The sequence below is a fragment of the Chiloscyllium punctatum genome, chromosome 4, assembly GCF_047496795.1.
Source record: "Chiloscyllium punctatum isolate Juve2018m chromosome 4, sChiPun1.3, whole genome shotgun sequence".
Taxonomy (NCBI): domain Eukaryota; kingdom Metazoa; phylum Chordata; class Chondrichthyes; order Orectolobiformes; family Hemiscylliidae; genus Chiloscyllium; species Chiloscyllium punctatum.
This window is the reverse complement of record NC_092742.1, coordinates 33424740-33496453: the sequence shown is the minus strand read 5'-3', so window position 1 is coordinate 33496453 and position 71714 is coordinate 33424740. Positions and strand designations below refer to the sequence as shown.

The following is a 71714-nucleotide window of genomic DNA, read 5'->3' as shown; positions in this document are numbered from 1 at the left end:
GATCAGTTACCAATTACGTGGGAGTACCTCATGGCCTGACTTATTCTCCAATCTGCTATGTCATTCATCCAGGTGTAGCCCTGATTTAACGGTGAGTGCAGGAGGGCATGCCAGGAGCAGCACCAGACATACCTGAGAATGAGGTGTCAGCTTGGTGAAGCTGCCAAACAGTACTGCTTGTATATCAAACAACATAAGCAGCAAATGATCAAGTGGATGATTCATCTCTGTGTTTTCCAGTGGTCCCCAGCATTACAGCTATCAGTCTTCAGCTAATTTGATTTACTCCACGTGATATCAAGAAGCAGCTGGACACAAATCAGATACTGAAAGGCTATGGGTCCTGATATCATTTCATCAATAGTATTGAAGAAATATGCTCTAGTATTTGCCTTATCTCTAGCCAAGCTATTCTGGTACATCAATGACACCAGTATCTCCCTCACAGGAAAATTACCCAGGTATTTCCTGTACATAAAGCAGCATAGATCCAACCTGGCCAATTATCAGTCCACTCTTGCACATCAATAAAGTGATAGAAAATGTGATCAACAGTGCTACCAAGCAGCATTTGCTCAGGTATAATTGTTCAGTGACACAAAGCTTGTGTTCCACTAGACCCACTCAACTCCGGATCTCACTTCAGCCTTGATGCAAACATGAACAAAAGAGTTGAGTTCCGGAGCTGAGAGTGACAACCCTTGACATCAACTTGACCAGGTGGCACATGGAGGAGACCAAGTGAAATGAAAAGTCAATGGAAATCTGGGAGGGGGAATGCACTCATTGCAGGTTGAGGATCATATCTGGCACAAAGGAAGATCGTTATGGTTGGTGGTCAGTCATCTCAGCTCGATAACATCAGTCCTGGAGTTCCTCAGGATAGTGTCCTAAGCCGAAGCATCTTTAGCTTTCTCATCAATGACTTTCCTTTCATTATAATATCAGACGTGGATATTCACTGCACAATATTCATCACCATTTGAGACTCCTCAGAAACTGAAGAAGTCCATGGGTCTGAACAATGTCCAGGTTTGGGCTTACATTCACACCACAGTGACAGGCAATTGTTTCAAACAAGAGGGAAGCTGATCATTGCCTCTTGACATTCAGTGGTATTACTATCACTGAAACCTCCATTATCATTATCCTGCGGGTTACCATTGATCAGAAAAATTGATCTGGACCAACTGTAATTCTGACCTTCTGTCTCTCAAAAGCTTGTCCAAGGTATTATATGTCAGGAGTGAGATGGAATGCACTTGCTTGGATGAATGCAGCTCCAACAATACTTCCTTGACAAGAAATTTGCCATCATCCAGGACAAAGAAGCCTGACGTGATGTAATTGGGTGGTTTGCTAGGTCACTTCTTAAGGCAGTCAGAGGTCAACCATAATGTTGAATATCTGGAGGTACATGTAGGCCTAGGGCAAGTTAAAAATGGAAGTTTCCTTCCCTAAAGGAGTTAGCGAACCAGATGAGATTTTCCCCAATGATTTCATGCTCATCATTCGACTTTTAATTCTGGATTTTGTTTTTCATTGAATTTGAGTATTACCATCAGTTGTGGTAGTCAGGTGTTGTCCAGATTAGGTAGCGAAGCTATGTATTCAGATTTTTTTTAACAATTCTACAGCTTTCATGTTTCTTACTGGAACAAGCACACAATTTCTAAGTAAGTTTCAAAACTTGACATAATTTGATTTGACTTGTTCACTCTAGGCTTTCTATCCCAGGCATATAATACAATTAATTACATATGAATTCTTTGCTCTCATATGCTTTCTTTCTCTGGTCTGAATGTCTATTTTAAACATTAGGAAAACTGAACGCACCAAAGTTGGTTAAGCAATTTTTAATGGTAAGACTATAGAATTGATTATCTTGCAAACCCATTGTCCATAATTTTTATTATTTCCTTTCTTTTGATTTTTAGTTTTTGTTCTTTCCCAGGTGTAATCTCCTCAGTTATTTTCTGAGATGAGGAGTGGAATGTGAAGGGTAGGTTTTTGGGGGAGTGGTATTCTTTAGACTTGGTTGGAGATAGAATGTCTTGCCTTCCCTGGCTCCACATCTCTTTCAATGGTGACTATGTTTTGAGCACTTCCAAGACTTGAAAATAAGGCCCAGAAAATCTTGCTCTAGTTACAGCATCATAATTTTTCTAAGTGATTCTAAGACCAAAGGTTCCCCCTGCCACCATTTGCATTTATAGAGTCATCGAGATGTACAGCATGGAAACAGACCCTTCGGTCCAACCCGTCCATGCCGACCAGATATCTCAACCCAATCTAGTCCCACCTGCCAGCACCTGGCCCATATCCCTCCAAACCCTTCCTATTCATATACCCATCTAAATGCCTCTTAAATGTTGCAATTGTACCAGCCTCCGCCACTTCCTCTGGCAGCTCATTCCATACACATACCACCCTCTGTGTGAAAAAGTTGCCCCTTAGGTCTCTTTTATATCTTTCCCCTCTCACCCTAAACCTATGCTCTCTAGTTCTGGCCAGATGTGTAACTGACTGATAATTCACTCTTAACCCACTTTTGCTGCATCCCAAAGATTCCTAATACTCTGAATTGTTTAACTTTAGTGTTATTTTCATGGTCCTATATTATGGACTATTGCTCAATATTATCCATAATAGCTTCAAATTGTGCCAATCTTATTTCGATATGAAGTAGAGTAGTCATCAAAAAAAACCTATTGAATCTGTTGATATGTTAGAAGACGCATTTATACTGACCTCTTTGTCTTTAATTAATCTCCAAGAATTTGCTTAGTGAGTTCAAAATATAATAGACAATTAATTGCACAAAAGAGTGTCAATCACCCCTACAGATTGCAATGCTGTAAGGAACTTAGATTAATTTATGTAATTACCCTCAGCTCGATTTTGCCAGAGAAGCCACCAACTTAAGTTATTTAAATATCCTCCACTCGTTATATTTTCAGGTGACGTCGCTTGGTTTTTTTTTTGGAGATGTTCTTGTATTTCCAGCCATGTGTGCTATTTATTGACAGTCAAGCCCTGCTCTATCTTGAAGTCGCTAACCAAATTCTCTGCATATTTGCAATAGCCTTGGCCTCTGGGTGAGACCCATTCTGCATCGAAAGATAATTCCAAAGTCCAACTGCCCCTTGCAAAAGTAAAATGCTCAGGTTGCTGGAGTTAACTGAAATTAAAAAACAAAAGTTCAAGAAATACTCAGTCTTTCCATCTCCAACTCTGACTTATTCTACACGGATCCCAACTGAAATTCTATCCTTCATGTTTATAATACATTATTACAGATATTTTCAAACTATTCAAGACTCCTTATACTGGTGTTATCACTGCAATTTCATGTACAGTCACATGCATGGTGTTCATCTGTCTCCAGAGACACCAACATATATGGTACTTCAAAAAAAAGTATGTTCTTTCTGTTAGGTATCAAGTATCACAAGCTTCAATAACTCATGTCTACCAAAAGTCTTCTGAATCCTTCTATCCTTTCACTTGCTGCCAACCCCATCCATTTGTCCAATCTCGCCTCTGCTCACAAACACCAAGTGACCTTTCCTTTCATGATTTTCTTGAGATAAAGAGTCTGCTTTGACTCTTCACCTCTCCGCCTGAATGAATTTCAAACTCAACAAGATGTCCAGACCTCCCTCCAGGTCACCTCTGCACTGTACTCATCTGCTCTGGGCCTACCTCATCACCCAGCAATGGGCCATTTTAGTATTAAATTCTTCCTCGTTAGTTGATCAACTGTATTGTTGAAATAAAGCCATTAGAATATGCAAAGTCAATGGATAGAATTATCATTTTGCAGCAATGTATATTAGATTAGTACAAATCTGTATTCTGTATAAAAGGATAAACTTAGAATTACAAAGCATTAAATATAAAATGTTTATTGAAATCCCAATGCGATTTATTTGTGATTAGCTAAAATCAAATTACTAACCAAAAGAATAACAAGTTTGTGATTTAATAAGGTGTAACAAATGTTTTAGCACCTCCCACACGATTAAAATAGTCACATAATTATAATAATTATTGCTCACAACTTGTGAGGAGGATTACTTTCTTATTGCAACAGCTAGCAATTAAGAACAAGTACTAATTAAATGTAGCAATATAATAAAACATTACAATTATACAAATCCAATTGCAAAGCAAATCATTTCAAACAAGAATAACAGATCTGTCAGTAATTGTGGTTTGTATTAAGGATTGCTCTGTTTTTAGGAGCTATATTTACATTGTTGCCTATTCAGCATGGCATATCCATGAATAATTGGTATTATTTTGTCAACTTTATGTATCAAATAGGAAATTAAATTGTGGGAAGATGAAATACTTTGGGTTAGTTCGCCAAAGTATTGCTTCACACAGTAAAGGTTAGAATCAAACAGTAATAGATGAGTTAGTCATAGTTGAAAAATAAATATGTTGATTTAAAAATTTCACTCAGTCTTGGCTTAGAAGTCATAGTTTCACCTATTAGATAGAAAGCTGTGACTTTAAAATCCACTCCAGGGATTAATTCACATAATCTAGACTCTCACTTCACCTCAATTTTAATGCATGGTATTCTGTGGGTGCTGTTCTTTTTAACTCCGATGTTAAACTGAGGCTGTAACTACTTGATCAGTGATACAAAAGATCCTCTATCAATCTTCTGGCAATTTTTAATGCCTCAACCTATTGTCACCAAAGTGTGTTAATTGATAATTTTCTCATTGTTGTATGAGTGAGCCACTTTTCTGTTTCCACATTGACTGCAACATTTGATTATATTAGAATAGCAGTTATACTGGAAAATCTGTGTTGGCACAACAAAGCACATTTGGATTTCTGGTACAAATGCAGCTTCTTTATTTTGTAGAGAAGGTGAGGCTGAGACAACCTGATTGATATCAATCTTTGGACCAAATTCAGTTTTTAAAAATATCTTCTGGTCATTAATCGAATGCTGTTTGTGGGACCTTGCTGTATAATTCAGCTCCTGCATTGCAACAGCGATTGCACTTGAAAAGTGGTTAACTGGTTATAAAGAAGGGTGAGACCTCTTGAGATTATGAAAGCCACTAGACAGATGCACTCTTTCTCCTTTTCTATACTTTGCTACTGACATGTTAGTGGTGATTGACAGGGGTCTCTGTGGAAACCAGACTCAAAAGACAAAAAGACATTGTAGCATAAGATAGGAGATTAAAAAGTTATATTAGATGAGGTTACTGAGGGACTTAAAGAAAAGTGCTCGGAATTTAAATTTGGCTTTTTGGGAAGGCAAATCAGGGTAGGACTTGTACACTTAATGGTAAGGTCCTGGGAAGTGTTGCTGAACAAAGAAACTTTGGAGTGCAAGTTCATAGTTCCTTGAAAGTAGAGTCACAGGTAGATAGGATAGTGAAGAAGGCGTTTGGTATGCTTTCCTTTATTGGTCAGAGCATTGGGTATGAGATAAAAGCAAACTACTGCGGATGCTGGAATCTGAAACCAAAAGAGAAAATGCTGAAAAATCTCAGGTCTGGCAGCATCTGTAAGGAGAGAAAAGAGCTGATGTTTCAAGTCTAACTGACTCTTTGTCAAAGCTGGGAGTTGGGAGGTCATGTTGCAGCTGTACAGGACATTAGTTAGGCCACTTTTGGAATATTATGTAGAAATCTGGTCTCCCACCTATCGGAAGGATGTTGCGAAACTTGAAAGGGTTCAGAAAAGATTTATAAGGATGTTGCCATGGTTGGAAGGTTTGAGCTATAGGGAGCAGCAGAATAGGCTGAGGCTGTTTTTCCCTGGAGTGTCGAAGGCTGAGGGGTGACCTTGTAGAGGTTTATAAAATCATGAGGGACATGGATAGGGTAAATAAACGAGGCCTTTTCCCTGGTGTGAGGGAGTCTGCAACTAGAGGACAGTTGTTTAGGGTGAGAAGGGAAAGATTTAAAAAGGACCCAAGGGGTAAAGTTTTCATGCAAAGGGTGGTACATGTATGGAATGAGCTGCCAGGGGAAATGATGGAGGCTGGTTCCCATCCAGATGCCTTTCAAATGCTGTATTTGTATATGAATAGAAAGAGTTTAGAGGGATATGGGCCAAGTGCTGGCAATTAGGACTAGATTAGGTTGGGATATCTGGTTGGCATGGATGAGTTGGACCGAACGGTCTATTTCCATGCTGTACATCTCTGTGACTCTCTGACCTTTTGGTGCAGTATGGGGAGGCAGGATGCCAGTGGAGGTTGATAGAGATAAGACCACAGTGATTTGATTTAGATTTGAGAATTAATATCACATGCACCTAGGTACAGTAAAATTTTGTTTCGCATGCCGTACAAGCAGATCATAACATACAAAGACTATCGGGTGATAGAATAGGGTGAGGAATACACAGTTATGCCTGCAAAGAAGGTGCACAAAAAAGCAGGATCAATATTAGATTTGATTTTTGAGGGGTCCATTCAGAAGTCTAATAACAGCGGGGAAGAAGCTGTTCTTGAACCTGTTGGTGAGTGTGTTTAAGCTTTTATATCATCTGCCTGATGGAAGAGGTTGGAAGAGATTATAACTGAGGTGGGCGGGGCCTATAAATATTGGTTGCCTTTCTGCAGATGGAATCAATGGTTGGGAGGTTGGTTTGCGGTGACGGTCTGAGCTGCGTTCACAACTTTCTGTAGTTTCTTATGATCCTAGGCAGAGCAGTTGCTGTACTAAGCTGTAATATATTCAGATAGAATGCTTTCTACCGTGCATTTGTGAAAGTTGTTGAGGGTTCTTATGGATGTGCAATGGGTCAGAGGTATTTAGTACAGGGTTAGATAAATATGATAGAAATTTGCATACAATGATGTTCTACAATTTGGTGACAACATTAATGGAGAAGTTTTGAGTTCAAGAAAGAATGGATAAGGATCTCAGCAACAGTAGTAGTGCCAGGAAGCTTTAAAACAAGCAATGTTGCAACAGCAAGTTTATTTATGTATCTCACTTTTATTAACTTAAATTTTTATGACAGAAAATTGAATTTCTAATGATACTGCTCCTGGAACATATCTTGTTTTACAGAAAATATTGAAATTTTGTTCTTCCACATAGACACAGGGAAATGGATTATCATCATTAGTATGTAAATCAGGCACGTTCCCACTGAATGCTAAACAAAATCACTGTTTATTGTACAGAGGTTTAATGAATGGAAGGGGTATCATTACCAGGAGCTGAGAATAGGCACTGCTCTTTATTGCTAATGATTATAATCATGTATCTCTTCGACATCTGTGTTCTGATTGTAAAAAGAGTTCTTTATAACACTCATGAGGAATAGACTAGTGTTAACTAGAACGGCTCTTTTCCTGTTTACCCAAACTTTTATTAAGAAAAGATTTAAATAGTGTTTCAGCCATGAATATGAAAATGCAAGTAAATATTCTGAAATCCCAGCTGATTATATTTGATGATTCTGGTAAATTTAATGAATAAGTTGTGTAGGTGGAGTCTAGTCTATGTTGATGTAGAATGAACAAGTGCTGTGGAAAGAGTGCTTTGGTGGTTTGGAATAGTCTTCTCCGATTCCATGTTTTCTTAGATTTCTAATATGGAAATAAATTTTGTGTACATCAGATTAATATTAAATATATCAAACCTCCAATTGTTTCACAAGGGCATTAGCCTTAATTAACAATGATATCAATCGTGCTTGATGATTTTATTATAACGTTAGTCAGACAGCAATATTTTGTGGCTGCACATGTGCAGTTAAACACGGAATTCAGGGAATTGTCCTAGTTGTTGTGGTCTTTCAGAAACATCAAGATAATGGAATCTTAGTGAGAGACTCTGCATCGAAACACATGAAAAGCCATGAAATTGCAAAACTTAAATAATAGTTACCCAGTAAATGCGCCTGAAAATTTTAAGGCTTGTCACATCTGGTCTAAGTAAATGTTTAGCACCATGATAAATCTTGATTATCACTAACCAATTTCTTGAACACTGAAAATTAAATTTACAAATGTGAAGTCTCATTCCTTAAGGCTTTACTTGTTATTCTATGTAATTATTGTAATATAATTAGCACCTCTTAAAAATTACATGTATAATTATTTTAATTTTGTTTCTTTTCTCACTTTCCAAACTATTTTCCTTTATTTTACTCTGTGTATAATTTGTCATCGAAATTAATGTTCGACTTTACAGTTCCTGGTGACACATTTTTCAGGTCTCAGGAAAGATTCTTCAGTCTGGTTGGTCAAAGAGCATACATAATTTCTTACCCTGCTCACACTGGGCAGCTCCCAGCTCCCCTGCAAATTTCACTACATTGGTGTAATTAACAGTCAAAATCAATGTATAGTACAGCATACAAAAGTGCATTTAAGTCTGTGGCTAAGTGCAGTGAATATCTGGCACTCTTTACTTGTTGTTGATCTCAAAGTCATGGTCAGTATCTTTCAGTGCAGATGACTGCTACCTAAAAATTAAATGCTGCATTTCCATTAAACACTGCTTCAGAAATGGTTTATGATCAGATTTCCTACAGTGTGGAAACAGGCCCTTCAGCCCAATTAGTCTACACCAACTCTCTGTGGAGTAACCCACCCAGACCCATTCCCCATATTTACCCCTGACTAATGCACCTATGGGCAACTTTTAGCATGACCAATTTACCTAACCCCCACATCTTTGGGTGGAAACTAGAGCACCCAGAGGAACCCCGTTCAGACACAGGGAGAATGTGCAAACTCCACACAGGCAGTCGCCCGAGGCTGGAACCAAATCCAGGTCCCTAGCCTTGAGAGGCAACAGTGCTAACCACTGAGCCACCGTGCCATTTGGAGGTGCTATTATTGGACTGGGGTGTACAAAATTAAGAATCTCACAACACCAGGTTATAGTCCAACAGGGTTATCCAAAAGCTAGTGCTTCCAAATAAACCTGTTGGACTATATCCTGGTGTTGTGTGATTTTTAACTTCCTTCAGAAATGGCTGTGAAAAGCTACAGCAAGACATAGGTAAGCTAGTGCAATGGATAAGTAGTGTATGTATTATAAAATGTGAAATATTAATGTTTATAAGATTGTGAAAAGAACATCCAAGCTAATTAGTAAGATTGTAGATGGTGTAAAGAGGAAAGGGATCTTGATGTGAATCAGCTTGCAGCTGGAGAATTGTGGGCAGTTTGAATGTCAACATGGGAAGGGTATACATAGATTCATAGAAACCCTACAGAGAGAGGCCATTTGACCCATCAAGTCTGCACCAACCCTCTGAAAGACGTCCCACCCAATCCCTTTAATCCCAGGTTTACCATGGCTAATCCACCCAGCCTGCATATGGACTCTAACGGGCAATTTATCAAGGCCAACCCACCTTATCTGAATATCTTTGGACTGTGGGAGGAAACCAGAGCACCCAGCAGAAACCCAAGCAGATCTGGGGAGAACATGCAAACTCCATACTGATACCTGGGTCCCTGGTGCTGTGAAGCAGGAGTACTAACCACTGTGCCACCGTACTGCCTGGGGATGCAATCGAGGAGGTTCAGTTGACCATTATTGGGGATAACTGTTTATAGATGTGGAATGTTAAGGGAGTGGGAGGAGAAGGTGGAGAGAGTGGAGTGGAGATAGGGGAAAAAAAAATTATGTAAAGCTGAAGAAACCAAATAGATGATTGAAAAACATTAAAGGCTACGTAATGTACAAAGTGGAAAGTAGTTGGTTGGCAAGGTGGTATGTATGGCATCCGTCTATTATACATTAAGCATGGAAAGCAGCCATAATTGCTCATGCAAAACTAACAGGTACACACTGTTGTGATAGAATGTAAAAGCTTCAAATGGGTCATTACCACAAGAAACAGATATTACAACTGAGACTGTTATCTTAAATTGGTGCAATTGCACACCCTGACCAGGGGGTGGCAATGCTACATACACTGCTGCATATATCTGTACAGTGTACATACAGTATACTGCAAGCAGAATGTGTCTCAGTATGACCCCTTTTAGAAAGGTACTTCTCCTTTCACCATAGATTTTCCTTTCCAATATAATGTTACTAATCATCAATGAAAAACACGTTACTATGCTAAAGCAAGGTGTGTTTCCATCCTCTCACCAGACCTGGCAGTAGTGAAACTTTCTTTACTTTCCAAAATGAAAAATGGTCTTTGACAGAATTTGACATCCTTAGCCTTTTTCTCTATGCCTTTTCTCTCCTAGTCATACCTTGCACCCCTGCTTCTTGTTTTCTCCAGACCTCCCATTTCCCCATTCATGTTCAATTAGCCATCTCCTTCTTCCTCCTGTACCTCTCTTTGCTCTCCCTTGCCTCTTACTTCCTTTGTCTCTATTGTCCCTCCTTTCCTCTTCACACATCCCTTCCATACTTGACCTCAATATTGCAATTGGTCTTCATGTACTAATTGATCATTAAAAGAAAAAATAATGGAAAGGTTGGAGAACATTTACCTATGGAGTGAAGAGTTTGAATGCTAAATTTTGAAACCATTATTGAAACAGATGCCACATGGATGGAGCACAATTTTAACTGATTATGAGGATGGGTTTTGAAAGAGTTAAAATCTTATCTTTTTTTAAAAATGTGGAATTATTTAGTTGACTTAAAAAGGAGATTATGGTATGGTGTGGTGAATGCACTGTACAGTGAGATTAAACTAGGTGTCAAACCTACAGGTAGTTCTGATAAACTCTTTCGCACTATTGACTTCCTGAGTATTTCCAGTATTTTTGATTTTTATACAAGTGTAGACTTGATAGGTAACTGACCTGTTTCTGTGTGTAATTATCTGTTTCTACTATGTTTAGTATAGTTTAGGAAGAATGCTTTTAAAAATTGATACTTTTCTAAACAGATCTTTGTAAATTATTAAATGAATGTCCAAATCATTTTCAATGTTTTCTTTTTAATTGCTGCAAAATAACCTCAGGAAAGAATTGTCACCAGGTGAGGCTTTTCTGGAGAGATAAATTTTAATTTCAGTTTCAACCAACAAATCAAAATTCTCCAAAAAATAAAAAACTTTAATGTGATGTTTGTTTTGCAGCTTCAAGTAAAACTCGAGATTTTACAGAGTCTCGCACTCAGTAGTGGCAGTTGAACAGACACCGCAGTCACATCGTATTGCTACAGGATACGTGTAGTATGGATCTATCCCAGCCCGACAATTGGGTAGTTTCACTGTGATGAACCTGGTTTCGTTATAGGTACAGACCCGATGGTGTGCTTCAATGTATGGCGGATCAAGGACTGGTTTCTATGAGCAAAAGCAGTGAACAATATTTAGAAAATAATTTTGGGAACAACAAGTAGAACCATTTGCTGCCTGCATGCATATATTCAAAACAAAGTGAAACAAACAGTAATACTATAATTGTAACCCTAACACTGTTCAACCTACTTTTATTTTTGCTGGATTCAACTTCGTCACCATAAGGTGTTAAACGTTTTACTGATACACTAGAAGGACATTTTCCTATGTTAGTTAACACCAGATGAGTTGCGCTATTAACAGGTAACATCAATATGACCTATAATGTGGTAGAAACTATTAGGCACACACTAGCCTCAGATCGTTCTTCCACAAACTCCTTTTCTCTGTGACAAAGTCCTTGTGACATCAACACAATGGCTGGTGCTTACTATCAAAAGCTCAATCATAATGGGCTGAAGTTCCCACACATCCTTTTTACAGCCCCTTCAGGATGAATGATGTATGATCTCTATGGCCTCACAGCTCCAAGAATGATTCTACCTGTTCTGTTTAAATCCCTGATTCTTGCCCATTGCCCCACTTGTAGTTCTGGTATGTTACTTATTTGATAGCATTTATTGCAATGTTTGTCACCAGCTGTGTTTAATAGAATTACTCTTTATAATGTACTACTTAGTAATCAGGAAGGCGTAAATGTGGAGCCAGTTTTTGTGGGTACTGTGGTTAACTTATGACATGCACAATTTCAGAACTGGCTGAAAAGTTGCTGAAGCATTGATTCATGAATTGTGGCCGTATTTCCTCTGTCACCACATAAGGGAGGCTGTGTGTTGGAGAAGTCGCAAGTCTGTTGTCTGCTTCTGTTGTCCTCCTATTCAATGTCTTAACCTCATTCCATCAAGAGGAATAATTCATGATGATGAGGTAAACCTTTCAGCTGAAAACACACCAAGCCATCCCTACATATTCCCAAGGTCTGGAGAATTTGGTATGTAATCAAAGTTCCATTTGTCTAGCTCATACCTAATAATTGGCAATGAGTTCGTCAACGAGCCTGCAGATTCCTGGCCTCCACACTGACATCTTAGCTCTTGTGCAGTATTTGACGATCCCCAAATAATTAAGATGTCCTCTTGACGTAAAGTTGGGTTTGACCCATCATTCCTCATACATTTAAATATCATCAATAATGATGTTATCAATTCCTGTGTTCAGAATGCACTTTCATAGTCATACCATTGGGTCTTTGATGTGGGCCAATTGTTGGTGCAATATGGCATTCCTCAGCCCTCATTTGTTCTTGTCAGATTTGGCTGGATTATTTGTGACCTGCTGGCCATTGTGCTGCTTAGACCAGGTTGACTTCTTAGATGAAGTCTGCATCACAATTAGTAAGGCTGTCATACCATTATTCTGGACAGTTCATCTACCAATGTCTGCATCTAGACTGTTTCATAGGCAAATCTCATGAGGCAAAGTCAAAATCTTTGTACTCTTGGAGACATTCTTGTAAATTCCATCTTGTCCAGTAGATAATCCAAATTTTGTGATCCATTTCAATGACCACCTTACGACCAACAATGTGGTGAACAGAAATGGATGGATTCCTTGGAGAATTTGTACATATTATTAAATATGAGACTTTCAGCTGATGAACATTTTCAGACTTCACACATTCTCTGATCATACTCTTCAACTGTTTCCCATTGATCAACATAACATCCATGCAGCATATGAATCCCCAACAATCTCATGATGTCTGATATTGCTCAATGGAAAATCTCTGGTGCAGATGCAATACCAAAATGGTAATTAACTGAAACAATATCTTCCAAAAGGTATTATAAACGTGATAAGTATTCCTGATTGCTCATCTACTAGTGCTCACAAAATCAGCTATATGCTTTGCATTTTCTGAAAACTCAGCTCTTAGAGATTTTGGCTAGACTGTTATAACCGTGGACATAGGGTGAATTTCTATTGCTACTAATGTGTTGAGTTGAATACAAACATAAACAGTATCACTAGGTTTAGGTATGATAAACCTGTCTCAGTACCACTTTGTTAGTTCTGCGCCCAGGAAAATGATTCCAATTTGTGACACCTCAATAAGTTGGTTCTCAACTGGTTTCATGAAGCAATGTAATACATTCCAGGGTTTATAAAGGATTTAGCATCTTCACTTAGTGTAACATTGCATTAGGTTTTAAATCAGTCAAACCTTCAATTCATATTCAAAGCAACTTTTTTTAGATTCTGTTTGCTTAACCTTTTGAATGAAATTGACTTTGATCTGTAACCTTCCACTCAGGAGAGAGAATTCTTGGTTGTGAGGTACATGCAGGTTTTCGACTACCTTGACACAGGCGAGTTCCTTACAGCCTATCTTTAAAATTAGGTTCAATGCCCCTTCAGCATAAAGTTGAGTTTCTATTGGCTATAAGCCTTGCGTATCAATCAAGGGTCACTAACCAATAAAATTGCTTTGTGTCCAAATTGAAATTCGTATGATGCATAAGTATTTGATTATCAAAATCAAAAGATTCTCCCCCAGGAAAATATTGCTTTAATATTCTACTGACGGCTGTTTTGCTTCATTTCTCTCTTTGTGTGGGAAATTCTCTGGTATTTTACTTTTCTGTGGCCGTCTCCTGCTTCAGCACATTATTGATTCACTTTAAAAACAGCGTTCGGTATTTTAGGAAGGGCACCCTTTGCGTTTGTGAGCTTTCTTTGCTCCACAGTGTTGGCACAGTTCTTTAATGTCTGGTGTCTGTCCTAACTGCTTCATTGGCTGATCGGGTGTGCCTTTTTGTGGCTTTGTACTTTAAGAAATGAATAGATTCCATAGTTCTCCTGTGCCTTGGTTTTATCTTATTTTCTTAGGATTGAACAGCTTTAGTTCCACATGTCGGCTTCATTCACCAACCGAATGGTTTTCCCTGGAGCTGGATCTTCTTTTGACTTTAATAAATCTGAAAAGCTCATCTGTAATGCCAAACAACGATCCAGTCTTTTATTACTTTAATAGCATGAGAGACAAGATTATCATTGGCATTACTGCATCTGTCCATTATCCTGTCGATATTTGATAAAATCATCCATGGATTTTGCACAGTTTTACTTTAATCTTGCCCTTGCAAGAATTTTATTGATTCTGAGGTTGAAATAATTGTCAGAGGATTTAGGGTCTCTTGAAATTTATCTGGTATTTAATTTACCACTTGGCAAGCAATAACAGTGTTTGCTGTACACCCAGTTGCATACAAAAGTATATGTACTTGTTCAGCTTCTGTCTTAAAGTCATGTTTTGAAGCTGTTCCATACAACAAGAATTGTTTTCTCTGAGATCTTCAATTTTACGTTCCATTTGGCCTATTTCTGAAATAGAGTAAACCTTAGCAGGACTTATACTCTTAATGGTAAGGGCCGAGGGAGTGTTACTGGACAAAGAGACCATGGAGTGCAGGTTCATAGCTCCCTGAAAGTAGAGTTGCAGGTAGATAGGATAGTGAAGAAGATGTTTGATATGCTTTCCTTTATTGGTCAGAGTATTAAGTACAGGAGTTGGGAGGTCATGTTGCAGCTATACAGGACATTGGTTAGGCCACTGTTGGAATATTGCATGCAATACTGGTCTCCATCCTATCGGAAAGATGTTGTGAAACTTGAAAGGGTTCAGAAAAGATTTACAAGGATTTTGCCAGGTTTGGAGGATTTGAGCTGTAAGGAGAGGTGGAACAGGCTGGAGCTGTTTTCCCTGGAGCGTCGGAGGCTGAGGGGTGACCTTATAGAGGTTTACAAAATTATGAGGGGCATGGATAGGGTAAATAGACAAAGTCTTTTCCCTAGAGTGGGGGGTCCAGAAGTAGAGGGCATAGGTTTAGGGTGAGAGGGTAAAGAGACCTAAGGGGCAACATTTTTACAGAGGATGGTACGTGTATGGAATGAGCTGCCAGAAGAAGTGGTGGAGGCTGGTACAATTGCAACATTTAAAAGACATCTGAACTGCTATATGAATAGGAAGGATTTAGAGGGTTATGGGCCAGGTGCTGGCATGTGCGACTAGATTTGGTTTGGGATATCTGGTTGTTGGACCAAGGAGTCTGTTTCTATGCCACACATCTCTATGACTCTGACTCTAAGTCTTTCTAACAGTATTGTTTCTGATGTTATAGCTTCCTAATGTGAATAAGTAATTTATCTACTTTATGGTTGTAGTAATGCTGTTCCTTCTCTGGTTTTCTGTTGTACTGAGATGTTTTCCTAGTCTTTGTGGCCACGATGAAGGTTTTTCTGCCCTTTGCAGACGTCTTGGAAGTTTCCCCATGCTTTGATGCATCACTATGACTCACACTTTATTCTCCTTGTTTCCTGAAAAAAATTCTGTATTAGTCCAGAAAGGTTACTCCTTTTAAATAAATCAATATTTAGCCTGCTTTAAGCGGCCTGAATAGAGATTCCCCCAGTAGCTTTCTCTCATGGTGTCTCCTCGTATTTTTTGTACCCAGCCCTACTTCAATTATTTAATTTAATTTAAGTTTAATGACTGACCTTTTAGCCTGAACCTTTATACGATTTGTTCTTTTTCTACCCCTTTGTAAGATACCTTCCTTTAGTAGTGGAACCAAAAATATGGTTTTCCCTTCCCCAGAGGTGGTGAGAAAGTGAAATAAATAGGCAAGTTAGCACTAGCTTGATACTCACCCCCTTTCTTGTCATCTCACTAAGTTCTGGGCAAGTGTGTCCACTGGGACTTGCTATTTTTCCCTTCTCCCCCCCACACACAGCAATAGCGCTTATAATTCCAGCACCCGTCTTGTGTATGAGTAGTTGCAAGACGCAGTGAAAACACCAAGTATAAATAACTTTATTACTGCTGCACCACCAGGAAAATCACCCATGTGGACAAGCAAAGCACAGAATGAGCAATGCTTATGTGAAATCTAAGGTGATGGGGAGGGCAGGGACTAAATCAAAATAGAATTGGAGGAGGAAATAAAACACTCCACCTGCTGTAGTGTCCAGCTCTCCCTAAGGAGGTTGAGAGTATCGGTGGGCACTGCGTGCTCCTTTTCCAGGGGCACCCCGGTCTGAACATCCTCATGGAAGAGGGGCAGTCATAACGACCCCCTACCCGCCCCGCTGCCTGGACTTGGTAATGGCCAGGCCCAGGAGCAGATCCACAAGGAGGTCAAACACTGAAACTTTCTCAATCCACCTCCAATTAAGGCCATCAAGTAGTCAATCAGTGGCCTCTTAAGGGTTTCAGTTCACCACCTCCCAATTCCCTGCCTTCCCAGTGGGTGATAAAGTAGCTATCTTTCTGCTGAGAAGCCAGGGCGACCAGCGACTGAAGAATAAGCCTTCCCCAGATTATGGGGTGATGGTTCAGTCTATAACAAACACACATTTTAGTTTGTTAATTCTAATCATAGGGGGAAAAAAATCAATAAAACATGGTATAATACAGCATACCCATGCACATCAAATGATTGTTTATGACCAAGAAGGATATCAATCTCACCTTGCATGTGGTTCTTTCACGTGCCTGCCTGGATGGGGGAGGAATATTTTCAATTCACTCAAACTGAGCAATTGGAGGCATCAGTGCAGGCAAGGGAGTGGACTAGAAGCCATCCCTTACGCTCCCATTGAAGCCCTCTCGCCCCACTCCATGTATTAGTCATCACCGAACATAGCCACCCAACATTTTATTTAAAAAATATCAAATCTTCATGCCCCAAAACTGTACACTATACACAGGCAAGGTCTCACGTAAATCCTATACAACCACAGGCCTTCCTTGCTCTTGTCTTCCAATACCCCATAATTTGCCTTCCCAATTGCTAGATGCACTTGCCTGTTAACTTTCTGTGTAAGCCCAGCCAATTTTCCCTGCATACTGATATTCACTAGTCTCTCTAAATTAGAAGTGTATTTTTTTTAGTAGGGAATGATCTTTTAGGAGATTATTTTTGGTGATTCTGATTAGGAAAGTAACAGTGCTGCTTAGTTGAACTAAGTGGGTTTTAATTAATCATTGGTGAGCTGGGAAGTGTTAAACTATGCTGCAAACAATGATAATAATTGTGACACATTAGAGAACAGGTGTTGACAGCTGTAATAATATTACCAGTGGTCAATTGCTGAAAGACTCATTTTAAATGTCATTGCAACATTTATGAAAAATGCCTCACATCTTTTCTCATAGGATTTCAATGACTTCTGACACCATTGATGTAGATTTAAATGTTAAATATTCAGTTGATATTATTTCAATATTTTAAAAAGCTACCTATCTCTAGATTTTAGACATTGTGATTTCACATCAAAGACAGTACAGAAAGTTTTACTTTGCTTTGTTCTCCAGCAGAGTACAGCAAATAGAATTCAGGAGGAAAATGATACAATCAGGATTCCTGGCTCACCTCCCAGGTTTCACATCGTCCCCAGCAAGCATCCGTGTTGATTCGCAATCCTTTACATCCTGGTTTCTTAGCCAGGAATGTGAACTCTCTTACAGCACAGCCAATGAATGTCCGCAAGCTCATATTGGAGGCTGGAAGCACATTGACATAGACAACCAGCAACTGCAGAATAAGACTCCCCCAGATTACGTGGTGATGATTCAGTCTGAAACAAACACATATTTTAATTTGTTAATTCTAATAATAGACTAAAATAAGTAAACTATAGTATCATGCAATACTCTCGTGTATAGCCAATGATCCTTTATGATCAAAAAGGTCAATGACTCTATGACATCAATCGTGTCTTTCTGGAGGTTCTCAGTTCAAGGTAATATTGCCTCACTTGTAATCCAGAACCCAAGCTAATGTTCAAGGCATGTGTTTGAATCTTGCCATGGTAAATGCTTATATTCTGAATTCAATAAATATCTGGAATGAAAACTTGTCTAATGACAACCGTGTATCCCTATCATCATAAAAAGACCATCTGGTTCACTAATGTCTTTTCGGGAAGAAAATCTGGCATCTTTTCCTTGGCCTGACCTATATGTGACTTCAGCCCCACATAAATGTGGCAGATTCTGGGCAATATCCACAACTCGCAATTGAATTAAAAATGCCACATTAATATTAGTAGTTTATTGTGAATTATGTGATTTACACTAAAAAATTGCACCTAAGAAAAATAACTATAGCACAACTATATTTAATTTGCACAGTTTTGTATTCCTGAATTGAAAAGTAACACAAAGGCCTAGAAACAATCAACTGTCACACCAAATCCAATGCACAAGGTGATTGGTAGTACAGAACCTTGAAAGAAGAAGCATTTCATCTTGCAGTCTTTCCTCACATAGCAGAACAAATTGCTTCCTTTGAAATTTTGTTTGGTTAAAATAGATCTGAGAAAACCGTTTACAAATTGCATAGTTCAGATTGTGATCACTCAGGCTCCAAACCTGGAGAGGGCTGTGAATAAACATTACTTCTATAATTTGCATACACATTGAACTTCATGCTGGTTTGCAGCAAGTTTCCTGGGCAAATACAGTGGACCCCAACTGATACGTTTTGTGGTGCAGTCCTAGCTTGGAATGATTGCCTTATGCTGTACTCTATACATTTTTCTTCCTCACCACTTTTCAGTAAACTGAGCACAAAATGTATGCTGGCACTTCAACACAGTAATCAGAGGTGCTGGAATAAAAATACATTAGCCCTGGTTTCGGGTGGGGGTGGGAAAGCCACACTTTGCAGTGTGCTTGTACCCTTTCACACACCTACACTCCTCATCTGCATGATTTCAATACTGTTTGCCTTGCTGCTAGTGCCGATGAGCTCTTCCCCACGCTGCCAGTCAGCTCTACACACAGTATGTGGCATCAATAGTGTTGCTTGCTGAGGGCAACTTCCGCATTTTGAAAGGCAAACTATCTTAAGGGAAAAATGGAGGTAATTAAAACACTGAAATCCAGACAGAAATGACAGTGGATGATTTAGTCGTTTCAGTGGACAGCAAGAAAAAGCATGGACCCACTGTGTGCCATGAGACCCTCGAGGATTACCCTTAGAAGGGAGTAGGAACGAGTGGTGAGGAAGGTTAACGCCAGAATCTGGATGTTAGGGCCCAGCAGCTATGTTGCAGTGTCAGTGTCAGTGGTCAGTGTCACTGAATGTATCTTCATCTGATAGCTCTTACCCACTGGACAACAAAGTCTTGCACTGCTCAGTACACCACATCCCCAATGCTAACCTCTCTGCAGTACCTAACACACTTCCACATCCATCAAAGTTTCACCTGTACATCCACCATTGTCGTTTAGTGTATCTGTTACTCCCGATGCAGTCTCCTCTACATCGGGGAGACTGGATGCCTTTTCGCAGAGCGCTTTAGGGAACATCTCTGGGAGACCCGTACCAATCAACTCCACCACCCCATGGCCCAACATTTCGACTCCCCCTCCCACTCTGCTGAGGACATGCAGGTCCTGGGCCTCCTCCACTGCCACTCCCTTACTACCCGACGCCTGGAGGAAGAACGCCTCATCTTCCACCTCGGAACACTTCAACCCCAGGGCATCAATGTGGACTTCACCAGTTTCCTCATTTCCCCTCTCCCCACCTTATCCCAGTTCCAAACTTCCAGCTCAGCACCATCCTCATGACCTGTCCTACCTGCCAATCTTCCTTCCCACCTATCCGCTCCACCCTCCTCTCTGACCTATCACTTTCATCCCCACCCTCCTCTATGACCTATCACCTTCATCCCCAACCCCATCCAACTATTGTACCCTTTGCCACCTTCTCCCAAGTTCCCTCCCCCCTCATTTATCTCTCCACCCTGAAGGCTCCCTGCCTTCATTCCTGATGAAGGGTTTTTGCCCGAAATGTCAATTTTCCTGCTCCTCAGATGCTGCCTGACCTGCTGTGCTTTTCCAGCACCACTCTAATCTAGACTCTGATTTCCAGCATCTGCAGTCCTCGCTTTTGCCTATTCAGACACATGTCTAATATCCAAATACCACACTTTAATTACCCCACACCAACCACTTCTCCCTTCTTCTATACATCAGCTATTTCAGCAATGTCACACATCATTCAAGCACAGTGCAACACAATTACTAATATTTTGCTGTCTCTCTTTTGAGAAATAGAGATGTACAGCAGAAAGGAGCAGACCCAGCTAGGGGCAAGGACATCTTTATCTCCTGAGCCACAGTGGATGAGCTGGTTCTCTCTATTGTGGGACCTGTGGAATCTGACATTGTTGGGAAGATTGAAGATGATGGCATCTTCCTGCCTTATGCCCATCCTCAATACTCATTCTCTCCCTCACCTTGATTGATGAACAAGCTGCTGTTTGTGTCATAATGGACTTCTTGGTTTCCAGCCCTATCTATTTCCCCTACTCCAAACTTCTTCCTCTTGATAAAAGTAAATGCTATGGATGCTGGAACACTCCAAAATGAAAGCAGGATGTGCTGGAGAAATTCTGCAGATGTGGCAGAACCTGTGGAGAGTGAAACACAGTGAACATTTCAAGTCAGAACTGACGAAGAGTCATGGTGAGCTCAAAACACAAACTCTGTTTCTCCACAGCTTCAGCCAGCAGTCTGCTTTTATTGCCGTCTTGATTTTTGCTATGACATGTTGAAGAACGTTCAGCTACTCAGCCACAGGATCCCGAGAGAGCTACATTAGAGCAGTTTTGAAGAGGCACTATCATTAAATCTGGCACTCAGCCTCTAATTCACACACTGGGAACTGCAAATATCTAAGTGAGGACTATAGAGGTGGGGATTAGTAATGCAGTACCTGGTCTAATGCTCTGTGGATACGGGTTCAAGTCCCGTCATGGCTGGTGGTGGAAATTGAGTTCAATTAATAAAATTTGGAAGATAAGCTAACCTCAGTAATGGTGATCATTGATCATGAAAATCTATCAAGGTTACTAATGCCTTTTAGGGAAGGAACTCTGCCATTCTGACCTACATGTGACCAACACCAATTTGAGTGATTCTTTCCTTTCATAGAATCAGACAGCATGGAAACAGACCCTTCAATCCAACGTGTCCATGCTGAATGAGTTTCCCAAACTAGACTAGTTCTACTTGCCTGTGCTTGGCCCATATTCCTCTAAACCTTTCTTATTCCTGTATTTTAAATGATGAAACTGTATCTGCATCTCCCACTTCCTCTGGCAGTTCATTCCACATACGAACTACCCTCTGTGTGACAAAGCTGCCCTTCAGGTCCCTTTTAAATCTTTCTCATCTCACCTTAAAAATGTACCCCCTAGTTTTGAACTCCCTCACCCTAGGGAAAAGACCTTTATTATTTACTTATCTATGTCCCTCACGATTTCATAAACATCTATAAGGTTACCCTTCAACTTACTATGCTCCAGTGAAAAAAGCCCCAGCCTATCCAGGCTCTCCTTACTACCTGCCATCAGTGCATTAGAAAGATTTTCAAGTTGATACTCCATGTGTTTGGCTTTATTATGAACCATCCTTCTTGATCCTCAAATCCTGAAGTGGAACTGAAATGGCTGAACAAACCACTCAGTTCTAGGCCAATGAAGAATATGTAACAAATGCTGACCTTGGGAGTGATGCCCACACCCCATGAAAGAATTTTTCAAACTGTGCATGAGGTGAGTCACTGGACGCAAGTGAGTTACAAGCAAGCGAGAATGAAGCAATGGCTAATTTGCCAATTCAGTGGAGGGCGAGGTTAGTATGTAGTTGTAACAAATGATTAGGAAGGCAAATTGAATGTTGTTATTTATTGCAAGGGGAATGGAATATAAAAGTAACAAAGATTGACTGCAGCTTTGTAGGGTTTTGGTGAGACCACATCTGGAAAACTGTCGACAGTTTTGTTCTTCTTACTCGGGGTGGGGAGATATCATTGCTTTAGATGCAGTTCAGAGAAAGCTCACTCGACTCATTCTTGAGATGAAAGGCTTGCCTAATAAAGAAAGGACAGATTGGAGTTTAGAAGAATGAGAGGCAATCATATTGAAACATAAGGTCTTGCATGGACTGGATGGGTTGAATATCTTGAGTATATTTCCTTATGTGATATAAACTAAAACTAGGGAATATAGTTTAAAAATGAGTTTAAGACGAAGATGGAGAGTTTTTGTTTTGTCTCTGAGGGCTGTTTGTAGGTTTTTCCCAGAAGCTAATGGGGTGGGCTTTAAGTGTAATGAGGGCTGACAGATTGTTGATTGACAAGGGATTTGACTTACAGGATGAAGATAGAAAAGTCAAGCTGAGACTACAACCAGGTCAGCCATGATTTTATTAAATGGTCCAGCAGTATCAAAGGGCCAAATGGCTGAATTTTGCTTTTGAATCCTATGTTCCTAAGTTAATACAGAGGACTCAGGTGAAGATCTCAAAGGGTGATGGAAGGCACTGATTGGGCTTTCACATTGGCTAGCTCGATGGCCTCCTGTTAGTATCAAAAACAATGGAGAAGTCTGGCACTGATTGTAACAGACAGTGAACAGACTTTATCCTGCCAGCAGTCTCTGCTCCATTTGCCATGTTGCAGAGCCAGATGCATGACTACTGGCTCCCCATAGCTGTAGCAGTCCTTAAGTGTACAGGCCACCTACTTCACTGCAAACTTGTAAAGATATGGCAACAATCTCTCTGGTGAATTCATCAAAACACCCCCAAAAACATTCCCAGAGAACTATCAGCCACATTCCAATTAAGAAAGTTCCATAAAGTTTACTTACCTGCAAGAGTGCCTGGCTCTTTAAGAAATCCTTCTGTAATCTTTTCTACCTTATTGCTTCAAACTTTTTTTTTCTGCATTTCTAGTCAATTTAGGCATTGCCAAAACTGGAGATGCCCAATTTTGCATCAGCCAGTTGAGCTGTGTGCCATCAAATATAGCATTACATCAGTATGTCAGACACATGCAAGAGATCCATCTGCCTCTAGACCTACCAATGGTAGAGAAAAGATGGATGTTGTCAATGATGTTTCCTGCTGGAGCAGAGCTACATGAATTTAATAGCTCCTCTCAGATTGACGTAACAGATCCCAAAGCAATTTCGAAGAAGAAAAGGCAAAGTCTCCCCATTGTTTTGGCCAGTACTTAACCTTTATCAATGGTATCGCTTAAGGGTACTTGGTCAGTATTACATTAATAAGACTTTGCTATGCACAGCGTGTTATCATGTTTCTTACAGTGACCACAGTTCCAAAACACAGCAGGTGAAACATCATCCGAGGATCTGATCAGGATTTCCTGATGAAGGGCTTTTGCCTGAAACATCGATTTCCCTGCTCCTTGGATGCTGCCTGACTTGCTGTGCTTTTCCAGCACTACCTTAATCTTGACTCTAATCTCCAGCATCTGCAGTACCCACTTCCGCATGGTTCCAAAATACTCTATAGTCACTATGAGATGGCCTGAGCTTATGTACTGGGCTATAAAAATGCAGACATTCCTTTAGTGCCTGTTTGATTGTGGTGAGCCCCACAAATAAGGCAATTTTGTTTTGCTCATTCTTATCCATACACTTGCACACTTCATTATCGAGTCTCTTGACCATTACCTGGATTGGAACTTCAGACTGATTGGATATTCCTTTTCCCTGAGGATGCTCAGCCGTGGCCTAACAGCCTAACTGAACAGCAGACACAAAAAAGCAGACATACTGGTCTGTACTGGTTAGTTTTACACTAGCTAGTGAATCTGACAACAAGTCTCATTCCTGATGAAGGGCTCATGCCCGAAATATCTATTCTCCTGCTCCTCGGATGCTGCCTGACCCGCTGTGCTTTTCCAACACCACACTCAGGACTTACACATTCAATGGTAGACCCTGGGGAGTGTTGTCAAACAGAGAGACCTAGGGGTTCAGGTACATATTCCTTGAAAATGGCATCACAGGGTGGTGAAGAAGGCATTTGGCACGCTTGCCTTCATTGGTCAGAGAATTGCGTATTGAATTGGGAAGTCAAGTTGCTGAGGCCACCTTTGGAGTATTGCATATAGTTCTAGTTGCCCTGCCATAGGAAGGGCTTCAGACAAGATTTACAAGAATGTTACCAGGACTAGAGATTTTAAATTCTAAGGAGACGCTGAATAGGCTGGGACATTTTACCCTGCAGTGTAGGAGACTGAAGGATGACCTTATAGAGGTTTATAAAATCATGAGGAGCAAAGATAAGGTGAATAGCGCAGGACCTTTCCCTAAGATAGGAGAGTTCACAACTAGAGGACATAATTTTAAGGGGAAAGGGGAAAGATTTAAAAGGGATCTGAGGGGTGACTTATTCACACAGAAGGTGGTTTATATATGGAATGAACTGACAGAGGAAGTGATAGTTGCAGATACAGTTACAACATTTAAAAGATCTTTGAACAGGTACATGAATAGGAAAGGCATATGGGCCAAATGCAGGCAAGTGGGACTAGTTTAGTTTGAGAAACTTAGTCAGCATGAATGAGTTGGACCAAAGGTTCTGTTTCCATGCTGTATGACTCTATGACACAGACCACAGGGCACGTGAAAGTATTATTTTACAAACAAAAGTGGGTGAAATGCGACTATGCACAAACGATGTGTAATTATTTGTTTTAAGTTTACAGCCTTCAAGAAATCTTCCTTGTATTCAATTTAAAAGTCTTAAGTAATTTAGGACATTTTGCATTAAAATAAATGTTGGTTAAAAGTATCATTTTTTGACTTTGAAAGATTAACTTCAAAAATAATAGGTAACTGCATTTTTCTAAGGCATTTTAGCAAAGGTTATAATGCACTCAAAATGAACATTGTAATTGTGTTGAATACACATTAATTTGACATGTTTCCTAAAGGAAGTAGCCTTGCACAGCTTTGGTTTCACACCAGCTAACACCATAACTATAGTTAGGGGCCTTTGAAGCTTAAATCTTAAAAGCAAATCAGTGGGCCCAATGAATCCTCTTTAAACTTTAAGCTTACAATCAGAGAGAAAAGTAGGTCTTCCATAGCATTAAAATTTGCGATAGTGCAGTAGAGTTCTGCACACTATCTTCCCTTCAAATGTAATACAATCAGTTAGTATAAGTACCACTGCTAAACGTAAACTGTGCTATTAGGCATCACTTGGCCACTGTAAAAGTTAAAAAAACATAAGATGTCAAAGGGTTAAGTCATGTTGATTTTACTTTGCAAAGTCAAAATATTCCAAACCAGGGTATCACTCACCTGTGACTCCACATCTTTTGATCTATATCTGCTTTTCCTTGTCTTTGAAGAGTTGAGACTCTTCAAATTATTTTTCAATGTTCGAGATATACAGAAGCTTCACCTTTAATATTCACTCAAACAAACACTGACAACAGAAGGACCTTTAATCTACGTATTAATGAACGTTATCAGCGCTCTGATACGATGTCGCTAGCTGCTGGTTTCTAAGCTCTCACCGTTTTGAAATATATGGAGAAAGCAAGTGTCAATCAGCATTGGCGTCCAACAGTTCCTCCCTCTCGCCTGTCACAGACATCAAACTGCTCATATCAACGGATACCTGACCTACGATGTTACAGCAAAAGACAAAATCAAGAAGGCAATGCCTCAGCAAATACAAGGGGCATTTAACTCTTTCTTACTTGTGGTGCACAGTATTTTTGAAATACTGTTTTAGAGCAAGCAAAGCAAGTATCAAGTAGGTTATTAAAATGTTGAACACAACTCAAAAATTGTGTTTGTCTAATGCGAGGCTTGTAATCCATAATAGTAGCCCTGAGCTAATAAATGTTTTGTCAGGGTGCTACATTTTAAACAACTGAGTTCCTGCAACTTACCCATTTTTACCAAACTAAGATCAAATAACTGTAAATGTTTAGCTTCATCTCTATAGCAAGTAAAAATGATGCAATCAGTAACTGTCTTTGTCATGACACCATTATTAATACTTTGAAATATAGTCAGGTCAAATGAAAAGATTGAATGGACTTATGAAAGAAAGACTACTGCCATTTTAGTAGGATTCATATTTTGTGTTGGTTTCTTTGCTAGTGTGACAACAAAATTGAATAATTTTTTTTTAAAAATGCTTTTTAAATGCTGTCAATATTTATTTTCATTGGTAATAAGAAATTGCGCTAGCAAGGGAACATGAAGCAAGTTTTTAAAGTGATGAGGGGCATTGAGAGGCTAGAAGAAGCAAATATTGTAATGCAGGGTAATCGTAGAACTTCGGGAACTGGTGGCAAGTGCACAGAATGTACTCTGGATGGGAGAATTCAATGCCCATCAATAGCACTAAAGGATATAGCTGTCAGGCTGGGCCTACGAAGGTAGTGAGGGAACTAACAAGAGGGAAAACATATCCTTATATGAAACTGATTAATTGTAAAGATTAAGGAAAATGTGGAGGCGATGGCCTGATGGTATTATTGCTGGACTGTTAATCCAGAGACCAGGTCATGTTCTGGGGACCTCAATTCAAAGCCCACCATGGCAGATGGTGGAAATTCAATTCAACAAAAAAAATCTGAAATTAAGAGTCTCATGGCGACCATTGTTGATTGTTGGAAAAGCCGCTCACCTGGTTCACTAATATCCTTCAGACAAGGAAGCTGCCATCCATGTCTGGTCTACATGTGACTCCAGATCCACAGCAATGTGTTTGACTCTTAACTGCCCTCTGGACAATAAATGTTGACCGGACCAGAGATGTCCTCATCCTGTGAATGAATAAAAAAAACTATGAAGAATGTACGGAAAAGCAAAATAAGTGAATCCCTCAGAAGGTGCTATTGATAAACAGTTTTAACAGCCATTTATAAATAAGATTTTGACTTGCCTCCAGTTCCGCTGTTTACATGACCCCAATGGCAACTCCATGAGCACTGGATAAAAATAAATGTCTTTGTCTAAACTCACAATTCTTATAGCAAATAGTAGGGCAACCCTTTACTTTACCATTACTTCTGGAATGGCATTCTCTGAATGACATTGCATGTTATATCAGGTTGGAAAAGAACTGTATGTACACCTATACCAGATGGACAAGTGAGCTTCAAGAAGTCAGTTCACCATCATCTTCTCAAATCCACAATGGACAGCAAATACTGATCTCGCTAACAACATTCACATCCCGAGAAAGAACAAATAAATAAATAATCATGAAACAAACAATGAATTGTTGTGGTCAAGTACATGCATCCTATGGAGAACAATCAATTCACATTCACCAATGGCAATTTGCAAGCGGGCTATTTATAGAGGACATATATTTAATCTTCCATACTAGATGTGCAAATAAGTGAGCTGCAGAAATGCTAGGTGGATTAGTATAAATACTATAGGATTGTGTAGCTATCATACTGGATCATAAGTCCAGTAATAGTCATTTAAATGATTCACTAATGTCCTTCAGGGAAGTAAATCTGCTGTCCTTACTTGGCCTGCCAGAACCTTGGTTTTCCAGAGGAAGGAGTTGACCTTGAATGAGTGTTGCAGACTGGCACATTCCAAAATCTAGGACTCAGTACTGAGGGATGCGCTGAAGCTTGGGGCAGCTGCCACTAAGGCACAGTGGGGAAAGACCATCATGTAAGGTCTTTATGTTGAAGTTAAATGGATCGAGTTAAACTCCAATGTTTGTTTCTTCATATGTCTCTGTACACAACCGAATTGCGATGGTGAATATGTATGCATATAGAGATACTTTTTTATGAATAAAACATATTTTTGAAACTAACCAAAAGCAACTGGGTCCACAGCAATATGGTTGACTCTCACCAGTTCTCTGCAAAAGCCTCGGAAACCATTTATTTGTATCAGCCATTTAATAAGTCTGAAAAAAAGAATTAAACTGGGCAGACTGCTAGCATGCTACTCCAGTGAGGCATGACAAATGTCATTCTTCAGCCAATTTGAATCACTCCACATGATATCAAGAAAAATGGATGGAGCCATTAGATAGGGCAAAGGCTACAAACCCTGAAAATATTCCAGCAATATTATTGAAGGCTGTGTGTTCAAGTACTTGTTGTGCCCTTAGTCAAGTTCTTCCAGTACACCTACTACACTGGCATATAACCAACAGAGTGAAAAATTGCCCAGGTATGTCCTGTACACAAAATGCAGGACCAATCTACCCTATTGGTCTACTCTTCATCATCAGTAAAGTGAAGGAAGGTGTCATCAACAGTGTTACCAAGCAGCACCTGCTCAGCAATAACCTGCTCTGTGATCCTCAGTTTAGGCTCCCCCAGGGACACTCAGCTCATGATCTCATTACAGCCTTGGACAAAAGAGCTGAATTCCAGAGGTGAGGTGAGAGTGACAGCCCTTGACATCAAAGCTGCATTTGATGTCAATGGGAATCAGGAAGAAAACTGTCCTCTGATTGGAGTCTATCCTGGAACATAGGAAAGTGGTTGTTGGAGGTCATCTCTGCAGGAGTTCCTCAGGATGGTGTCCTAGACCTTCCAAGGAAGGGCCACTCAACCTGAAACATTAAGTCTGATTCTCTCCACAGATGCTGCCAGACCTGCTAAGCATTTCCAGTAATTTCTGTTTTTACAGTATTTACAGCATCTGCAGTTCTTTTGGCTTTTATTTTGTATTAAACATCTGTTATATTCTTCAATTCCTCAATCTCCCCACCAGGTTTTGTGTGTTGCAGGATATAGCATAAGCTTTGCATCAGCAGATGAGAACACACTGAAAGAGACAGAATCATCTTATGGTTAGCATCAGTGGTCATATATAAAGAAAACTCTAATTTTTGTTGGTGGATGTTTGGAAAATTAATTGAAGACTAACTGACAACAGTTTTGAACATCAGAGAACTTAGACAATTTGCAGCATCATTTTTGTGATTCCAGACAGCCAACACAGATTTGTAGATAGGGCAGTGACCATCAAGAAGGCAAAGTTGATTTACTTTTTAATAGAATGTGTGTACTTTGAAGATACAAGAATTTCTGAGATTGCCTGATTTTTTAAAAAGGCTGAAGTTACAAATGCAATTAAAACTAAAGATTACAGACCTGTACAAATTACTTTCTCTCTATTTTAAAAAAAGAGGAACACTGATCTACTTTTTTTAAAAAGGCTATTTTGCAACCAATCACTTAACTATGTATTGGACAGAAATCAGTGATTTCCTTAATTTAAAAAAAAAGCATGCAGTTCTATTTTACAGATTTAACAGAGAAACACAGCGGCCGTGTTCAAATGTAGAGCAGATTTGATGTGCCAAACAGCCTAATTCTGCTCATACATCTATGGTCTTACCAAAGGATAGATTATTCTGAGAAAATAACTCAACATTGGTAAATGGGCAACCACAGGCTTAGCACATCCAACTCTTTTATGGACAATTAAAAAGACTCAGAAAAAAATGGTGAAAGTTCTCAAAGACCAGGTTGAAGTAAAAGTTAATTTCAGGATTAACAGTCTCCAATTTATGTCATGAGACAAAAAAAAACAACAGTTGTTGACAAGTTTGTCAGAAAATGCCACATCAAATGGTACAATTGTGATGTTCCTGAAGATGGTCTCAGAGCAAAGCTCATCGAGTGAGTCATTGCATCTACACCTATTAAAGTGTTCAAGAATGATCTTTGGGTAAGGAGAGGGCAATACCATTGACAAATTGCTTGACGATAGACAGAAATACAAGGGAAAAATGGCTGGCCAACAATAATTGCATACTTTTAATGTAACCAAGGCTAATGCTGCAGTCAGCAAGGTGCACCAAACCAACAAGATCTGTAATAAGTGCAGTTTTTTGCACTTACCCCAAAGCTGTCCATATTATCTGTAAAGTATGTTGCACCAAGGGGTGTTCAGCATGCATGTACATGAAATCTGGCTCCAAATACTAAGCCAGATGCCAGAACAAATCAAGGTAACCAATAAGATGACACAACACCACAACATTTACACAGTTAGAGAAAAGATATAAAATCCCAAACACATCAATGAAGCTCAGAGTCAACCAAGTGAAAGGCAAGTTTCGAAGAGACCAGCCTTTTGATATCTTATTTAAAAATATTAATTCACAGGATGTGTGCATCACCTGGCCAGCATTCATTACCGTCGCAGACGGCAATTAACAGTCAAATACATTGCTGTGCATCTGGAGTCACATGTAGGCCGGACCAGGTAAGGCTGGCAGATCCCCTTCCCTAAAGGACATTAGTGAATCAAACAGGTCTTTTCTGACGATTGGCAGGGATTTCATCATCATTTTGAATTCAAATTCCATCATCTGCTATGGTAGGATTCAAACTCAAGACCCGAGAGTATTACCTGGATCTCTGGATTAATAGTCCATTGATGACGCCAGTAACATTATATTTCCTGAAAAAAAACATACACAAAAAGCTAAAATTGACACAGGAGCTATTACCACAACATACCCTAAATGACATATACCTCAGCAAGTGGCATTCTATTATTCTGCACATGAGAGACCAACTCCCAATGTGTTGGCAGAATCACACTGCAGCACCAATACACAAGCCCATCGCGGCTCCCTGAAATCTCCCACTTGGTAGTAGTAGGTCCAGCAGAATGTACAGATCTCATTATTGTCACAGTTCATGAAATTTAATTGGCACTGACTGTTGACAGATCATGCATGACTTAAAGGACTCAGGTAACATTCTCCAAGGATAGGACTTTGAAGAAAGATTAAACCAGGTATAAGCATGTTAACACTGAGAAAGGTTGGCCTACCACGAAAAGACCAAAATACCCCTCTTGCTTTATACATTCACGCTGTAGACTATGAAGTTGTGTCATTCTTAACGTTGATCTGTCACAATTTGGAGAGAGCCAGTGTGAAGAGTTGCAACCAGCAACTGCCAAAGATGGCAACAAGAATTGTTGTAAACGATCATCATTGAGAGTTGACAATATTAAAGAAGTAAAAGATTTGTTCATTCTTCCCTTACAGAGAAGAACTTGCAATAACACAACACTTTCAATGGTAAAGAAATCCTAATTCTAAAACCTATATGCCAAAATGTCATGACCATATTACAGCAGGGACAGATGGGTATAGAATACATGAGACATAAAGCACAGGTGACCTTGTACTGGCCAGGGATGAATCAGGATATTCCATGAATCATGCATATAAACGAGGCATGCTAAACATATCAGCCCAGCAGCAAAGGGATCCTTCAGATTCACATAATGTCCCATCAACTCCCTGGAAAGATGTAGTAACAGATCTGTTCAAGATGCATGAGTGCAATTACATTTGTGTGATGGATTATTTCTCTAAATTTTCCATTGTACAACAATTTAGCAAGACACATTTTCAGTTTATATCCAGGGATGGATAGTATCTGATAATAAACCACAGTACACAAGAAAATTATTTAGTGATGTTTAGGGACCTATATCACATCATTACATTGCCATTGACACTCAAATAGTCTAGCGGAGCATACAGTATGCACTATAATGTCAATGATCTTTAAGTGTCGAGCAATAAAACAAGATTTTCTCATTGTGTTGTTTCATTTTAGCAACACCAATGGAGAAATGATTACCATCCCCTGCATAAATTATGGTCAGAAGGCAAGTGCAAATAACCTTGTCCAGGAATCTACTGTCTAACCATTCTGAACGTTCTTTTCAAAGAGAGAAGAAAATGAAAGAGATCCACAACAAATGAGTAGCTAGAGCATTACCAGAACAGCATACTAAAAAGATAGTTTGAGTTGGAAATACAAAAACTTGGATACCAGCAAAGGTTTCTAAAGTATATAACCAACACAGATCTTACAAAGTCATTGCTGATCATAGTGCTACATTGTGAAGGAACAGAAGTATGTTCAGATCCACGTACAGCAGACCAATCACATACGAGAAGAGAGAAGAAGAACACTTCAGTGTTAATTGTGTGATGGTGTTGAGTGACAGCCACCAGCAACAATACAACCAAGTTGCAACTGAGAACAATGTGTATAAGATGTCTATATGATATGGGCACCTTGTCAAATTTCCAAAGTGTTACACTTAACTTTGAAAAGTTAACCTTGTAAACTCTGTTTTACTTGTTCACACAATTACTGAACAAGTGCCTATGTGCAACCTTGTACATCTGCTTGGGAGAAACTTTCATCTTTGGATATGAAAGGGGATATTGTATTCTGACTCATGACCAGTCTATTTTTAAAAGATATGCTCATGATGTGATCACTATGTACAACCTGAGACCTGAGGATCTGATACACCATCCTATCCAGGATCACTTGAAGCAAGACAAGATATTGAAAGCATGTTGCTCTGGTGTAACCAATTAACATAATATCAGCTCACATGCTTGGGTCTCTAAGAAATACAATCCTTGTATGTAATAAATATCAGTTGGATTCTTCAATTCTACAATATCTATTGCCATATTTTTAAGTTATAGGAGCAATACCCTGCTGGTGACAAACCCACAGCAGGTAATTTAATCACCCCCAAATCCAGTGCTATTAATTATTTGGAGTAGGATACCCATTGGAACAAGCTTACCAGCCGCCTCCTCTTCACCATGGACATGCAGTCCCTTTACAGATCCATCCCCCATCAGAATGGGCTCATCAGTGCTCTCCACTTCTCCACGGAAAAAGGGCCTGAACCGTCCCCATCCATACTAACCTCCTCCACCTCACTGAGCTCGTCCTCACTTTGAATAACTTATCTTTTAATTCCTCTCACTTTCTTCAGGTCAAAGGAGTGGCCATCGGTACCCTCATGGACACCAGTCATGCCTGTCTCTTCATGGAATAGCCCTTGTTCCAGTCCTACTCTGCACCCCCCCACCCGCAACTCTTTCTCCAGTAAATCAATGACATCGTCAGTGCTGCTTCTCTCTCTCTCATTTGGAATGTAAAAAATGTATCAATTTTGCTTCCGATTTCCACTCTCTTCTCACTATCACTTGGTCCATCTCCTACCTTCCCTTCCTCAACATCTCTGTATCCGTTTCCGGTGATAGGCTGGCTACCAATATCCATTACAAACCCACCGACTCGCACAGTTACTGGACTATACATCCTCATACCCTGCTTCCTGTAAAGACTCCATTCCATTCTTCTAATTTCTCTGTCTCTGCCTCTATCTCTGATTATGCCAGCTTCTACGCAGGAGCCTCCAAAATGTCCACCTTCTTCCTTGACAAAGGATTCCTCACCATCATGATTTACAGAACCCTCAGCTGTGTCCAACCCCCATCTTCCACACTTCAGCCTTCACCCCTTCTCTTCCTCCCACAACAGCAATGGGGAACCCCCCCCCCCACCCCCAGTCATCACTTATCACCCCACCAGCATCTGCAACAGGGACCAGCAGCCACCATTTCTGCCACTTGGAGGAGATTGCTATCAGCAGATGCATTTCCCCTCCCCTCCCTTACCAGCCTTCTGCAGGAACCTTTCTCTCCAAGCCCCCTGGTTCACTCCTCCTTCGTTCCCAACAACCCCCCACATTCCCACAGTACCTCCCCCTGCAATCGCAGGAGGTGTAGCATCTGCCCGTTTCCTTCTTCACTCCTCACCAATCCAAGGCCCCAAACACACCAAACAAAAATAGAAGTTGCTGGAAAAGCTCAGCAGGTCTGGCAGCATCTGTGGAGAGAACTTCGAGTTTAACACTTCAGGTTCAGTCACCCTTCTTCAGAACTCAGAATATCCCCAAACATACGTTCCAGGTGAAACAATACTTTGCATTTTCCGCTTGGCGACATTACAACCTTCAGGACTCAGCATTGAGTTCAATAATTTTAGGGTTGGAAAACCTTCTCTGAGGTCCTTACCCTAATCCCCACATACCAGGCCTTGTCATCACATGGGCCACTACCACATAAATCCATTGTCAGCTACTAATGTTTCCTATTAGCAAATACTCAGTTTGACAGTCATGGCTTTTACCTTTACCCATTCATTTATTTGCCTAACTGTGTTTCTCTCTCTCTGGATTCCATCTCCACCTATCATTCACTCCTCCCTGCTTTCCCCACCCCATCTTTAGCACATATACCAATATTTTCCTTGTTACATTCAGTTTAGAGGAAAGGTCACTCGAACCCGAAATGTTAACTCTGCAGTCTCTCCACAGATGCTGCCACACTTGCTGAGTTTTTCCAGCAATTTCTGTTTTTGTCTCTGACTTCCAGCATCTGCAGTTCTTTGGTTTTAGATAATTTACTAGTTTATTGGTATACATCGGTCAGTTTTGTTGCAAAATAAAAATTATAGGTTCTAAAATGTGTCTGTTCATATCCTTGCGATCAAAAGAACCACCTTAATGTTCAAAACTCCTTGAAGGCCTACAAATAAAACACACAAACAACAGAAACCTCCCAATGACGATTGATCTTTCCTGGGGGAAGTGACCAGATTTGTGGACAATTTGCCCCAAAGATAATCTGTGTGTATATTCTGTGATCTTTTTCAATTTCAAGCAAACTACACCCACCATGGGAAACTGAGCCAGCCAAATAAAAACTTCATCCCAGAATATTTCTTGAATCAAAAAGCAGAAAATTTCCGCTGTTCACATGGAGGTAAATTAAGGCCTGACAGCAGTGTTCCTGATATTGCAAATGCACTTGTATTGCAAATGAAAACCATTGTGTTTGCAAATTATGCATTTTTAAACAGATCCATCTGAATTTAACATTTATAGCTATCATTAATTATTTCCCTTGATTTCCCTGTAAATTGATATATTCTCATTTTCATTTTTGCACCATTTACGATGCCTGGATAACTGCTTGTCCAACATCTTATTAACGATCCAACAGCTTTCTATTTTGCCAAATATTTCAAATAAGCTCAATATCAACATGGAAAATTGAGCATGTACCTGATGAATTCAACTTGCCACTTGCTATAAAGGACTTCCATGTTGTGTGTGACTGGACAGCATCTCAAGGCATGATCCAAGGGCACCAGCTGCATGAACCCCTCATCTACGGACACAGCATCAGGCATTTGCCAATCTCTCACGATCATCCTGGCTCCTCTCCTATAGACCAGCAGGCCTCTCATGAACATAGACATGCATGACAGGGCCACACCAATTACTGGCATTGCAACAAACACAGAGAATGCTGGAGAAGCTCAACAGGAATGGAAGCATCCATGGAGAGATTTTGAGTCTGGTTCCATTTTTCTTCAGAAATGTATGTTCTTCCTTACTCCTCTAGGGCTCATTCACTTAGCACCTGCCTGCATGCTCACAGCATCCCTGTTTTGCCTTGCCCTGCCAGTTAACACAGTCACTGCCAGCAGGAAGCTTGGCTTGCTAGTCAGCAGGCCTCAGTCATAGATCATAGAGATGGACAGCACACAAACAGACCCTTTGGTCCAACTCACCCGTGCCGACCAGATATCCTAACCTAATCCAGTCCCATTTACCAGCTCTTGGCCCATATCCCTCTAAACCTTTCCTATTCATATACCCACCCAGATGCCTTTTAAATGTCACTGTACCAGCCTCCACAACTTCCTCTGGCAGCTCATTCCATACACACAACACCCTCTGCGTGAAAAACTCTCTTTTAAATCTCTCCCCCCTCACCCTAAACCTATGGCCTCTAGTTCTGGACTCCCTTACCCCAGGGACAAGATTTTGTATATTTAGCTTATCCATGCCCCCTTATGATTTTATAAACCTCTATAAGGTCACCCCTCAGCCTCCAAAGCTCCAGGAAAACAGCCCCAGCCTATTCAACCTTTCCCTATAGCTCAAGGACGTCCCAGTCAAAAAGGTGTACATCTTGCTGTGTGGCAGTGTGCTGCGCCAGTCTCACACCTACTCCATATGTCAGCAGATTATGCAGTAGGAACACTGTGTCTGCAGCAAGAAAGCAGCAACATTCTAGGAGACTAATTCCCGCCTCAGGCGACTGACTGTGTGGAGTTTGCACGTTCTCCCCGTGTCTGCGTGGGTTTCCTCCGGGTGCTCCGGTTTCCTCCCACAGTCCAAAGATGTGCAGGTCAGGTGAATTGGCCATGCTAAATTGCCCGTAGTGTTAGGTAAGGGGTAGATGTAGATGTAGATGTAGATGTAGATGTAGGGGTATGGGTGGGTTATGCTTCGGCGGGGCGGTCTGGACTTGTTGGGCCGAAGGGCCTGTTTCCACACTGTAAGTAATCTAATCTAATCTAATCTAATCTAGTCATCATCAAAGACTATGGAGGCACCCATCAATGGGTTGTCTGGCACAGTATTTCAAGAGAAGCCTCAGATAACAGTCCAGAGCATTGTCCATGGTCATAAATCTGATTGGGATGTTCTTGACTGTGCCTTTGCTGTTCAAGAGATGGGTCATGGTCAATCCTGTAGCTCCATAGTGGTCAGTCAGGGGTGGATAGAGAGGGATGATGGAGAGGAGGTAAACAGGCATCAGTCAAGGGTTTGGGTACTTCCTGTCCAGGGCTGTCTGCTTTGATCATCAGCCCCTGACAGTGTCCATCCACAAATGCCAAAGGGAAAGGATGTTGGTGCGAGGTAAGGGCGGGTGTTGGTGGGAAGTACACTCATAAAGTTATTCTCCTGGACTGGCTGTTGGAGGCGGGGGGATGGGGGAGATGACAATTGTAAATGATGGACAGCAGTATATATGAAGGGACAATACAGTAAAACATGCATGAAAGGGGGTCATGGGAGACACGGTTCATCCACATTCAGGAGCATCCTGGCCTCAAGGCTGTTTAAGTGCATGTCTGGTCTCCCCCTGTTGCCATGCCTTATGAATCTTGCTACCTTTCTCTCGTGATCTAAATTCTTCCCATTGAATAATATTTTACTCATTCTTTGTTGGTTTTTAAATTCAGTCCAAACTTCTGGTCTAACACTAAACTTCACAGAATCGTGTAATTTATCTTTCAATTTAGCATTCCCTGAAGCATCCTACATTCATCTCCCGTAGGCTTTCGTTCTCACTGGAATGTATCTTTGCTGAATATTCTGCAATATCTCCCTAAATGTCTGCTTAGGCACCCTTTAACCAGTTTACCCAGTTCACCTCAGTCAGTTCTATCTCCATATCTGTGTATTGACCTTAATTTAGGTTTAGGTTTAAAACATAACTCTTCTCTTCCCCAACAGCATGTGAGTGTTATGTAGAAGTTGTTTTACTATAAGGTATTTTACTATAATTCATTCCTGCCACATTGCACACTCCCAGATGTAAAAAAAGCCTGTTCTCTGGTTGGCTCTAGAATATGCTGCTTGCCATGATAATATTGGTCATCCACCCCAGGGGCTTGGACATGGCATGGGGAGTATTATGGATGATTGATGGAGACACAGAGGGTCTCTTATATACAGTGGATGTGTGATGGAGGAACGTCGGAATAGGTGGTTCAGGGGAGATGAAGACACACAGGGGAGGGCAATTTGACAGGGACCATGGAAGGGAGAGGAAAAAAAGGGACAGGTCATGCCTCACAAATCTTATTGAGTTCTTTGAGGAGGTGACAAGATAGGTCAACGAAGGTCGAGCAGTGGATGTGGTGTATATGGACTTCAGCAAGGCATTTCATAAGGTTCCCCATGATAGGCTCATTCATGAAGTCAGGAAGTATGGGATACAGGGAGATTTGGCTATTTGGCTGACAGAAATAGTGGTTATAGAGAGTGGTTATAGATGGAAAGTATTCTGCCTGGAGGTTAGTGTTGAGTGGGCTCTGTTTTTGGGCCTCTGCTCTTTGTAGTTTTTATAAATGATTTGAATGAGGAGATTGAGGGGTGGGTTAGTAAATTCGCAGATGACACAAAAGTTGGAGATGCCGTTGATAGTATAGAGGGCTACTGCAGGCTGCAGTGTGACATAGACATGTTGGAGAGCTGGGCTGAGAAATGGCAGATGGAGTTCAACCTGGATAAATGCGAAGTGATGCATTTTGGAAGGTCGAACTCGAATGCAGAATATAGAATTAAAGACAGAATTCTTGGCAGTGTGGAGGAACAGAAGGATCTTGGTGTTCAAGTATATAGATCCCTCAAAGTTGCCACCTAAGTGGATAGGGTTGTTAAGAAAGCATATGGCGTTTTGGCGTTCATTAACAGAGGGATCGAGTTTAAGAGCCGCGACGTTTTGCTGTAGCTCCGCAAGTCCCTGGTGAGACCTCACTTGGAATATTGTGTCCAGTTCTGGTCACCCTACTATAGGAAAGATACAGAGGCTTTGGAGAGGGTGCAAAGAAGGTTTACCAGGATGTTGCCTGGACTGGAGGACTTGCCTTGTGAAGAAAGGTTGACTAAGCTCTGACTTTTCTCTCGAGAGAAAGAGAGAAGGAGGAAGAGAGGTGACCTGATCGAGGTATACAAGATAATGAGAGGAATAGATAGAGTCAATAGCTAGAGACTTTTGCCCAGGGCAGGATTGACTGGTACAAGCAGTCATAGTTTTAAGATATTAGGAGAAAGGTATAGAGGGGACGTCAGAAAGGTTCTTTACACAGAGAGTTGTGAATGCACGGAATGCGTTGCCAGCAGTGTTGGTGGAAGCAGAGTCATTGGGAACATTTAAGTGACTGCTGGACATGCACATGGATAGCAGTGAATTGAGGAGTGCGTAGGTTAAGTTATTTTATTTTACATTAGGATTAATTGGCACAACATCGTGGGCCAAAGGGCCTGTTCTGTGCTGTATTTTTCTATGTTCTATGTTCAATTCTATGAATTTATTTTTCAAGCAATTTTTACCAACTTGATTTATCCAATCTATAAGGAGATTAAAATCTCCATGATAACAGTAATGACTTTCCTAGAAGTCCCCATTAGTTCTTCCTGTGTGCCTTGTTCTACAAGATTGTTACAGTTAGAAGACCTATAAACTATTCCTGCAGTTGACTTCTTCCTTTTGCTATTTCCTCCCTCACACAAACTGATACTATGGGGTGAACTTTGGGAGAAATTTGCTAAATATTAATTTTGCTGAGTTTAATCAAGAGCTTTTCTCCATTATGCATGAGGTTTTTCACATGACACTTATTACCCATGTAACACACCTCTATGTCATCCCATTCGAACTATCATCCCACTGACTTGGATCTCCTGGGGTTATTAATTCATAGGACACTGACACAGGTATTGGAGAAATTGGGAGCTGTACTATTGGAATGTGAGGCATTGTATTCCAGATGCAACTTGATTGGTCAAACTACTTGATTTTAGGAAAAACACACTTTATTTTTACACCTCAGTCACAATAACAATATCATTCATTCAGTGTCATGAAAGCTGAAATTTCCTTTTTGTTTGGATAAAGCATCTTCTAAGTAAGTCCAAATATAATTTGCTTATCCAACCTTCTCAATATAGTCTTCCAAATGTGAAATAAGACATGAATCAGATTTTGTAACTGCATTGGCTTTGCAATAGTCGACATAATTGTTGGGTACCATCTCGTTTTGGCACCATTACTATGGTAAGCTTCATTTGTTGCAACTCACTTTGATTGTATTGTCTTTGAGCATGTGTTCAATTTCTTTTGCTGAAAATGTGTTGCTGGAAAAGCGCAGCAGGTCAGGCAGCATCCAAGGAACAGGAGAATCGACGTTTCGGGCATCAGCCCTTCTTCAGGAAGCTGATGCCTGAAACGTCGATTCTCCTGTTCCTTGGATGCTGCCTGACCTGCTGCGCTTTTCCAGCAACACATTTTCAGCTCTGATCTCCAGCATCTGCAATCCTCACTTTCTCCTTCAATTTCTTTTGGCCAACATGAGCCAACTTTAGAGGATTTGGTCCATAACAATGTTGCTTAATTGGAACAGCATTTCCTATGTCTACATGATTAATCAGATTAATACTTAGAACATAGAACATAGAACATAGAAAAATACAGCGCAGTACAGGCCCTTCAGCCCTCGATGTTGCGCCGACCGAAGCCTACCTAACCTACACTAGCCCAATAACCTCCATATGCTTGTCCAATGCCCGCTTAAATGACCCTAAAGAGGGAGAGTCCACCACTGCTACTGGCAGGGCATTCCATGAACTCACAACCCGCTGAGTAAAAAATCTACCCCTAACATCTGTCCTATACCTACCACCCCTTAATTTAAAGCTGTGTCCCCTAGTAACAGCTGACTCCATACGCGGAAAAAGGTTCTCACTGTCAACCCTATCTAAACCCCTAATCTTCCCAGCTTAAATCCACATATTTCCCCATGTAATTATAATAACTCTTTCACATCATTTCAATTTTCCTCTGGAAGGTAACTCAATAATTTATCCAAACTTTTGAGAACATCTTTTTGTCCAATTTAACTTGAGGAATGTTAAACTCAGAACCATCTGAACTTGGTTCTTCACTCTGTATTGTAATTAGTAACGCATTCTCTTTTTGCTTTCCTTCCCTACCAAGATGCCTTTTGAACATATTTACATGACACACTCTATTTATCTGGTGTTCTTATCAAATAATTCATCTCATTCAATTTCTTTTCGATTTGATAATGTTATGGACCAGGCCAGACCCCCTAAAAACATTTCAAGAAAGTAGCCCAGACCCCAACTTTGCGAGTTGTTTTAAGCAGGTATAACATGGATATACCAGGAGTGATGCAGTTGGCCCAACCACTTAGCTTTAAACAAAACAGAATTTATTTTCAAGATTACCAAATGAAACATAAACAAAAGAGAACAGAATATGAATTAACTTAACTTATCTGAAAACCATTTGACTATCACAACTTAATGATGCTGTTCCAAATTCCTGCAACAATCCCCATAAATACCCCTTGGTAAAAAAGCTAAAATCAAACACAGGGTCTTACAGGAGAGAAAGAGGGAGATGGCAGAGAGATTCAGCGTGGAACACCTTCTTCCCTGGAGCTGTTTCTTAGACCAGCAGCCTCAAACTGAACAGACTGCTTTCAGTGAACAGCCACACTGCTAAAAACCAAACCAAATCAAGCCAAGGAAAAGCTGAGCTGGAAGAACTGGCCACTCTCCTTTCATTGTACAAGAGTTTTCTTTAAAACTCGAAAGCATTTTGCCTGAAGCAGTATCTGTTAGCTATAATCAAATTGGCCCTAAAAGCCTTCAAACCTTAACTTTATGGAAATACTGCTTTTACGACCTCCCTGAAAAAATAGCCAAGGACAGCACAACGTTGTTAAAGGAGCAGCATCATCACAATAAGGCCCACTAAACCTTGCCTTTAAACATTCACCTCCCACTGGGAGTAACAATAACACTTTATCTCCACTCGCAAAACCATGGATTTTTGATTTCTTGTCTGCTTCCTGTTTCATCACATCCTGTGCTACTTTCAAATGCTGTCTAGGCAACTCACCCACTCTATTTAATATCTTCCTAAGTAGTCCAAAAATGTGGTCTCTGAACGCTGACTCACCATTTTCCCCTTAATTAATTTCAGTGATCCTGTCACAACATGCCCAAAAATTAATTTAAATGGACTGAGTTAGTTGATTCATTATATGCATCCCTAGTTGCAAAAGATTATCCCAATCTTCTGGATAGTCTTGACTATAACACTTTAGCATGGTCTTTAAAGTTTGATGCCACTTTTAATGCTCCTTGCGATTCTGGATTGCACACAGTGCATTTGAACTGTTTTATTCCTAAACTATCCATAGCTTCTGTGAATAATTTTGATGGAAAATGTGACCCTTAATCTGATTGTATCTCTGTACCTAGTCAAAGATTTGAGTAACTCTTCTACAATACTTTTAGCCATGATACTGCATATTGGCATGGCCTCTAGAAATCTAGTAGACATATCTATTATGGTCAACAAATACTGATTCTCACTTTCTTTTTTTAGGTAGGAGTCCTACAGAAGTAATGAAGACTCTTGTAAAAGGTTCCTCAAATTCAGGAATGGATGTTAAGGGTTTATCACAGCCTGAGGTTTTCCAATTACTTGACACACATGACATGTCCAGCAAAAGTCAACCACAACCACAGTCCAGGCCAATAAAAATGTTTTTGCATTTTGGCTTGAGTTTTCCTTACTCCCAGATGTGCTACTCGTAACATTTCTTTCCTATAACTCCTGGTAATACAACTTGATGAGCTTCTGGTGATTTTTCATCCTAAATATGTAATGGTCTCCATTTCCTCACGAAGACGTCATTTTTAAAATAGTAACATTCTGGGATACACTCAGATTCTTGTTTTGTCTATATTTATGATACAACTGCTTTATTTTTACCTCTTTCTGTTGCAATTCAGGTTATTTCTCTGAACTAGAAGTGTCCCCTTTGTCCTCCACCTGATATTGTTTTTTTCTCAATGATTTGATCAAAGATAGTTTCTGATGGTTGAACTTCAACTTCCCTATATTTATTCTTTGATTTCTCCTCCCATTTCCACGTTTCCCTTTGTGACCTTGTTACCATACAATGAGGAAAAATCCCAACATATACTTCCTGTAACGCCTCAGTTGCCTGATTTTCCATTGGCTTTTCAGTCACAGTAGGTGTCATACCTGTGATCCAGCTATAACATTATCCAGGATAAACTGTACTTCTAAAGCTGAGAATTTCTCTATTATTCCCACCACCACTTCACCACTTTTCACCAAACTCTCCAGCCTCACTTCAGATAATGGAATACAGTTCTTCCCACCATGAATTCTATATATTACCACTGTTTATGGCTATACTCCTTCTGAATAACGTATCTCCTCATCTCTCACGATTGAAGATTGACTTGTTCCCATGTCTCTTTAAATCTTAATTTCTGTACCTAATCCTCCTAGAACACATGAGTACATTTACACACACAAGTAAATTCTTTAAAGAGATCTGGCACTTCCTTCTCGTTAAAAAACATTTGTAAAAAAATCCAAGGTGTCACAAGCTGTTTAATTTATTGGCTTTGAGCAAACTGCTTGTCGCCTCTGTCTCAACCTTTCTTCATAATAAATACCAGGACAAAATGCACCTTTTAAAGTCATAATATTGTCACAACATTAACATCTAAAATGCAGCACTGCCAAAAATGATGAACATTCTCAGTATTGCATTAAGAGTGTCAGCTGTAAATCTAAATTGGCTCAGTTTGCAAACAGTTCAATCCTTAATTTACCTACTTCTCCCAGGTGAATACAGTAATAGATAACTGTCTAATGATGCATTCATAAATTTAAGTTTATCATGAAAGAAAGGCAAAAACTTAAATTTACAATTTAACCAGCACCACTCAGCACTCGGCAAAGACATCAATCAAATCCTGGCTGGAGAAAAAAAGTGAAGGATGTATAAAGATCTCGATTGTAATTCTGTTAGGTCCTCTGTAAAACACATTCTATGTACTTCTAAATGTACAAGTTAAATTTCCTGTCTAACAAAATTTGATTAAAATTCATTATTGATTCAAGTAATTCAACTATTAGTTTAAACAAAACTGTTCATGCCCTTACACTCTTGAAATATGTACCAGTTTAAATGAAAAAAAAAACCTTTTAGGACAATGCAAAGCACTTCGTTGCTTAACGATGGCATCTGAGACACTGCAGCACTCCCTCAGGACAGTGTCAGGTTAGATCATTTGTTCAAGTCTCCAAACTGGATTTTAAGCCCACAAACTTCTCGTTGGAGACAAGAGTGTTACTCTCTCAGGCACAGCTGACAAGCAGCATTAGCGAAAAGAATGGAGATTATTTTGACTGGTTCCAGAATCATCAGCATTAATGGGCTTTTGTGTCTGCCAACCCCACTCTGAGGCTCTTACCATCTCATTACATTCATTTCAGCAAGTCAAAGCAATCTACCCCATTTACTTTCTGATGGATGCCTCTTGGTATTAGCCAGATTTTTATTTCATAGCCATTTTTCTTCACCCTATTATATTATTGCAGAGGCATGAAGTGACTGAGTTGGATTAGGAAAGGACATTAAAAGGCATGATAGTACATAAGCAGTAGATAGTCTTTAAAGAACTATTGCATGACTGATAGCAACTGTAAATTGCTTCAAAGTGTAGAAGTTCAATGAAAAATGTCAGTCAATTGTGGCTAACAAAGGAAGTTCGGGGTTTAGGTTAAGATTTAAGAAATGATCTATCAAGGTGTCACAAATAACAATAATTCTGAGGAATGGGAGGTTGAAAGAATATGACAAAAAGGAGGGCCAACAAACTGATCAGGAAAGGGTGAATGGAATATGTATGCAATCTAGTGGAAAAAAACACAAAAAGCAGATTGTAAAATCTTCATGGTACAATTAAAGGATCCATTAAACAGAAAGTCAGAAGAAATTATAATGGGGAATAAAGAAATGACAGAAATAAAATGATTGTGTTGCCTCTGTCTTCACTTAGGACGATATTAGAATTTTCCCAGAATGGCTAGGGAAAATGAAGAGTTGCAGGAAATTAGAATCAGTAAGAAGATTGTACTGGAGAAATTATTGGGGCTGAAAGTCAATAAATCCCCAGAACCAGGTAGTCTATATCTCAGGGTGTTGTAGGTGGTCAGTATGGCGGTCATGCATTGGTGATTATCTTCCAACATTCTATAAATTGTGAGATGATTCTTATTATCCAATGATTGTGTGAAAATGTCTTTTCTTGCATCATCCTTGATTCATTTGCACATCACCTCAAATCCATGCTTTTTCATTTTTTTTTCTTTTAAAAATGGGAACAGCTTCTCCATATTTACTCTGTCCAATCCACTCATGATTTTGCAAATCTGAATCAGATCTCTTCCTCAGCTTTCTTCTCCCTGAGGACATCTTCATTAGAATGTGGTCCCCACATTATGAAGGATGAGGTAAGTAGACGTTTGGTTCTTAATGATCTGATTGGGCAAAGTCAGCACAGATTTCTGAATGGGAAATTGTTTAATGAATGCAATGTAGATGTCTTTTCCTTAAGGTGGGGTATTTCAAGACGAGGGAGAACATTTTGTAAGCTGACAGAAGAGATATTTAAAAAGACATGGAGGAGCATGGGCCAGTAGCAGGCAAGTGGCACTAGTTTAGTTTGGGACTATGTTCAGCATGGATTGGTTGGACCAAAGTCTATTCCATGCTCGATGACTCTAGGAGTCTATGTTACCAACAAAAGTGATAATGGCTTTACTCCTTTTCCTAAATTTCAGTATGAGTCTTTATGAAAACCTCCTTATGAGGAGGAGTTGTGTCTGCCTTCCCTTCCTGACAGCCCAATATTTATTGGCAGCCACTGGTCTAATAAACTACAAATTTAAACCAAGTTCTATCACTTTTTAGCACAAAGAATTAATCATGTATTCGTGAAATATTACTAACTACAGAAAACTAAACATTGCAGAACAGCTGAGCGCAGTAAACATTTCATCTCAGAGGATCATAAGATTAAATTCCCATTATTTTGTAAATATCAGTACTAATCTATGATATGGTGTAAATAACCTATTCAGTACAGTACCATTACATTGCAATTCCCTCTGATGTATAGTTGTGAACCAGCAAGCATGTCAAATGAAAGTTTAAAAGCCTTCAGTAATAAAGCAGAGCAAAGCATATGTTAATGCAGGTGCAAACCTCTAGACACTCCCTCCTAGTAATATAAATTATCAACAACAAACATTCTAACAACTTGGCAAGTAACTCATTTATTTCCCTGTGCATCACTGTTAAATATTGGATTAAAAGTTATCCATAACAATTGATGTTGGCTTGTATCAAATATTGATATTTTGTATACATTTTGGGAAAGCCCCCTTTAGTTGAGCATGCGCAATTACTTTAAAGCTGTATTTCCTTTATATGTTGTAAAAATTACATGAAAATTCCATCAATGCAACATAAACAAAATTTGTAAGTCCAAAAAGTTATAGTTTTGGCAATACAGATCATGATTGATAAGAGGGGGATTCAAAGAAATAAATACTATTTTAACTTTGGCAGAATAAAACTGAGGATAGATATTGTGTAGTTGTAGCATGCAAACTGCATGAGTACGAAGAATTTTGTCAAAAACTATATAATGTTATACAGGAAACTATCTGCAATGATATTCACCAAAGAGTTAGAACTGCCACTGGGAAATACTTTCATGTTACTACCTCCAACATAACGGTAACCAGATGCAAACTTCATTTCGGAACACTTCAGAAATGCAAATTATGTTATTTCTTTATTAACACTTAAATGTATTTGGCATCAGAGAGCAGAATTGTTTTTCCTTGCCTTACAGAATGGGAAGCTAACAGTACAACTTGGGTCAGCTGGTTCATGTAAAAGACTATCAGACTCAAACTTGTACCCATGTCATTTAAAGATTGTGAGCACAGAAGTATTGGCTTGAGAAGGATCTGTATCCATGAATAAAGCTTTGGTTGAATATCTTTGAGAAAACTTTTTCCGTGTGACCTTGGTAAACCTATCTTAATGCATTGAGCTTACAGTTTTGCTACAATTATGTACCGCATAGAGTAAATTACTAGCCCGTTGGTAATAACATGTTAAAAATTCACTTTGTCAAACATTGTTAAAGGCTTTTTATAAACTTATTCAAACAAACTTCTAAACTTAGACATGAGCAGGAAGGAGAGTTGAACATAATTGAGAGAATTTATATATCCAGATTTTGGATCTCAAAGTCAAGATTTTGATGTTTTTTTTGTTCCAACATTCTTGTAATGAATGTTTTGACTTGGGAGACTCAATAGTTGTGTTCAAAATCTCAAAATGATATTTACCAACCTTGGCCAAAATGTGACTGGATTCAAATCTTTTTTGTTAATAAGAAGATGGAATAGATTTTGTTTAGCTCATTAATGGTATGTGGGCTTCACTGGCTAGGCCAACATATATTGCCTATTCCTAAATGTACTTGAGAAGGTGGTAGTGGTTTGCTTTTATGAAGCACTGCAGTCCATGGAGGCTAGGTATACCAAAGTGATGTTAGAAGTAGTGTTCCCAGTCTAGGAACAATTTATTCCCTTGTTCTTTCAGATTTATGGATTGCATTATAAAGGCAAGATGGTGATGATGGTCTTCCTCAGTTGGACAAGGCCATAAGTTTCCCATACCCATTAATACTACTCTGCACCCAAGTAACACAATGGCACTGTCATGCCCCACTCACAAATTAAACTTTTGTTGTGCAAAGCATGGTGTTCTGCAGCATTTAAATGTTCTTTTAGCCACCCTATTTGAAAACTAGCAAAATGTCACATATGGAGATAGGCAAGTTGAAATATCAGATGTGCATTGGATTCATTGGAAAGATTACTAGCTGCATTTAGAATAACATAGCTTAAGCACCAGTTCTGTTTTTACATTTGAGAACTCTTTAGACTTATCCTGTGTGTATACCTGAATAACCTGGCTATAGAGAGATTGGTGGGTGTCTATTTGACAAAAATAACACACTTGACTAACTGAACTGCTTTTAGCTAATGGAAAATTGATAAAAGTGGATGCCTTCGTGACAGTATGATCAACTATGAGATAACTCCATAATCCCCTCCTTCAGGCTGTGCAGTTACTTATGGAACTTCATAATTAGACTGAATTATTATGTGGAGAACATTTGTCTAATTGTGAAACATTTTGTGTTGTTAGCGGTCAGATATCTGAAGCATTCTTTTGCTGTGTGTCATCTTTGTTTATGAGGTGATATTTTCCGATTACCTAGGTGACGCGGAAAATTGAAGTTCTGTTATGGCGGTCTGGACTTGAGTGTGTGTTAGGAGTTTTGAGTCATTATAAATGTAGCATGGAAGAGCATAATTATGAGGCAGGTTTTGTTAAAAAGCACCACAGTGCTTTTGCAGTCCAGCTAGCCAAATGACATTCAAGATGTACCTGCATGTAGTGCAATCTTTTATGTTGACATTTTAAGATCAAATGCTTTATCTCCATAAAGCTTAACATTGTTTATAAAAAGAGACATAGGCTAAAACTCTCCTCTATTTACAATGCTGGTTCTGCAGAAAGCACAAAGACAATCCAAAGATTTGCAGGGTAGGTGAATTGGCCATGCTAAATTTCCCATAGAGTTCAGGGTTGTGTAGATTAGGTGCATTAGTCAGGAATAAATATAGGATAAGAGGGTAGGCGAATGAGCCTGGGTGGGTTATTCTTCGGAGGGTTGGTGTGGACTTGTTGGGCCAAAGGGTCTGTTTCCACACTGTAGGGATTCTAATACTTCTCTGCTAGACATTGAAATTCAGACCACAAATAATATGTTTATTTCCTCTAAGGATCTGTATTTACCTATAGTTCTCTACTTTGGGCAATCTTATCCAAACAAGGTGTGAGGTACTGAAATATAAGAGTAGTCCAACAGAACATGTCCCTCATAAGGCTGTTAGGAGGGCTCAGGGAGTTTTAGGCTCTTTTTATACCTGTTGCATTTACTCTGGAGGTACTTACCAATCAAATTTGGCAGCAAGAGAAATGCTTTTTCTCTTTTTCCTAATTGCCTTTCCCCCGCTTATGTTTTTCTTAGAATTAGAGTCCCTGCAGTGTGGAAACAGGCCATTTGGCCCAACAAGTCCACATCAACCCTCTGATCAACCCAGATCCATTCCCTACACCAATTACTCTAGACTTCCCCCAATTAATGCACCTAGCCTACATATCCCTGAATGCTATGGGTAATTTAACATGGCAAATTCACCTAATTTTTGGACTGCGGGAGGAGACCAGAGGACCCGGAGGAAACCTTTGTAGACACGGGGAGAATGTACAAACTCCACACTGACAGTCGCCCAAGGATGGAATTGACCTCAGACCCCTGGCACTGTGAGGCAGCAGTGCTAACCATTGAGCCATCGTGCCACCCCGAGGGGTATTATGGAGTACAATGTTTAGGAAACAATATTTAAATCTCTATGTAAAGGACAGTTATTATACATGACTCCAAATTCCAATGTAGTCTTTCAGATACTAAATTAGCTACATGCATTTCCTACTATCATCAGTGTGGATGAGCTTGAGATATCAGAATTTGTTTAGGTTCGATCTAGCTACAAACAGAATGACAATAAACTTCAAACAAACAATGCAGTTGGATGATATTTAAGTGATTATGTGAGCAATGTATAAACTTACAACAATGTCACATATGCAATTCTGTTTGAGAAGAAGAGATGTAAGTGAGGGAAACACAATGAAGTCTAGTCCAAAATATGACTGGTTAAATGTTTGATAGGATTTACAGTATAGAGCTGAAAATGTGTTGCTTGAAAAGTGCAGCAGGTCAGGCAGCATCCAAGGAACAGGAGAATCGACGTTTCGGGCATAAGCCCTTCTTCAGGAATGCCCTTTACAGTATAGAAACAGGCTTTTCAACTCAATAAGTCTATGCTATAGTTTGTACCAAAGTCAAATAATTTTTTTTAAATTACTAAAATAATTTGAATAGAATTGTTTTATTCATAGACAAATAATTGATAAGAAGTTATTTTTCTTAGACTGAACTCTGATGTCCAGAGATGGTTGTAACTACACAGCACAGGCTGTCAGCTGTGAAAGTTCACTACTTGGTCTACCAGCTGTGCTGGTTCTCTGCTGCTTTTTTCTTATCTCCCATGTGATGCCTACTCTTCCATTTTCCTCCTGTTTTAAAGTACTGTTGTTTTTGAGATTTTTTTTTGCCCAAAGTTCCAAAACACTACAAAGGCTTATAAAACAGTAATTACTGCTCCAAGAAATTAAGGAAATCAGCTCTAACACTGAAAGAAAACTCAAAAAAGGAGTAACTCTTACATCCACAATTTTCTCCTGCCATCCACCTTGGATTACCCAGAATCCTTTTAGAAAGATGTGAGGTGCTACATTTTGTTAGGGCAAATCAGGCAGGATTTAAACACTTACTGGTGAGGTTCTGGGGAGTGTTGCCGAACAAAGAGACTTTGCAGTGCAGGTTCATAGTTGCTCGAAAGTGGAATTCCAGGTAAGCAGGGCAGTGAAGAAAGTATTCGGTATGTGCGTCTCTATTGGTCCGTGCATCGAATACAGGGGTTAGGAGGTCATGTTGCAGGACATTGGTCAAACCACTGTTGGAATATTGCATTTAATTCTGATCTCTCTGCTATAGGAAAGATGTTGTAAAACCTGAAAAGGTTTGGAAAAGATATACAAGGATGTTACCAGATTTGGAAGGTTGAGCTATAGGGAGAGGCTGAATAGTCTGGGGCTGTTTTCCCTGGAGTGTCAGAGGCTGAGGGGTGAGGTGTATAAAATCATGAAGAACATGGATAAGGTGAATAGTCAAGGTCTTTTCCTAAGTATAGAGGATTCCAAAATTAGAGGGCATAGATTTAAGGTGAGAGCAGAAAGATTTAAAAGGGACATAAGGGGCAACTTTTTCATGCAGAGGGTGGTTTGTGTATGAAATGAGCTGCTTGAGGAAGAGGTGGAGGCTGATACAATGACAACATTTAAAAGGCATCTGGATGTGTACATGAATAGGAGGGGTTTAGAGAGATATGGGCTAAATACTGACAAATGGGACTGGATTAGGATATCTGGTCAGCATGAATGAATTGGACTGAAGGGTCTGTTTCTATGCTGTCCAACTTTATGACTCTAGACTCTAAGTTACAACTGAGACTGTGATATGTCACATAATAAGATTTATTGCTTTAAAACAGTAGGCATCCTTTGGTTATTAACAATGGTTCACAAAGATGAATTACCTGAAATATTGAACTTGGTTGTCAATATTTCCATATGACAACTTCTAAATTTCTCACATCTCACACTAAAATTGTTTATGTGTAAATCTAATAAATCAGACTTCAGTTTAGGTTTGCTTTTTGTGTCCCCCAGGACAATTCATAAACTTTTTAACTCTTGTCTTTTAAAATGGGTACAGTGTATTGTGGCTGAAGCAGGGACTTTTCTGATTAATGAGGTTAAAGCTCTTGAGACAGTTTTGTGATGAAGCTTTTATTTAAACTATGCCTATGGAGCAATTGTACAATTTATAATATACAATGGGTTAAAACATCAACAGTGGTACATGGAATTACTCAAAGCTGTCACTTTAAGAAGCATATATGTATATTAACAAAAGTAAAAATAAGTGCAGACATTATATTCAATCAAGGTGAATGTGCAAAATGGAGGAGATGTATATGATTAACCAGTTTAGTGGAGCAATCCATAAACTATGCTTTTTCTTCATTTCCAATGTGAAAAGCACATATCTGTTCAATCATGGTAAATCTATCCATCAACAGCGGACTGCAGTTACTGAAAACAGATTCATACACTGTTTCTCAGTCAGAAGATTGTATTAAAATGGTTAGCATTGTTGATGGGGCATTGGCAAGTAACATCACCATAAATAACTACAGGTGTTTCCATTTTTGTTGCAATAAAAGAGTTTTTTAATGTCAAGTCATGCTATTCCAGTTTAGAAATGCTCCAGCAACATGCCAAGACTTATGAATTAAGTTGTAGCTAAAGAGCCTAACTGTTTAATTTACTTAGATGATATCGTAATACATAGTAATACCTAGGAAAAATATGCAAAACAGGTATAAGACTCAATTAGACAAGTAGCAGTTATGTCATATAGTAATAAATCTTTCCAGAAGTGAGAGTAACTTACATAGGACACATATTGGGCAAGAACAAGTGTTGTCAAACATTGCCATGATTGCACAGACCGTGAACTATTGACTCATTGAATGCTATTAGGTAGCATAAAACAAACTTTAAAAGAATTTAAAAAGTTACTTCAATAATCAGGGAAATTTAAAGAAAACATATCTAAGTTAGTCCCTGAAGAGATTACTTCACCACAGACCAGTTTTCATCCAGTAAGCGGCAAAGGTCACAAGGCATGCTCATCAGGAAATCATAGGTCCATAGGGCTGGATGTTGCATTGCTTTTAATGGATTCAAGTGAGTATCACTCTTGACCATATGCCTAATGGGAAATTAAAGCAAGTCTAAGAATGAAATGATTCGACTCAAAATATTTAGGAACATTTTTGAACATCATTTGAATTTTGTACAAACAATAGCATTGACTTATTGAGCTGACAGGCCTGTTTCTATACTACCCAAATCCCATCGAACTCTTTCACTCATACTGTTATAAAAGTAGCTAGAAAACAGCATGCAAAAACTTTATCACAATAAATAGGCTACCATCACCCTGTAAAAGTCTCACAAGCATCACAGAATTTTTCTAATGCACCATCAGTGCAATTGATTTATACATGTTGCTCATGCATGTGTACTGTCCAATAATAGGTACTACCTTCAATCTGGAAGCACTGCTGTAGGTAAAAAAAAATAATTTTTGTAAAATGCTTACAAAATACGCAACTATTTTTCAGAATGTCTGAAAGGGAATTATAAAATTGTACATAATCTTTAAAGGGAAAGTTATAGTTTCCTTGCATAGTGAGAAATGCAAGTCCTTGTGACAAGGCAGCCCTTGACCTAGGTGCATTACCAACAAAACAAAATATAAAGCTGAACTCACAGTTAAAGCAGAGATTGTGAATTAGACAATTTTACTGCTGCTGCTTCGTTTTTGCCAGAACTGACCAAATCATTTAATGAAGTTTATTATAGGAATCAGATAAAGGACACTGAGGAAAATGTGCCATTATGACTGTCCTGGACCTAGCTAAGGAGATCCCACTGGCCTGTGCCTATTGGATAATGACTGTCCCTGAGGCACTTATTTGGAGTGAAGCCACCATCGCAGGTGACATGAATTCATTGAGTGATAAAACTGGGTGGAAAGTTGCACAGTGCACATGGCACAGCTGTGCCACATTTATATAAGGGAATGATATGAATGCTTGTAATCTCATGAGATAGACTATGAGTTATCTGTTATATGTAATGTACAGTTTGTATTGAACGTTTTTTGTTTCTTAATTCAAGTGTAATCTATGTGGATTCCAATTCTTATGAGAACAAAAGCTACAAGAAGTGGAATCCTGTTCATAATGTGTTCACTTTATTCAGTAAATTTGGTTGTTTTGGTTTATGCTTCCCCATGAGGAACATATTAATAGAAAATAGACAATGAGGTTGCCCTACTGCAACAATGCACCACATTATAAATATTTCTGAGCACAGGGACAGGGTATCAGAGCCTGATTAACCATGAACCTGGAAAGTTATACAGCCTGCTGACCACCATCAAGAAAACCCATTACACTGTACTGGGCCACTCCTGCAGACAGCACAAAACATTGGAGATTTTGATGATATGTCACCAGATAAAGAAACAACTATCATTTCACAATCTTCATTACAACTGATATTTAGTGTAGTGGTCCATGCCAATATGCAGGGGAATCCCAAATACAGTGAGAAAGCTGTTTGAATAGACACAACCAAGCAAGATAGGTAAGTTTCCCTGTCAGCTGTTTACTACAATGACACCAAACCAGAGAGCCTACCATTATGCTGATACAGGATGTACTAGCTCAGGAGTCCCTTAAACTAACCTACAGTACTTTGCATGAAGCCAACATTGCAATGTGTCTCAGCTCCAGCTGGTCATTGTCACAACCCTGTGGGAAGCAGTGCACTGGAAAACAAGACCCACCATTTCGAAGTCATCACAAATTTGAGATGTGTCCACGGTAATCTCTGGGATGCTTAATATCTGACTATAATCATATCTAAGATTTTAAAAAAGTTCCACCACACTTCATCAACAAAAAAAAGCTAAAACTTATTTATTGTAACAAACTTATAATGTGCGACAAGAGCAGATGATCAATTACAAGTGCAAATTTAAACTGAAGCACTTTGCATCAACACACATATGCATTCATTCAAATATAAAAGGGGCAAGAAAGGTGAGACTTTTTTTAGGGGTATTGTGGGTGAACAATATAGGAAAAAACACAAAATCTGTAGATCAGCATCCAAGTCAAAGTGCTTCAATAGTTGACTTTCTCACAGTTCCTTCTTTTTTTGGTGTTTGACCACGAGATCATGTTATTATTGACTGCGGCAGTCCTCAATTTAGCAGCCCATCCATTAGATCTAGGTCTTCACTTGATTTAGAAGTTTATCCTTGTAAAATCTTCTAGATTTATTAGTTTTCCACTTGCAGAGGGAGGGAAGAAATTATCTCACTTGCTCAGCCAATTTGAAGGTCAGTGTATCAACGCTTCAGGTCTGTGACAAACTGTACTTTAGCCAATCCATGAACTGTTGGTGATGTAGTTCCATTCCTTCAAAGACAATTGGGCGATCATGTCACAAAAATGACAACGCCAACTTCTTAAAATATACTTACTGTCCATACTGTTCCAATTTTCAATTGAGTTACAAAAAGAATTGCTTCATGCTCTGAAACAAAGCAATCTAAAATTTAACTTTACAAGTCTATTTTTCCAAACAAAAGAAATATTTTACATACTTTCACCTTTAAAGAGATTTTAAGAAGAAAAAGGCATGATTGTTAATACAGGAGAAACTGAGGACTGTGGATGCTGGAGATCAGAGTGGAGAGTGTGGTGCTGGAGAAGCACAGCAGGTCAGGCAGCATCCGAGGAGCAGGAGAATCAACGTTTCAGGCATAAGCCCTTTTTTAATATAGTTCAACATAAGGGAAACATAATGCATATGTAATAAAGTACACAGAAAAAAAATTATTCATTCACTGTACACCTTCTTTGTTCAGGACTTTTAGCTTCTTGTCGACTTTTTTCTCAGATGTGCCATCAATCAATGTAATGTTACATTCTTGATGATGTATCTGTAATTATATTACCCCTTCTAATGTTATTAACAATCTTGATATTATTAGGATGAATGAATAAACTCTGTTGAAGTAGTCTCATGTCTTAATTTTTAAATTTTTCAACAACTGCCAAGGAATTATGGTCACTGTAAATTAGTGTTTCTTTATGATCGTGATGGATGCAAACTTTGAGAGCCTTCTTATGATGCTGATTTGATTTCTTTGAAAAGTACTCCTCCTCTGGCTTCTCTATTCCTACTTTATTATCTCGCAATAACATTGCACCAATCACCAAATTATTAGCATCAATTGCCATTTTTTAAAAGTTTAGTCAAATCAGGGGTAACCAACACTATCAATTGCCTTCAGCTTCTCCAAAGCTGTTTTGCACTCTTTCAGGCCGTTTTCACTATAAATCTGTTAAAGGTATAGCTATGGTGCTAAAGTTAGGCATGAATTTCCAATCAAAAAAACAAAATCAAAATTCCCAGAACTCTAAAGATTTCTCACTTAGATTAAGGAGCAGTTTTAAGGGTTCTCCCAGACACTCTGACTGTTCTTTGCAACACTTTCCCTTGCCCCAACCTGATATGTGCCCTATGTAGGTTACCTGCACACTTGTAAACTAGCTTCTGGCAAGGTTTATTACTATACCAGGTAACTGCAACAGTTTGATTGAGTCTTCTATTTGCTTTGCATTGTCTTCCTAGGTATTGCTGTATGTTATGATATCATCTAAGTAAACTAGGCATTTCGGCACTTTCCCTCTAACTTGATTCATAAGTCTTGGAATGTAGCTGGAGATTTCTAAACTGAAATAGCGTGACTCAACATTCATATAACCCATTTGATGTGACAAAAACTGTTATCCCTCTCTATTGATGTTAATGTCAATTGTCAGTACCTCTTCAATAGATGAATCATAGAAAGAAGTGAGGTACTGCCAACTGCATTGTTTCCAGTACTGCCTTAATTTTCCAGGGGTCTATGCAAAACCTAGTCATTGCATTCTGTTTATGAATGAACATCACCATAACTGTGTGGCCAGATTAAATCAGGCAATTTTCCAGCAGGTACTGAAACCTTGTTTCCACCTGAGTTTTATCTCTGAGTGTAACCAATAAGAATGTTATTTTATCAGGAGTAGAGTGGGTTCTTTTATAATGCAATGGTTGCGTTCTTGTGCAACCCCACTTTTTAGAAAAATCACATTTCAGAAACAGCACTTAAAGTGTAGGCACTGTAATCATGTTACAGCCAACACACATTTTAAAACTTTTCGTTTTAGAAACAGTGTTACCAATTCATTAATCATGTTATAGCAAATTCAACTTAACAAAATATGCTTTAAAGCAGATTGACCTGTAAAATCCTTCATCCTCATTATGTCTGGCTGACTTAATACATCCTAGCATATTCCTACAGATTTCCTTAAATTTCTTACGTGACCTTACTAAATCTTCCCATTGTTCTTCCTTTATGTATAGAAATATCCTCTCTGACACTCCCAGTATTTCAGCATTGGCTAATCAGTTTGTAGGAGGCTTGCTTTTGAAATATCTATCTCTTCTTCTCAGTCACTCTTACTGGTCTTGTCATCCTTCATTATTCTCAGCACCTGACATCTTGCCCTTTCTTATCTTCTTCTCCATGATAATATTCCTTTAACATGTCCAAGTGACATTACTGATTCTTTTTGATGCAATCTGGAATACCTACAAGATAAGTCACTTAACTAATCCTCCTACCTATCTTGTATAGACCACTGAATGTCACCTCCAGAGGTTCACCTTGTAAGGATAATAATACATATCTTTTGTTGCCTGTTTGAAGTGTTCCAGTTGCAGCGAATTTGTCTGCTCATTCTTTCAAAATTGTCCGTGAAATTTTTAAATGCTGTGTGCCACTTTGCCCACTCCTGTGGCTCTCTAGAAACATGGGCTGTAATGCAACATTAAAGATTCCTTTTGATTTCTCTTGATTAACTTTAATGGATCCCTTACCTTACCTCTGGTGGCAATTAACAACAACTGCAATCCTTTGTCCCAATCCTGCAGGTATTCATGACAATGTGCCTTAATCATGGACTTGAGAGACTGATAGTATTTCTCCAAAGGTCCCTGTGCTTGTGGATGATATGCAGTTTTACATATAAATTGCTTATTAAGTCCTGAAAATTTTTATACATAAAATCGAAGCTATGGTATGACTGCATTTCAATGGATAGTCCATAACAAGTGAAAAACAGAGTTAGTTTTTCCACTACTACTCCAACTGTAATTGTCTTTAAAAGAATAGTTTCTGAAAATTAGGTTATTTTATCTGTAACATATATCGTTCTAACACTTTAACTTTTGGTGATGGTTCTACACAATGTACCCACACTCTGCTGAATGATTCTTCAAAATTTAGTATGGGCATTAAATGCCTGTTTGACTACATGTTGAAGTTTACCACAATCTGATGAATATGGTATGTTTTTCAGTGCTGCGTTCTATCCTTATGAGGTATTGGCCAAGTAAAATAGCTGTTTATGAACAGTTGGGTTTTTCATATTCGTAGATGATTTGACATAGAAATTTCACATTGCAATATCTCCTTAAGATTTCCGTTGATCTTATTATCTAATGGACTGCGAATTTGTCTCATTCATCAGAAATCTATTCTTAACATGATAATGATCAATAACAATAATAATAAAAATTATCATAATTACTATGAAGAGTTATACCAAACACAAAATGTTAACTCTTTTTCTCTATCCAGAGATGTTACAAGGTGGACATGACAGACAATGGAAAATTGGAAAATGTCCCTCTTTGTGGATGGGAGTTGGAGGCCATATTGGACAATGGGGTGCAGAATAGAATAATCTTTTCTCCCCAGGATGGGCCAGCACAAGACCTGATCTGAGGTTGCTACCAAAGTATGTGTCTTTCTTCACTCTGCTGGTATAAGAGCCACCATATTCTCCCCAAAACGTCACACTCTATCTCTGCCACTGTACCCACCCTTCTCACCCAAGGCGGACGCTCTACCAATCTCGTTATCCTCACTTGCTGTACCCCACTCCAATCTCTGACAGCATTAACCCTCCATCACCTCTGTGCTTCCCATTCACTGATTCAGGGCATCTCTCCACCTGCACCAAAAGTAACACCCAATCTCTTGTCCCTTAATACCTGCCCCTGCCTCATTCCAGGAGGAATACAGCTCACAGGGGGCAGAAAGAGTAGTGTATATTTGGTTTCTCACCCCTTTGAGGACAGGATATTAGTATTCTGGCTGTGCACCCCGTGGCTGACTGATTGTGTCCAGGTACCTGGACTCATACTGGAGATTGCCTTTGACCTACCGTACTCAGACCCTCTGAGTGAAGGCTATTGACAGAGACTTGCTGAAAGCCACTTAGTTTAAACTGAATAGCACAGTAACACAACAGAACTGTGTGCTTGGTATCTCTGACTCTGGGGTAATGTGCCTAAATGCAAGGCAAGCCAAGGATGTTGTAAGCATCCAGGTCAGTTCAAAGTAAATGATCACTAAAAGATCAAGTGAGCAACCTGGTCCATTTCATGAGTTGGTTGTATGCTTGTGAGCGTAGAGTGTCTTTGCTGCAGCATTACAAATGATAGTTGCTGGTGCAATTTGAGGTGCAGCATTGAAGTATAGAAGCACACTGTAAGTGAATTGGATATATGTCATGAGGGCTCTTAGAGGCTGGCACATGTTGAAAAGTAATGTCAATGGATTGGGACTCATGGGGCCAGTGCCCATGGAATGTGCCCTGAGATGCTGGTGCATGGTGTCCAACATGAAGTCCAGCCAGCCATGAGCTGAAGTTGCCAAGTACCGGCTCGAACTTCCATATGGAGAATTCTCAATGTCTAGTTTGCTTGCTATTGATGGTATAATAGTAAGCTGCAGAGTAATGAGATGAGATATGCACTGCTGTCCAGTGAGAGTTTTGTCTTGATACCTGGAATTTACTTAAAAGATGCCACAGGTTGTTCCTGATGTAGAGACAGACCTTCCAAGATTCATTGTGTGATTCTGCAACCTTTCTTAACCCACATCATTCAGGCACTTTTAGTTCTTCTTTTCTACTTTCATATGAGCCTTTAAATCCCAGTTTTAATACTGTTTGCCTCCAAAATATCTAACATTGTATTTATAACTAAATCCAAGATCAGTGTTCTGAACAATTTTTAATCACAGACGGTGTTGGACTGGAGTGTACAAAGTTAAAAATCACACAACACCAGGTTATAGTCCAACAGGTTTAATTGGAAGCACACTAGCTTTCGGAGTGCCGCTCCATCAGGTGGTAGTGGAGGGCTCAATCCTAACACACAGAATTTATGGCAAAAATTTACAGTGTGATGTAACTGAAATTGTACATTGAAAAATTGATTGTCTGTTAAGTCTTTGATCTGTTTGAATGCCATGATTGTTTCATTTCTTTCATGTGTAAATCACAAAACCTTTTTTAAAAAAGTTGCATTCTCAGGTTAGCTGTTAATAATTGGTGTTAGCTAAACAATATGTTGAAGGTGTTAGCCCCCCTGTGTACTCTGTCTATGTCATGATGTTTAGATTGATTATAATCTAAAAAGTGAGATAACGGAGTTTCACATTAACACATACACACACACACACACACACACACTTTCTCACACTCACGACCCCCAACCCAGACAGACACACATACACACTGACAAAGACCCACATGCACACATATATTTTGTGGGGTGAATTTGTACTTGCAGGGTCACATTGTACTTTGCTCAAAAACTGCATGCATTCATGTAGAACTCTGAGCTCAAAAACTGCATGAATTAATGTAAAACTCTGTTATCTCACTTTTTAGATTAGAATCAATCTAAACATCATGGAATAGACAGAGAACACCGGGGGCTAACACCTTCAACATATTGTCTAGCTATCACTATTGTTAACAGCTAACCTGAGAATGCAACTTTTTTTAAAAAGGTTTTGTGATTTGCACATGAAAGAAGTGAAACAATCATGGCATTCAAACAGATGAAAGTCTTTACAGACAATCAATTTTTCAATGTATAATTTCAGTTACATCACACTGTAAATTTTTGCTATAAATTCTGTGTGTTAGGATTGAGCCCTCCACAATCACCTGATGAAGGAGCGACGCTCCAAAAGCTAGTGTACTTCCAATTAAACCTGTTGGACTATAACCTGGTGTCAACACATAGACTTTCTGAACACAGTGAACTCCTGATCCTAGCACTAGCTTAGACTCAAAGGATTCAAAACATTCTCATCAGATGAAAAAAATTGACTTGTAAGGATTTAATTTGTATCAATAAAGTTATGGAGAGAAATTCCTCTAATGTTGCCAATTGTTTTTGCCAATTCAAAATTGTCTTATTTCGAAGTTTTCAAAAGAGTGAGTTCATTAGGACACAGCTTATTAACATGTTGCTATAAAATGATGAGTGTTAAAGGAACAACTGGCACCATATTCCTTGAAAATACATCAATTTAATCAGAAATCAATGGATATAAATTTAACAGTGGAGTTGAATCTGCATGAATAGATCCAGGACATAGAACAATTAGAAGGGAAAGAGAAAACTAAATGGCTCTTTTCTCAGTATCATTTTTGTAATGCCCTTATGGGATTACATTACCAAAATACGTCATTTTGTTCTCAATGTTATATTTCCATTTTATCTCTGATCATTTTCTGGGAAAAAAATAAATAGACTTTTTTTTAGAAACCCACAATAATTACCAAGAAAAGATGAGGCATTTGTAATAAAATTTCCAACTCTAACATACCTATTTATTGTAAAAAGTCAAGGCAATTAATTACTAGCATCATGGTTGAGATTGGTCTGATCTTTGCTCAGTCTAGCGACTACTATACACATACATTTTTCAGTGGAGGTCAGCGGATGATTATCAGGTTTGGAAGTCTGGCTGATTTTTATCTGTCCTTGTTCTGACATATCAATATCACCTTAATGTCATCAGAAAACAGGTTAACTTAGCACTGAGAAGCTATCAAAATCATTCTTCACTGGCTACTTCAACATGACACCAAGTCAATATTAAAAAGCAAAGCAAGTATATTTTGGTCTAGAGCATCTATTTAGTATGTTCTCTTTCTAATTACCAAGTTTTAAGATAAGGTTCCAAAAGTACAATGCCCCTGAAGTCATTACATTTTTAATGTATTCATCCTTCTGCAAGGTTAAAGCATTTGGATGTAACACCACTTTGGGGACTACGTAATCTTTTACTTCAAGCAAACGTGAATGCTAAACCTGAACTAGTTCTTCTTGATTCTAAATCAAATCTATTCATGATCATAAGAAATAGGAGCAGGAGTAGACCATTAGGTCCTGCAAACTTGATCCACTACACAATTAAATCATTGTAGCTTTGATCGTGATCTCAACTCCACTTTCCTGCCTGCACTTCCCATTACAACATGTGGTGCTGGAAAAGCACAGCCAGTCAGGTAGCATCTGAGGAGCAGGAGAGTCAACATTTTGGTCATAAGCTCCTCAGGAACGAAGGGCTTATGCTCAAAATGTTGACTTTCCTGCTCCTTGGGTGCTGCCTGACTGGCTGTGCTTTTCCAGCACCATACGTTTTGACTCTGATCTCCAGCATCTGCAGTCCTCACTTTCTCCCTCCCATTACAATGCCTAATTCACACTTGAACACATTCAACATCCCAGTCTCTGTTGCCATCTAAGATAAAGAATTCCAGAGATTAGCAACTCCCTGAGGAAAGCTATTTCTCTTCATCTCTAACTGAAGTGGAAGATCTCTTATTCTGAGATTGCAGTCCCAATTCAAGATCTCCCATGAGGAGAAACATCTGCTCAGCTTCGACCCTGTGAAGACCTTTGGAATCTTACATGTTTCAATTAGATTGTGTCTCTTTCTTCAAAACTTCAGTGGAGTCAAGCCCAAACTTATTCATTATCCTTATCCTTGTTGTCATTACATAACCCCTTAATCACAGGTCTCATCCTGGTAAAGCTTCTCTGAACTGAAGCAAATTTTCAAATACTTCTGTCTAATGTGTGACTGTTCTCATTCATTAAAATGACTGGAATATCAGGAAGACCATGAATGAAATTTACTGACCTACACTGCTGTCAAGCAAGAGACCAAACAGAGAGGAAAAAAGAGCTCTAATACTTTATACCATATTTCCTAACATCAGAATCACTGAATAACATCTTCCCTAAGAATGGAGTGCTATTTAATTCACATCTAGCTCGCTGCATTAGTCAAGCTCTATTCAGCACTAACTCAGAAAGGCCTCTTTTGCACAAATTTGGGGAGAAAAGTTTACTGCACTCAATGATAATAGATAGCTATCCTGCTGCTGCTATAAAAGATCCAGAACAATTGGGGTTGTTTGATCTTCTATCGTGATCCATGCAACCAAAACTATGGGCAGCTTGTTGGTTGCTATTAGTAAAATTCTTCTACAGCTACACCGGTAGACCTACGCCATGTTGGATCTCCATTGGGTGGACTTTCCAAACAGTGACTTAACATAACAAAAGTGAAAGACTAGTGCAGTGCATAGAGCCAGTAGAATGTGGAGCTTAACTTCAGCTGTAGGTCACCCTTGAAGATGACTCAAACTATGTGAGTGGTTAAGTCACTAAGTTGTTGCACTTACTTATAACTTATTAACATTTACTTATAAAGTCACAGAGCTGTACAGCATGGAAACAAAGCTTTCAGTCCAACTCATCCATGCCGACCAGATATCCTAAATTAATCTCGTCCCATTTGCCAGCAGTTGGCCCATATCCCTCTAAACCCCTCTAAACCCATCCAGATGCCTTTTAAATGTTGTCATTGTACCAGCCTCCACCATTTCCTCTGACAATTCATTCCATACACCTACCACCCTCTGAGTAAAAAAGATCCCCCTTTGGTCACTTTTATATCTCTCCCCTCTCATCCCTGAAAGTTGCCACCCAGGTGGACAGTGCTGTTAAGAAGGCATACGGTGTGTCAGGTTTCATTCGTAGAGGGATTGTGTTCCAGAGCCGCAATATCATGCTGCAACTATACAAAACGCCAGTGTGGCCACACTTGGAATATTGTGTACAGATCTGGTCGCCATATTTCAGGAAGAATGTGGAAGCATTGGAAAAGATGCAGAGGAGATTTACCAGGATGTTGCCTGGTCTGGAGGGAGGCTCTTACGAGGAAAGGCTGAGAGACTTGGGTCTCTTCTCATTGGAAAGAAGAAGGCTAAGAGGGGATTCGTTAGAGACATAGAAGGTGATCAGAGGATTAGATAGGGTAGACAGTGAAAGTCTTTTTCTGAGGATAATGATGTTAGCTTGTATAATGGGGCATAACTACAAATTGAGGGGTGACAGATTTAAGGCAGATGTCAGAGGCAGGTTCTTTACGCAGAGAGTGGTAAGGGGGTGGAATGCCCTACCTGCTAATGTAGTCAACTCAGCCACATTAGGGAGACTTAAACAATCCTTGGATAAGCGCATGGATGATGATGGGATAGTGTAGGAGGACGAGCTGAGAATATTACACAGGTCAGCACAACATCGAGGGCCGAAGGGCCTGTTCTGTGCTGTATTGTTCTATGATCTATATTCTATGTTCTCAACCTAAGCCCTTTAGTTCTGGACTGCCCCATCCCAGGGAAACGACCTTGTCAATTCACCCTATCCATAGCCAACTTCATTAAATATTTAATGAATATACTCATACAAAAGTCAATCTCATGTAAAAGTTGACATTTGATCTAAAGGATATAATTTTTCACATACTTCATGTAAAAATCGAACCTAGTTTTTCAGGGATCAAAACATATTTGAGTAATTAATTAGTTACAGGTTATTATTATTGTTCATTGATTTAAAGGCATGTTTGAAAACCTTTAGATTTTCCCTGTGCCAATTTGAGCAGCAACCATCCAATCGACAAGACTACTGCCTACTATAAGATCTGTCACAATGCCTTTGCGAATGAGTGGCAAGTACAAAACTCAATCTAAACTGAAGAATATAATGGCAGAATGGGATCACAAGCATTGACACAGTGAGTAGCAAAGAAAGATGGTATTCAAGAACTCAAGGTTAGTGTAGAGTGGTGCACAGAATTCATGAAGACGCACAATTTAGTCTCCAGAAAACAAAAGCTCACACTTGAACTTGATTATATAATCATCAAATTCCACATTCCGTGAAATCGAAAGAAGAACACACTTCGATTGACCGAATCGGAAATATCCTAAATCTGCCATCTGCAGAAGATGATGGACCTGTAGCAATAAAATCTGTTGAGGATGAGGTAACTTCATATGGTACAGTTCTGTTCTTGGCTGAAGAGACCAATTGGTGTGAGGCAGTACTACTACAGGAGCTACATATGAAGTGGTTGTCAAGTCATAGAGTCATCAGGGAGTATAAACATTACACAACATGGAAAGTGGCTCTTTGACCCATCATTTCCATTCTGGTCCTATCTACTCTAATCCCATTTTCCAGCACTTGGCCTGTAGCCTTACAGCTAATCACCTAAATATTTCTTAAATGCTGTGATAGTTCCAGCCTCTACCATCTTTACAGGCAGTGAGTTCCACTATCCTCTGGGTGAAAAAATTCTTTATTAAATCCAGGGTATCATTGCAGGTGATTGTTTTCAGCAGTGATGCTGCTCAAGCTATTTATCATCATAGTGGCACATAATAACACACACACAATGTCACTGATTTCCTTTATCATCAGCCTGGATCATCCAGGCATGAGGTCAGATGATGAAGGTCCTTATGTCACACCAGAAGTATTCTTTAAAAGGAACTTTGTGTGAACTAGCTGCTGATCTCAGTCTCCAACTTGCCATACAAAATAATCCCTTGTTATGTGACCATGTTCATTCCTGCGAATTCCCCAGACCAGGAAAGCTGCCCCTGACTGTTGAGTGCTAACATATTTCAGAGCTTTGCCTCAGGTATTGCCCTTCCACAAGATTCCCAGAACATGCAGCAAACAGTGAAGCTGAAAGCTGCTGAACTTTCTTTCTTGATAACGGCTGGTCACCAATGTTTTATAGCTTTACAACAAAGTGCTGAGAACACAGGCCTCTGAAACCAGCACCTTAGTCCTAAAGGTCAGCTTGGACATGATGATATAGCAAGAAAGATACAGCAGAGTCTGGGCAGCAGCAAGGGGCTGGGAGGGGAGTGCATCGGGACATGGGCAAAATGTGGGATGAGGCATGCATGAGGAACTAAGCTATGATGCACTCTCTTTATGTGAGGTGAATGTAGTTCTGTAGTTGGCAGGTCATGATCTTGGCCTGTTTTCAGAAGGAGAGGATGGCTGGCAGTCTGGCACAGGTTTAGGCTGAGAACAAGAGGGGCGAGTTACAGAGCAGAGATTCCATCTTGTATAGCTTATGGTACAAGATGATATTTATGCTTTATTTAATCTATTTATATGAATATTTAAGCTAAAAACTCTCCCAAAAAGAAATTTCAGAAAGGCATTGGTCGTGTTCATGATTCGGTTTTGCAAGAAACGAGACAAATGAAGTATGGAATCTGAAGCTGGGAGAATCACACAAGGAGAAAGATTTGCTCATATCTCAATCCGTCAAGTCAATGATTGTGTGCCTTCCAACTCTTGGTTGGCATATATGCAGCTGGGCAGGGCTGGTGGCAAGCCTCCTGCATTCATGCCAACCCCAAAACACGACCCCCACATAAAGTAGTTTGTAGATAAGGTATTGACCAACCTATCTTCTTTAGGCCTACTGAGCTCCAATTAATGACCACTTAAGGGTTGATTTCCATCCCTACTGCAATAATAAATGTGCCTGGGCTTGACAGAACTACGAAGGCCAGCCTGCCACTTCATAAACTCAGATATAATGCAGGAAGAAAGGTCCCTTCTGGGACTGGGCCAGTTCCCATCAAAGACAGCCCCAAGGTATTATACCCACCCCCAACCTCTAAATCCCAGATTTGTCAGTCACGACTGAGCTCTGGCACTGCTGGGTGTAGTCAGCTGCCAGCCAATCAGGTTTGGGGCTGGGCCCTCATTCCCTAAAAGATGGAGGTCTAACAATTACCATACTAGAATGTAATGCAGCCCCTTGTAAAATGCAGCCGATGAGATCAGGCATGACCAACAATGGAAGCTATTCCTGACACTCTTACAATTGTTGTTCTGTCCTTACATTTGTGAGTAAATAAATCTCTCAATGACACTATCCAAATAATATGGTGAAATTGGCTGATGGGAGGTGATAAAGACATTCACTAAGCAGCAGCATGACAACATTTTCCAAATAGGTCATGGAATTAATTTGATTCCAATATTTCAAACCATGATTTCTAAAATGTTGCTTATTGAATGTGCTCAGTCGTACCGAGAGTGATTAATTGTTGATGATGCCGACATCGCTATTCACTATGTTTTTGAAAGAAGATCTGTATGCTAATGACATGTAATCAGGCATTTGAACAAATTGTTTGTTGATTCAGAGTAATTTAGGAAAGGATTTCAACGTGATATTTTGAAGTTAGTCTGTGATATATATTCATATTACATTTGTTAAAATGTAATTTGTAACGTTATCAAATAACTAAAAGATAACAATTAATTCAAATTCTTTATTGTTGTTAGTTTATAGTTTATTCCACTGACACAGTCTTTTTTTCACTCTAATCAAGCATAAAGTTCAAATCCGTCAAATACATTATCTGTGTAAAAATGGACCCTAAAGTAGCTCTCAGGTATTCAACTTTTATATGTGCAAATATGGTAAAACAATATATTTTAGAATAGGCACTATCTGATGATCTCAGGCAGTGGTTGAACATTGTTCAAAGGCTGAGACATTACGAACTTTAGGATTATTACAAGTACATTCCAGCTCCAATTTCTGAGTTGGGATGAATTGGCAAGAGTGCCAGAGGACAGAGAAGAATTTATTTTATGAATTGACTTGAAATTTGGAAATAATGTCTGAAAAGTGGATGGAAGCAGATTTAATGAAAAATTTTGAATGACAGTTGGGTTTATACTTGGAAAAAGGAACAAATTCAGGCTTTAGGTTAAGCAGGAGACTGGGACTAATTGGATAACTCTTTCAAAGAACCAGCTCATCTGCAGATTGACTGCCTTTAGAGAAAAAAAATCCTTAAATCTGTGATAATTGGCCTCCTTCATGCTCTATCAATTTATAAAATGTGGAAATCTGAGTGAATTGGTGAGGAAAGGATATGGGTAGCAACTGAAACAGAACAATACAGGGATCTCCTGAAATATTCCATTGAGCATAGGAGTTGGGAAGCCATGTTGTGGCTGCACAGGACATTGGTTAGGCACTTGCAATTCTGATCTCCCTACTATAGGAAAGATGTTGTGAAACTTGAAAGGGTTCATAAAAGATTTAAAAGGATGTTGCCAGGGTTGAACGGTTTGAGCTATTGGGAGAGGTTGAGTAAGCTCGGGCTATTTTCCCTGGAGCATCAGAGGCTGAGGGGTGACCTTATAGAGGTTTATAAAATTATAAGGGGCATGGAAAGGATGAATAACCAACGTCTTTTCCCTCCGGTGGGGAGTCTAACTCTGGAGGACATAGGCTTCAGGTGAGAGGGGAAAGATTTAAAAGGGACCTAACTGGCAACTTTTTCATGTGTACGGAATGAGCTGTCAGAAGAAGTGGTGGAGGCTGGTACAATTACAACATTTAAAAAGTATCTGGATGGATATATGAATTGGAAAGGATATGGGCCAAATGCTGGCAAATGGGACTAGATTAATTTGGGATGAATGAGTTGGACTGAAGGGTCTGTTTCCATGCTGTACAGCTCTATGATTCTAAGTGCTGTATTGGCACAAGGTTGTTAGAATGATAAGTAGAGTCATAGAATCATACAACATAGAAACAGGCCCTTCCACCCACCATGTCTATGCCGACCAACTAGCACCAAACTACACTAATCTCACTTACCTACATTTGGGCCATAGCCTACTGTGCTCTGGCTTTTGAAGTGCTCATCCAGATTTTTCTGAAATGTTGTGAGAGTATCTGAAGGATAGCAAACAGGAGGAAAAGCATAGTAATGTGTAATAAGTGACTATCAAAGGGTTAACAAGTAAGTTGCAGAATCACAGATGAAATGGGACAGCCCATTGTCAGAGAAATAGACTAAGATTGTAAGACCATAAGACATAGGAACAAATAAAGTTCATGCAGCCGATAGAGCCTGCTCTGCTGTTCACCGAGATTAAAGCTGATCTCTCAGTCCTCAACTCAGCTTCCCTGTCTTTTCCACATAACTCTTGATTCCCTCATTGATTACTCATTGACCCAGCCTCAGCCATCCCCTTTGTAGTGAGGTATTCAATAGATTCATGACCCTCTGAGAGAAGAAATTACTTCTCATTTCTGTTTTAGATGGTTGTGAGATAGTGTCCTCTGGTCCTAGATTTTACCTCAAAGGGAATTAACCACGCTGCATATACCCTCTCAAATCCTCTAAGAATGTTGGATCTTTCAATAAGGTTGGGTGTCATTCTTCTAAACTCCAATGAGGACAGGTCCAACCTACTCAACTTAACCTCATAAGAAAATTCTTCTGTACCTTGCTTCAGCCTAGTGAATCTTCTCTGGACTGCCTCCAATGCCAATATAGCTTACCAACAATAAAGAACAAAAACCATCCACAATATTTCAGCTGTGATCTAACTGGTGTCTTGTATAGTTTTAGCAGTACTTCCCAATTACTATACTCCACTCCCTTGAAATAAAGGCCAATATTTCCATTTGCCTTCCATATTACCGACTGAACTTTGTATGCTAGCTTTTTGTGATTCATGCATCAAATTTTCCAAATCCCCCATGCTGTAGCTTTCTGCAGCTTTTCTCCATTTAAATAATATTCAGTTCTGCTATTCTTCCTGCCAAAGTGTGTATAACCACATATGTTCCCCAATTATATTCATCCACCAAGTTTTGACCACTTGTTTAACCTGTCCATATACTTCTGTAGACTTTTGTGTCATCTGCTAATTTGCTTTCACTTCCCTCATCCAGGACCTTGATCAGATAGACAAATTGGCTGTGAAATGGCAGATAGACTTTAATTTAGATAAACGTGAGGTGCTGCATTTTGGTAAGGCAATTGGGGTAAGGCAATTGTGATTCTGTCCTCATTGGAGTTTAGGAGAATGACACCCAACATTATTGAAAGATCCAACATTCTTAGAGGATTTGAGAGGGTATATGCAGCATGGTTAATTCCCTTTGAGATAAAATCTAGGACCAGAGGACACTATCCCACTTATACACTTAATGGTAAAGAGTGGGGGGTGTTGCTGCACAAAGAGGTGTAGGTTCATAAGTGGAGTCACAGGTAGACAGGCTAGTGAAGAAGGCGTTTGGCACGCTTACCATTATCCGACAGTGCATTGAGTGTGCGAGTTGAAAGGTCATGTTGCGGGTCTATAGGACATTGGTTAGACCACCTTTAGAATGCTGTGTGCAATTTTGATCACCCTGCTATAGGAAGGATGTTGTGAAACCTGAATGGGTTCAGAAAATTATATGTTACCAGTCAGTGTAGAAATTGTAAGTTAAAGGAACAATGTACTGGCTGGTACAAAAGGGGAGAAATATCCAGGATCATGGGGACTAATGCTGGAAAGGTGAGGGTGTGCAAGATGGCCAGGCTTCACCTGAACAATGTCTTTGCTAGCAATGTGGATAGTGGCCTGGTATAGTCATTAAACTGATATGAGGGAGGAGGACAAGAGAAAAGAAACAAAATGAGCTATGAAAGAAAAAAATAAATGACTTAGAAAAGAGAAAAATTGCAGAAAGAGGGGAACATTACAAAAGATTAAGATTACCAAATCGAATTTGGATTGTGTGTGTTTGTACTTAAAAATGTAAAGTATTTTGGAAAAGGCTCTTTAGATTAGGGACAAATTGCTGTGGGATGTAATATAAATTATGATGTTTGACATAAAACATTGTCAACTAGGAAATTTAAAGAAAGGATAACAATACTAATTCAAGTTACCTTTGTGGCACTGAAATCAAAGGTTGATTTAGCAGCTGCTGCAAAAGCTAAGTTTATTTGATTAAAGCTGAATAATGGAACTGTTAATCCATTGAGAATTTCATGTAGATTAAATGAGGAACAGAGGGAGGGCTGTACAGAAAACTATAGGAATAAAAATGCTATAATAATGTATCATGTTAATTATCTAAGAAAGCAGATTCTGAGTAAGTAATCCAAGTATCTAAACATGGAATATCCAGTATTGTTTTTTTCATTCACTACATTTTAACCAAAAGAGGAACATACAATGCTCAATTATATTCAAGAAAATTCAGCAAACTGATTAATATTAAGAAGAAACTCGTTGTAACTTAATTAGGATCAAATATTTAAAAATAGGAGCTTGAATTATCAAGGATAGAGATTATAAAGTAAATTCCAACAAGGCAGGAAGTAATTTCATAAACATAGTAAAAATAGTTAACAGATCGATCAACAGAAAGAATAGAGGATTTGAATGGTTACTAAGTTGGGTAAAGAGTGCAGAAAACTATGGAACAGAGAGATTTGTGAGCCCTCATCCATAAATCACAAAACCTTAGCATCAAAACTCAGAAGATAGTAGGAAAAGCAACTTTATTTAGAAGGGGCTGAAATATAAAGATGGGGAAGTTTTGTTAAGACTATGCAAGGTACAAACCAAAACACAACCGGATTACTGTGTGCAGTTTTGAGTCCCTTATTTAAAGATTTACTGGCAATGGAGACAGCCCAGAGAAGATTCACCTGGGTGATCCAGGTGTGAAGGGACTGTCTTATGCAAGTACATTGGGCCTGTGCTCATTGGAGCTGAGAGGAATAAGGCACAACTGTTATGAAGTTGTAGAGGTGTACTGTACCTTTAAGAGAGTTGAAGGACTTAGCAAGTGCACAGAGTGCTGGAGAATTTACAATGTGACATCTGGTCCAGCAGCTAGCAGTACCTGGGTTGCTATGAGACAAAAACAAATTCAAATTCGGCCAATCAGTTTAAATAATGCCCAAAATACTAAACTGCAATCAAGTTTGAATTTAATATTTTGACAATGTCAAAACCAATTAAACAATCGATGCTTTAGGGTATAAGACCGGGAAAAATTGAACAGTTAGAGGAGAACTGCCAAGCCACCAACACATACAGACTGCCCGGAGAATACCTCTCTTAAAGGTACTTTTATCTATCAATGACCTGTGAAATAGAAATCCCAAAGAAGAAGAAAAGAAGACAGAGGAAGTTACAAAGAGAAGATTCAACAGCTACCTGAGTTTGAAATTTACATTTTTTGGTAAATCTTAATTGGGGGTTTTAACAGACCAGTATTATAGAAGGGAAAGTAAAAGATAGGTTAGAGAACGGAGTTGTAAATCTTTGTTAGTTAATTATTCTCTGTTAGACTTTAAAAATTAAGTTGTTAATTTTTACTTTAAATGTGACTTTTGGGAAAGTTCGTGGACTCTTGAATTTTCACAGATTACCGCACAGGGTAAATCTTTTCTGTGTTGCTGGTTTAAATTTGCTGCGGGGCGCGGGAGTGATGGGAGTTACCCCATGTCATTACACAACCTAAAGAAACATGCATGATTCTAGGAAACTTGACGGAGTAGATGCAGAAAGATTGGTTCCAACGACTGGGGCATAATATCAGAGTAAGGGTCCATCCATTTAAAACCTCTGGAGGAAGAATTTCTTCTCTCTCAGAGTAGTGAATCTAGGGTATTCTTCACTGCACAGGGCTATTGATTAGGTAAACTCAAG

General features: G+C 39.3%; 1 protein-coding gene across 1 annotated transcript; it reads right to left on the bottom strand.

Annotated features, from left to right (window-relative positions):
• Positions 1–11085: 11085 nt before the first annotated feature.
• gphb5 (glycoprotein hormone subunit beta 5) lies at positions 11086–34060 on the bottom strand. Its single transcript, XM_072567838.1, has 4 exons — positions 34020–34060; positions 30496–30546; positions 17664–17868; positions 11086–11274 (listed from the first exon to the last, which is right to left on the bottom strand). The coding sequence occupies exons 1-4, from the start codon at positions 34058–34060 to the stop codon at positions 11086–11088; spliced, it is 486 nt and encodes a 161-aa protein (XP_072423939.1).
• Between the last annotated feature and the right edge of the window lie 37654 nt (positions 34061–71714).

Excerpts from the sequence above, each read along its gene's own strand:
- gphb5 (XM_072567838.1), bottom strand. The coding sequence starts at position 34,060 with ATGGATTTATGTGGTAGTGGCCCATGTGATGACAAGGCCTG. Across the intron at positions 30,547-34,019 it reads CCATGTGATGACAAGGCCTG|GAAATATAATGTTACTGGCG; the intron begins GTATGTGGGGAT and ends GTTTTTTTTCAG. Across the intron at positions 17,869-30,495 it reads CTATTAATCCAGAGATCCAG|ACTGAATCATCACCACGTAA; the intron begins GTAATACTCTCG and ends TGTTTGTTTCAG.